Source organism: Aplidium turbinatum, chromosome 2, assembly GCF_918807975.1.
Source record: "Aplidium turbinatum chromosome 2, kaAplTurb1.1, whole genome shotgun sequence".
Taxonomy (NCBI): domain Eukaryota; kingdom Metazoa; phylum Chordata; class Ascidiacea; order Aplousobranchia; family Polyclinidae; genus Aplidium; species Aplidium turbinatum.
Genome location: NC_137473.1, coordinates 36,474,515 through 36,538,699, shown reverse-complemented (window position 1 = coordinate 36,538,699; position 64,185 = coordinate 36,474,515). Strand labels below are relative to the sequence as shown.

The 64,185-nt window shown below is 37.1% G+C and overlaps 3 protein-coding genes across 3 annotated transcripts; 2 read left to right on the top strand and 1 right to left on the bottom strand.

Annotated features, from left to right (window-relative positions):
• The first annotated feature begins 4,647 nt into the window (after positions 1-4,647).
• On the top strand, positions 4,648-20,563 carry LOC145765583 (sodium- and chloride-dependent neutral and basic amino acid transporter B(0+)-like). The gene is made up of 13 exons (XM_082577420.1): positions 4,648-4,752; positions 5,593-5,722; positions 6,301-6,432; positions 6,803-6,967; positions 8,054-8,176; positions 8,822-8,942; positions 9,218-9,356; positions 10,720-10,860; positions 11,316-11,544; positions 12,850-13,094; positions 15,794-16,003; positions 16,773-16,940; positions 17,641-20,563. The coding sequence occupies exons 1-13, from the start codon at positions 4,741-4,743 to the stop codon at positions 17,827-17,829; spliced, it is 2,004 nt and encodes a 667-aa protein (XP_082433546.1). The 5' UTR covers positions 4,648-4,740; the 3' UTR covers positions 17,830-20,563.
• Positions 20,564-27,066: 6,503 nt separating this feature from the next.
• On the top strand, positions 27,067-33,835 carry LOC145765317 (claudin-1-like). Its single transcript, XM_082577120.1, has 4 exons — positions 27,067-27,390; positions 29,155-29,319; positions 30,598-30,852; positions 31,152-33,835. The coding sequence occupies exons 1-4, from the start codon at positions 27,162-27,164 to the stop codon at positions 31,394-31,396; spliced, it is 894 nt and encodes a 297-aa protein (XP_082433246.1). The 5' UTR covers positions 27,067-27,161; the 3' UTR covers positions 31,397-33,835.
• Positions 33,836-37,877: 4,042 nt separating this feature from the next.
• On the bottom strand, positions 37,878-62,730 carry LOC145764525 (uncharacterized). The gene is made up of 13 exons (XM_082576142.1): positions 62,534-62,730; positions 53,226-53,357; positions 47,089-47,208; positions 46,792-46,854; positions 46,000-46,081; positions 43,548-43,728; positions 42,996-43,058; positions 42,151-42,485; positions 41,585-41,672; positions 41,058-41,215; positions 40,629-40,721; positions 40,142-40,206; positions 37,878-38,290 (listed from the first exon to the last, which is right to left on the bottom strand). The coding sequence occupies exons 1-13, from the start codon at positions 62,612-62,614 to the stop codon at positions 38,243-38,245; spliced, it is 1,509 nt and encodes a 502-aa protein (XP_082432268.1). The 5' UTR covers positions 62,615-62,730; the 3' UTR covers positions 37,878-38,242.
• Positions 62,731-64,185: the final 1,455 nt, after the last annotated feature.

The window sequence follows — 64,185 nt, the reverse complement described above, 5'->3', positions numbered from 1 at the left end:
CATTTTAGCCGTGCAACCTGGTAACTTGTTATATAGCTCGAAGCAATGTTGTACAGAGAAGGCCTTTCGCGTGTAATCCGCCATTCACTGTTATAAAGTCAAAGGTTTTTCACCAAGTGGTTGATGAAAGTGGTGGTTTTTGTCAAGGTTTAGCACTTTAAAATATATTAGTGGCAGTCTGGACGGAAAAAAAGCTATGAATTTTTCTTGAAAGAACTTTTCAGTCATAAGTTACCTTTGTTTTACCGGACTGAGCTACGTCAGCACTTTTGAATTGTGGTTCGTGTTTCTCATTGGGCAGTGAATAAAATTGGTTTGTTGAAAGGGGTTTCGCGCTTCCGAGGGCTGGTAAATGTTCTTTTGGATTTAAAATAAGCGTATAGCCGCAGGAGAATAAAACTTGTGAACTATATTTTCTCATTTTTTAAAAATATGTTTTAAAAAAAGCAACGATTGACAATTTGCCAGAATAACTGGACATTTTTGCAGTATCAACAACAACCTTAAATTCTTTTTTAAATGCTGCATTGCTAGATCTACAGTACATTTGATTGATTGATTGAATCTTTATCCTCGGACTGGGAAAGCTTCTTGCAGAGCTTAATCCTGGCAGTTTCGCATAGCCTACTTGTAGAGGCTTTGAATCACTGACGCAGGCCCGGTCACCAAGATTGACAGAGTGAAGTTTCCGATTGTTGAAGTCTTGTTGCCGGGGAATTGTTCCATCCATTAGACGCCGCTGAATGGAGAGCAGTCCTTAACGTACGTTGCTCAAGCGCACACCCCGAGAGTCGAACCAGCGCCGCTTGATCTTGAAGCTTCTTCGTTCCAGAAGTCACGCGCTAACCAACTGAGCTATCGGGGTGGACATCAAGAAACAAAATGGTTGTTCAACATGAGCGAATGGAACAAACAAAACTCAAAATGCAAATTTTTTCATTCAGTTTCTGCATTTTGAGCTTCATTGGTTTTGTTTTTTCCTGTTTGCCACAATTTGGAACGAAAAATGCACGTTGGCTAGTCGATTTTGTTGTTTTTTGCGCAACGAGACATTACGCTTGTGCAAAAACTTCGCAACCAGTTTTTAACGCTTCATCGATTCTCACTGGAGTGGGAGAAGAAACTATTAAATGATTTCTAGAGACTTTGTAAGCTCAGCTGAAATTTGAAAATACTATGACTCGTAAGTATTTCTTGAGGTTTAAAGTTGTTTTTGATCACAAGTGTTTGCTTGAAAGCTACTTCAGGTTTTCGACAGATAAATGAAAAGTTATGTAACCTTTGGTAAGGTTAACGTCTGATGAATACAGATGAAAAAAAAGAAACTTAAACAAGCACCAAGCTACTATGTCAATGAAAAAGCTGTTGAACAGCATTTTATTGGCTTTTGTTTACAGAAAACTATGAAAAAATGACTACAAATATGAAAAACTCATCATCATCATTAAGTTCCTTCCTGCTGCCGAGGGTTGGAGGCAATGAGGCGCCAAGTTTCTGAAATTTTTCTTCTGCAGTTTTGTAATTAAGTCCTGACCAGTCAATCGTTTTCAATCATTCAATCATTTTATTTTTCATCACTGTCGCGTTCGGGACGAAAAAGATACAAAAGTCAATATAGACCTACCAGCACGTTAACGAACAGAAAGGTGGCAAAACCTTAAAAGGTTTAAAACTAGTCCAAATTCTTGGTGGTCTGCCCCTATTTCGTGTACCGTTCATTTTTCCTTCTAGTAGTTGTCTTTGAATAGAATTATGGAGAATCATGTGGCCAAAATATTTCCATGTTCTGGATTTAATTATTTGTAGAAATTTTAATTGTTTAAGCATTTGTGATGATTATGTCCATGTTTCTGCATTGTAAAGTAACGTAGTCCATATATAGCATTTCATAATTTGTTTTCGAGTGTTGATGTTAATTTTGCGTGTTGATAATGTCTTTTTCATTTCTACGAAGTTGTTTCTTGCTATTTCTATTTGTCTCAATATTTCCGTCTCGCAACTGCCATTTTCGGTTATTGTGTGTCCCAGATAGGTAAAGCTTTTGACTTGCTCGACCAGTATTCCGTCAACAGTAATATTTAAACTTGGTACATTTTCGTTTCTTGTATAATCATGAAAAACTATCACACTCTTATGTTGCTTTGCATTTGAGTCATAGCATAAAAAGGAAAACTAAAAATAATATGGAAACATTATTATTTTCAATAATGTGGAAACCGTTTACTTCCAATACTAGAGATTATCTAGTGAAGATTATGCTGAAGTCTTGAATGTAAAAAGTGCATATTTAATTAAGAAATAAACAAATTTCACATTTTTTAAATCGTGTTCGTCTTGTAAACAACTGATAGCTAAGCAGTGCTGCCGAGTTCTAATCTAATTTAACTTGTGCTTTCGAAGTTGTGTGAACAGCGGCTAACAATGGCGTACTTATACTTTTGGTTAGCAGAACCCTGGGCTGGTAACTAAACAGAAGTTCACAAAGTATTTGCATGTCGGAGTTCAAGTTTCAATGTTTCGTTTGCATTTTTTGCACGTTTGAGTTTCAACGTTTTCCTCCAGTTTTATCAATGGCAGAAAGTGAAATGTTCTGCCTAATTTGCTTGTTTGTGGCATTTGCTAATAAGGAAGTTTAAAGGCATTTCTTTTGTTAAATTTTGTGATCGAATATAAATTCCTGATATCATCAACAAGTCTGAACTAATGGAAAGCTTCACAACAACTGAGGTACTTAATCCAGGTCGAGCCTAATCCAAAATATTGTCTACAGAAAAACTGCTTGAAATTTTCTCCCTACGGTGGTAAAATGAAACATTACGTTAAATCACAACTTCAACTGAAAGTCTATTTCTGGCCAAACATGATTAAAATTCTGTTTCTGTGAACGGTTGAGAAATTCTTGTCATAAAAAAAACACACTGGATTTGAAGCATGGCGATTGACGATGTCTTTGTTGATGAGAAACGAGCTTCTCTCATTGGACAAAATCAAAATGATGAAATTTTACTTTGTTAAAGTTATTGGTTAGCTCGGTTTTTCTAGCCTTTTTTCTGCCACAGACAAAAAATTCCAAACTTTGAAAAGAGTTGTAGTGTAGACAGAGGCTACACCTGTATGGTTAGCGAAACACACTCCTCGCAGAAGCTGTTCTACAGTGAGTATAGTCAGGTTACTCAGGTGGTGTTGACGCCAGAAAGATCGCTTCTTCTCAACAAACTCGATCACAGTTGATTGATTTTTAGCTTTTTGTTGTTGGTTGGTGAGTGTTTGGTCTATTTATCAGTGACTGTTAGAAAAATACTATTATTTATTTTATACCACGCTTGCATAAACTTACTTGATAATAATAAAAGGATAGACCCTCCAGCTCTAACAAAAACGATAATTAAGTAACAGAGCCTGAAAGCGAAGTGAAAAGATATTGCACGTGACGGTAAAGATTTTTGCGCAACACTTAAGAATCTTTTACGAAAGATTAGTTGAAAATCACTGGTTAATTGTAAAATGAAGTTTTTTTTGCTGAGAGAGATAGTTGGCTTGACGACAACATAACAAACGTCAGAAATATTTGTATTTCTGAACAAGAAAAACTGCAGCTTTGCAGTGTTCATGAACCTGCACCATGGACTTCATCCTACTATTAAGAAGTCCATGCCTGTACGCTACCTTCACAATTTTTCTGCATGATTGACGCCTGATTTGTGCAAAAACAAGGCGTTGCTTTTTAATATACATCCCTCGGAGTCAAAACATTAGACAAGGCAGAGATGAGCAACAGACTACCTTGTATTACTCTGAAGGTATGTCAACGTCTGTAGGGTTTGACGTTGATTTTCATGAACCACACGACACGAGTAGCAGTGAACATATTCTTGTGATTGTTGTGCTTGCCTGCTTAGTCAAGTAGCAGCATTGTATTTGTAACTCATTTGTAACAGGATTTTGCCAGTTGAGTAGAAACTACAATAGACTATGATGTTCTGATGGACCGAACATAGCTTACACAGAATAAAAGTTGTTTTTTTTACATTGTTTGACATGTGCAACTCAAGTAACTTAAAATTACAAAGACCTTTCAATTTTAAGTATTCAAGACCTTAGCCAGATCCAAAAGTTTGAGGCATTTCTAGCTCTAGTCAGAATTCATATATTGAATTGGAGAGAAATCGTGCAAAGTTGTATTTCTAAAGAGAAGTTAAATTACATTTTTTGCGTGATAATGAAGGCACCTCCCACACAAATAATTAAATAAAAACCTGCTTTAATTATATCGGAACCGATAAATTTCAATAATATCAAAAAGAATAGGATTCAAAACGTTACAAGCAGGCCACGGTTGAGACTATAGTTATTGAACTGTCATACAACGCAAAGTAACCTTGCGTTGACTTCAGGTTAAGTATTGCCTTCAGCCATTCAGTGTGGTAATTAGACGCTTGTGCCAAGAAGAAAACATGACTAAAATGGCGCGTTGGGGCACAAGGCCAACTAGTGAGCATTGAAATATAAATGTCAAAGTTTTGACAATTCAGTTAGTTTATCAAGGGAGTGCTCTATCCCTTGAAACTTTTTGACTGTGTACTGGTCAGTAATCTTTGCTGTATCAAATGATCAACTTAGTAAATGTAAAGCATTTTTATTTTCGCTTTGTTTTCAAAAATTTTCAAGTCTTTTAGGTTAATTTGAACAATTGAATTAACAAACTTGAAAGCTCTTTGTGTAATGCTCTAAAAGAACACGATGGCGCAAGGGGTAAGCTATATCAACAAACCAAATATTTAACCCAGTTAGCCGAATGAAACTTCTTCATATAATCTGCATGCTTAATGATGAGTAAACTTATAGTTATTATATTCGGCTAAGTTCTATTGCTGTTATCAACCAAAAAGCTTGTTTTGTAACATCAATTTTCGCATGATCAGACTAAAAACCTAAACCAGTAACCCAGTTAGCAAAATTGGTCTTTTTTACGTTGATTAAACGTCAGGAAACGTATAGCCAATCATAGGCAGCTTGACGTTATGGTTTGTATTGCAAGTGCTGTTGTGGGCTCTATTTATTTATCCATTCCAAGTGAAGTGTATTCACGAAAACTCGTCAAGTGTCTTGGTGAAGATTGCAGTTGATATGAGATTCAAACCCTCATCTCAAATCTATTTTATTGACAACTGAAAACTAAAACGTTATTGCCTTTAGAAAGATATAATGAAAACTTTTGCTTTTTTTGTAAATGATGACAAAAGCAATAATGTCACAAAATAGATTCAATATTTACTGTAGCATCTTCTTCATGCATATTTTAAATTGTTATGTCCAATTAGCATATGTTGCATGTTTTCAAATCTGATTTGTTCTCTAAGGAAATACTATAGGACTCACAACCACAATTATTCTGTATCGCTTAAATGTTACCTTGAAACTCATGAAACTAATTTGGTTAAAAGTTCTGTCTTTCATACGTTGATTCAACATCAGATTCAACATTAATCTGGTCTAAACAGGACGGGTTGCCAACTGGAAAAAGGCAATATAATCTTACAAAAAAAAATACCGATCAGATTTTTTAATTTTGCTCCTCGTGCTTACTTGTAGAACAAAGATGAGAACCAGGACCGGGGAAACTGGGATAACAAAGCAGATTATCTTCTTTCTTGCATCGGCTACGCTGTTGGACTTGGAAATGTTTGGAGGTTTCCTTACTTGGCTTTTAGAAATGGTGGAGGTAAGTTTGAACATTGAGTAAGTGAGTAAAAGTTAGAATATTCCATACAAATCCTAATTTGATATAACTTACGCGAGACTTAGCGATGCTTTATAGAACTTTCAATTTCAAAGGATGAAACTGTGTTTGTGAATGATGATCTTAAATTTTTATAAGCTTAACCAACCCGTTAAGCAATATAGCCTAGCTATAGGCTGTATGAATGGTAGCCACATATTGTAAACGGCTGGTAATAAATTTTCCTCAATATGATTCGCATGTCTTCGTCAATCTGAATACTAACAGCAAAGTCTGATTCGAAGAAATTAAACTCAGAGTTTTGCACAAATTTTGAAAAACTAAACTAGGTTTAGGTTGAACGTTAAAATACTGTTGCAGAAAACTTTTTTGGTATTTTGTTTTTTAAAGACTGTACAGTAGTCTTTTAAAATTTGCTTGTACGAGAATGTTTTGCAATTTTCTTTTAGCACTGAATGTGAATTTGGCTTAGTTTTGAAACGTTTGCACAAATGAAAACGCCACAAGTTTGATTATTTTATAATCCATGCTTCACCATCTCCTTGTTGCTAAACCATCAGGAGCCTTTCTGATTCCGTACGTCATCATGTTGATTTTTGCCGGCTTACCGATTTTCTTCATGGAGGTTGCTTTGGGACAGTTTTCTAGTCTAGGACCAACAGCAATATGGAAATTCAATCCTTTCTTCAAAGGTATTTTATGAACTGCTTAGTTTTCCGCTCGTATACTTTTATGTCGTTTTGAATGGCAAAAACTGGATGGATGGAAAAATTAATTTTGCTCTTGTTTATTTTGTAAACAAGGTGCGGTCTTCAATTTACAACTCAATTTTTTTACGTCATCGGCTGAAGCATTTTCGTCTGGTATCGAAATTACTACTTTCCAATGCTTTTTTTATATTTTTAATCGAATGGTTCATCTAAAAGACTTCTAACCAACAACTACAGCAGTTGAATAAATTCTAACTAAAGATGAAAATTGTAAACCTGCGAAAAAGAATCTCTTTTACACAGTTTTGCCTCGTTGTAGATTGTCAGGTACAGAACATATAGTTGTTTTTAGGAGTTGGAATATGCATGGTAATTCTAAGCACTATGGTTGGTATATACTACAACGTCATCATTGCATATACCGTGTTCTACTTCTTCTCGTCACTCACTTCATACTTACCGTGGGAAACGTGTGACAACTATTGGAACAACCAAACCTCTTGCAGCACCGAGTTTTGTAAGTTTGATAGAAGGCTTTATGTTTGAACTTCATATGTTCGTTGATGAGCTGATACTCAGGTTTAAAACGCAACGTTTTTTTTAGCCTCAAATGGACTGGTTTTTATGTTGGAGTGGTTTATGGTGCCATTTGGTCATATTGAAAATTTTCTCATCTGTAATATGAAAATAATATAAGTTTTAATGCTTGCTGAAACTACATTGCAAAACTCTAGTTCTGATTATTTGGACATACAAGCAGTTTTACTATAACTTGTTGAACAATATGAACAATATCATTATGAAAACAAAATATTCTTGTTGTAAAATTTAAAATTCAAAAACCTGACAGAGAAAATGATGTTGGTTTAGAAAGGTTGTTTTGTTAATGTTCACAGCATTTGCGCAAAGCTTTAATTTAAATGTTGCATCCAGCGTGAAAAGACGTTGCAGAGACGTAAAAATAACAAATTGTTAGCTGGGTTTGCTCAGTGGAATACCGATGGAGTAACATAAGCATTTTGAATGCCGCAGGGTCAAAAAACCTAATGTAGCCTACTTGCTTGATTTACAAACAGTAGGTATATCTTAACACGTGTATCATCTCCAATTGAATGTCATCAATTAGCAGTTTTTCTAATTAATTTTGAACAGCATATTTAACTGGCAATATGCCCTCCTTTCTTTCACAAAAGCCTCGCTGTACTTTGCGTCGTCGTATGTATCATTTCCGACATAGGCCTATATAATTTTGGGATAAGAAAGTATTAACCGAACCATAAAACATAAGGCCTAAACGTTTAGCAACAAAAAACTAATTCACATTAACTTTAATTGCATAGTGAGGTAATGCGTAGGATTTTAGCTGAGAACATGTATTTGGTGTCGAACCATGATGGAAATTGATTGAGTTAAAGTGACTGAAATTAAGTTGATTGAAATAGTTAAAGTGACGATTTACGCTACCAATTGATCTTGTCACTAAAAAAAGCAAGCTGAGGCACACCGTGATGCCACTTCAGCATAGTGTTAGTGCATTGCAGGTGGCTGTACTTCATACTGTACATACAAAATGGGTTAACTGTATTTTTACCTACTTTTTTAGTGCAAATCTGTCCAAGCCTTAATCTAACAGGAGAACGGTTTTCAAATGAGATTGAACAATACTTGGCTTCTACAAACAACTCATTTATTACTCAAGGCAGTGTCTACGCTGTTTATAAAGACGGTAAGCAGTTATCTTATAGAAGTGGTATAATAAATGATCTCTATTAAAATTTGACTCTTTGACTTTGATTATAAAGAGCAAAGTCAAAAACGTTAAAATTAAACTCATTGCTCTGTAGATAACATCGGCTCCTGGAGATGGTGATTAGGAAATTTGAGAACTTCATACTCATCGCTTTTACCACAATTTGAATTCGAACGAGATGTAGCCTAACTGCAAAGATATTGCACTTCATAACACCTATCTTAACAAGATAAATCTATTTCTGATCTGCACAGATAATGCTGTTTCCGAAATCGGATCACAGCAAGAAAAATCGTTATAAACTAGCACAGAGAAATATATCTCAAGGTATCCGAAAGACAAGTAACAGTTTGAACTACCTTGATCAAGATAGTTCAAACTGCCCTTCACAGGCTCCCTGGGCTCTCGACCTAATCCCCCACAGAACGTGATATTGCCGCTTATCATTATCATCGTTATGACACAGTCAACAGTCCCCAAAGCGGCAGGTGGAGCTTAACCCATGTTTGCATCTTGAGTCAACTTGAAAGGCTGCTCAAGTCAAAACATTCTTGGTATAAGTTGTATTACCATCTGCACTTAACCTGCAGTGGCTTTTTACCCATTTAATTGAAAACGCAGTGTCCAAAGACGATGCGATGCACCTACTTCAACGATTAAATGCAAACGAAGACTATTTGATAGAACGAGGCTGTGAGTTTAAGGGAATCCGTGGCACAAGTCCAACAGAAGAATATTGGCAGTAAGAATGATTTACATCTCTGATATGCATAGAATTCCCCAATTGGACTGTTCAATAAAACTGATACTATTTCTGCATTTAGACTTCAATTTTACAAATGAGCAATATTTGCTATAAAACACACCACAACTAGTCAGTGCTCTGTAGTCTGCCTTTCTGGTTGGCCTGATTGTGTTATCTTGGTGGCCTTGGCTTTAAGTTTAATTGTGTGTTGTATTGTGTTGTATTCAATTCGTATTGGAATAAATTTGATGGAGGATGGATGATTTTTTTAGGAAATACGCTCTTCATCTCGCTCCTCGAATTGATCCAGAGTACACAGGACTTCCCAATGTGCATCTTGTTTTATCTTTAATCCTTGCCTGGATAGTTGTATTCTACAGTTTAATTCGCGGAATAAAGTCTTCCGGAAAGGTGAGACCAAACAAGTACCATAAACAATATATTTTAAACAAACATTCCAATATTTAAAATTTTTGGTTTCAGAAGTTGTCTGAAATTGCGCCTGTGGCAAACAATGAACAACATATGTCCTTGTAAAAGGTTTATGAATAGCATTCTTCCCGTTCTGTTTATCATAGGGATCAACGGAAAACGTTTTTTTCCCGTTACGACGTTCAATGGAAACGTAACAAGCTTCAATAGGTGCATTATAAACAGGGCCGCTGAGAGGATAATTTGGGCCCTGTACCAATCAGTGGTGGTTTCTTCAAAATCCTGGTCCCCTTGGTAAGGTTACAGACCTTTCAAATCATTGCGGGCCCTGGTTCAAAAGTACCCTTGGACCTTCTTGTCAACGCTACTGACTATGAACATGAAAAATCCAGCAAATTACCAGAATAGTTAAATATTTAGTCAAACACAACAAACCAAATCAAAAAATCGAACACGTTTAGTGTCTATGGAGTAGGCTACTATAGTCTGGAATATATTAAAATCACCAATGGAGTTCAAAATCGGTTTTGTTTAGTCCAAATGAAACGAAAGAAAAGTCAATTTAATCAAGAGCGGTTGGAAACGAGATGAAAGTTTTCAAAAGAAAATGAATTCGGAGCAAAGCAAAATCAAGAAAACCAATCAGAAAACTGCTTTGAAGTTTGTTTTGGACAATCCCACAGTATTACTGCTACAATAAAAGTTCTATTCAGAGAGTATTACTATAACTTCAAAATAAATTTTAAACAAATATTTTGAATAAGATTATAACACCCAAATTTACACATCAAAGTTTTCACATATCACAAGTCAATTCATTTTTCGACGAAATAGTCCATGAACTGTGAAAAATGAGATAACCGCCGAAGCAGAACTGAAAATCAATAATCACATATCGAGAGGAACCGAAAGCAATGGTAGAATTGCCTTTTCAGTGAAGGAATTATCATGCCAAATTTCTACAAAATTTTGCTTTGAATAAAATAACAATGCAATAGATACTTGAGGATTGAAATTGTTGATCTTCTTCTTTTAACAACTTTTAAAATCAAAAGTTACCTCTTTAAATGAGTAGGCCCTACAGTACACAACATGTTGTAGCCATAAGCGGTTTTAGCTGTTGGTTTACGTTTAAAAATACTTTCTAACAAGTAACAACCAACGTCTAACCAAGAAACATTTTGATTAGAAAGCTGTAAAGTTCGTTAATAATTCTTGCCTACTGTATATGTTTGCTCATTATGTATTTGACTGTTAATATTGAAAGGCAAACAATCTCTTATTACAGTTCACACTTCACAGGTCGAGTGAGTAGATTAAACTTGTGCGTTTTTTTCTTCAGGTTGTTTACTTTACCGCTTTGTTTCCATACGTCGTTCTTCTTATATTGCTCATTCGTGGAGCTACTTTGGATGGAGCATGGGACGGTGTGCAATATTATATCGGAAGTGAATCGGCTTTTGAAAAGCTAAAAGATGCAAACGTAAAAATTTTGTCGTTGCTAAAATTAAACTTGCCATTTTAGTTAAACGTGATCAATTTCACACTTTTTGTAATTTCGCAAAGTTGTATTCATTGATTTCTGAAACCCTGGCAGTGTTCTTAATTGAAGAGACCAAGAACACCACTGACACAGACTTGTTAGCTTTGGTTGGGTTTTAAATTAGCAAACCTTTTAGCCTAACCTATAAGCTTTCTGGATGAATATATTGCAGTTAATTTTGTTGACTTTCTAAGGTTCTGTTTGTTTAGTTTCGCCTCAGTAACCACAAAAACTGCTTTTAAAACCGTTTCACAGAAACCTACTTTAAATATCTCCATTATTCATTAAGCAACAATTCTGCATTTCCACTAAAAACCAGCTTGGATTTCTGCAAAATGAGATGACTTTCAAGACACTGCCATAGAATTAATACGCTACTTTTGTTTGCTATGCAGGTCTGGAAAGATGCGGCAACCCAGATTTTTTTCTCTCTCAGCGCTGCTTGGGGAGGTCTCATCGCTCTTTCCTCCTACAACAAATTCAATAACAATTGCTTTTATGACGCTCTGATAGTTTGTAGTGTCAACTGTGCAACTTCTCTCTTCGCTGGATTTGCCATCTTTACAGTCTTAGGACACATGGCATTAAAGCTCGGGAAAACAGTGGATGAAGTTGTCCAATCAAGTAAGAAGTCTAGGCGTGGCGAAAAGTAAATTAAATGCTGGTGTTAGACGGAAATAGCAATACAGGAGACAGCGATTTTCAAACTGCTTTTAGGGTGTCTAGCTTTGTAAACCTACAGTAAAGTGTTTTAGTAATGTCGTGTACAAGTTCACTCGTTCACATGACGCAAACTGCACATACAGTGCATTGTTATGTTAACGCGACATTTGGCCACAAGAGTGAGAGAGCATTTAGATTTAACTGACTCTCAACAGAAAAAAGTGCCATTAAAAAAGATCATATACTCGATTGTCAAACCTGTTCAAACACTAAACCATGCCCGGAGTCTTTTAGAATCGTGCGTAAAGGCTTCACCGAATTTGATCCTAAATTGTTCATGAAGTCTTGCAATCCTCGCCTCAATAAGCAGTTGTTTGCCGCAGGCGCCTCCTATCTGTTAAATGTCTTCACGTAATTTTGCGTCATTGATTTTGTGTTTTTTTTCTTAAGGCAATTAAGCGTCATGTGATTTTGTCTCTCCTCTGCCTTGCCGTTTCATACCTATGCGTTTTTTGTTTTTTTTCGATTTTTGTGTATGTAGACCAGTTTTGTAATTTTAATTTATGAAGAACATCAGTCAGTTAGTTACTTGAAAAGGGCTAACATGAGTACGGCCGAAAACGTTTGTAATTTTTAGTTTACTTTCATGTTATTATATTATGTCAAATGCCGTCTGGTTGTTAGGTTTTATTTGTCTATGGTTCAAAAAAATCACCACTTTCCCAAAATTTCATTAAAACTTTGTGAACAACCGTTTGTGGAAAATAAGATAAGAATTGAATAAAGAGTTTATAATGCAGCTAACACAACTAGAACTGTGGTTTGTTATGGGCTGCAATCACTGCATTTCTTGTAATTTGTTTCATCGCAAGGTGATAGAGAAGAAAGCGGTTGACTTACGTTTCCATTGCCTTTCTACAGTAAAATATGATGTCATAGAAGCATTAGCTTTTTAATGAAAACTATTCACTTTTTTTTCAGCTATTGTGTTTCTTTCTCAGCATGAGTAACCCTAATGTAGCGATTATCTGACTATGACTTTACTAAAACGCTAAACAGAGCGTTTGAATTGTTGGTGCAGTTTCACAACGGTCCAACATGACGTGTACTGCAAACTTTTAGCAAAAGGCTTAAGTTGCTTAGTAAGATTCCCGGTTTGAACTTGTGTTTATCACAAACATTGCTACTTTAAGTCAGATGAACAGCGCTGTGCGGTTTTTGTTTCATTTTTTGTTGTTGATCACTTTTCAAAATCTCCTTTGACAGGTTTCGGTTTGGCCTTCATTGTGTATCCAGAAGCCATCGCCCAACTACCAATTTCTCCGATATGGGCTATTTTGTTCTTTCTCATGTTGTTTACACTTGGCTTGGACAGCCAGTTTACAATTCTGGAAACCATCAGCACGGCGATTATCGATAGCTTTCCCCGCCAATTGCGGCATAGAAGGTGGCAGCTGATGCTGTTTTTGTCGGTTGTCCTTTTCCTCCTTGGACTTTCCTGTGTCACTGATGTAAGTTTGAAACATGGTTTAGTTAAAAAATGATTATATCAGGGGTGGCCAACCAGTCAGAGGCCAAGAGCTTCATTTTCTACTTGTAGACTGTAAAGAGCCACACTGGCATCATACACATGAACACACAGTAATACCATCCTGTCTCTTCCTTACATATACCTTTGCTTTGCTGAATTTATGGTAAATGATACACACAAACATGAAAATACCAGATTTATACAAGCCATGTATTGCTATACATGTTACAATACTTACGGTAGTGGGACTTTTAGTCGATTTAGGAGAGTTGTAGTCTATTGTGCGGAAGAGCCGCATGGAATCAGAAAAGAGCCACATGCGGTTCGCCAGCCGCTAGTTGGCTAGGCCTGGATTATAAAGTTGTCTACACAAATTGCTTTTTCATTTTGCTGTAGTTCTGCGTTTCGTCTCAAAGTTTTATAAAAACGCAAAGTTGTAAACAAGTTGGAATATTTCTTGAAGTTTTGCCCATTTATCAAACCCCCTTTTTTGCTGCATTTCATTATCTAAGAATTTTTAAACACTCCTTATTGTGGCACTTGTATTGTGACATGTAGTAAGTTATTCTAAACAATCTAAACAATACCATTCATCTGGTGCTTAATTTCTAAATCTATATTTTCCTATTTCCGCTAGTCGTTTGCCGATCTGGCGAGTTTTGATTAAATTTTGTTGAGTTTACATTATAACCGACTCAGTCAGCAAATCAATCACGTTTTATATTGATTCAACGTCTGCAGACATTGAATCAATCTAAAGAGTGATTGAGTTGCCTGCAAGATATTGTCAAGTCAAAATAATAATAATCAACCGCTATTGCTTTAAACTTTGCTTAGCAATTGCAACACTTGTACAGTAATATATTCGGAGTAAAATAAATACAAGTAAATAAAAAAATAAGAGCAAGCTCTCAAATAGGCAACATGGCTTTTGACTCTTGTTTTTGTTTCTTTAAAGATAATGCTTAAAAAAAAACATTGTTAAAAGTTAGCCACGGACAGTGGCCAGTTGTTTGATCCTCCGCGGCGTAGTAAAATGAAAGTAGAGAGTTGTATTTAAGTTTTGCAATGATAGTTTCCAAAGGTGATTTTTATAAGCCAATGAGAATTGATTTAACTTGTAATTCAGACTTCATCGAAACGTAATTTTGCCATCAATTAAAAAAGCGTAATGATTTTGAGAAAAGTTGTGCTACGAAATGATTTGAATTTGTAAAAAATAAAAACTTGAGAAAAAGATGGAAGTTTATTACTAACCTAAGACATAACAATCAATAAGAAATTGAATACTAGCGGTGCAAATAAGTGTTAAAATTCAAAGAAAATGAAGGGATGTGCCAGCAAACGTCTAAACTAAAAAAATCACACTTTTTAAGCACTTTGCATCGTCTTTTGCGCTTACATCGTGACGTACCATCGGCTTTTTTTGAAAGATTTTTGCTGGCTTTTTGGCCTTGCTATAGGCTTCTAAACTCATGAGAAACTACTTATTGCAGGTCTTGTACTTCAAGCAGTAAATCAGCCTCTTATACATAGATTCAACATATTCAGGCCTTCAATCAATGTAAAACAATTTTTATAAAACTAGTTGTAAACAAACAAATTTTTGCCCGCTTTTTAGACTCTTGTCTGGGTTCAAACTTGGTTCAAAGCATGTGAACTGATGTGAAACGAAGTAAGCTCGGCAATTCAACGGCCATCGAGTAATCAGCTTCTTTTACATGGATTTAATGTGTCCAGGCCGTGAATCAATGTAAAAAGACTCGTTAAATAACCAGTTTGACTAGACTTTTCTCAAAACTGCTTGTAAACAGACCTACTTTTCCCTGAGAAAGCAGCACCATAACGTTGATTTATTGAAGGCAAACTGTTTGTGATAGATAACAGAAGCTTTGAGGAAATCAACCAAGCAATACAAGCTTTATGCGACCATAAACGCTGTTCCGACGTTAATCAACAAAAAGTTGCGTCTATTCACGCTTGCCGGCATTGTGGCACGCAAACACACAGCGTCCATCAACGCTTGCCCGTGCAAAGTGGTTAATTGACAGTAAAATTACGTTTCGCTGAAGTCCGAATTAAAAAGTAACTCAAAACTTCAATACAACTCTCTACTTTCATTTTAGTATGCTGAAGGGATCGGAAGATCGAAATATTGGCCAGCTGTCTGTCAACTTTTAGCACTGTCTTTTTAGACATTATCTTTACAGAGTCAAAAGTCATGTAATTTTCACTTTGTGTAGACCTACATGTACTTGAGCAGTTACTATTATTTTTTTATCCACTGGTTGATTTATGCTTATCAGTTTTTGTATCCTCCGTGGATCCTCCTCTTGTATCATTGGCCAATCCTATAGATGTTTACCGGTAGACTCCTTCATTTTCTTTAAATTAAACTAAATATCTTTTGGAATTCAAGTATGAAATTCAAGTTAAACAGCCAGAAGTTGTCTAGTGAGCTCCGCTTTGCTTTCGTTGACATTTAAAGCCCACATATAATTATTCAATAAGTTGTCATGATGGAAAATGAAAGTAAACAATGATTCAAACTTCAATTTTGTATTTATCATACTTTATTTTTCTTCGATTTGGTTCAAGGATGGAGAGATAAATGAGGCTGAAAACTTGTGTTGTATTTTAGTTTTTGAAAATTTAGTTATAATCATGTTGTTTTTTCAGACTGGGAACTACTGGGTAGATTTAATTGATCATTATGCTGCTGGATGGGGGCTTCTGTTTGTAGCGGTGATGGAGCTCTTTGGAGTTTGCTACATTTATGGAGGGAATCGATTCATTCAAGACATTGAAATGATGATCGGGAAGAAACATTGGGCATTCTGGTTATTTTGGAGAGCGTGTTGGTTTTTCATCTCTCCTCTTCTTCTCATGGTATTTGCCAACAATATTGGGATATTCTAACAACCTTACTTTCGTACCAATACAGTTAATAGCTTACAGCAAATAAAGCCCAAAAGCCTTCTTTTATTGTAAGCGCACCTTGTGCTTTTGACAACTTTATATAGAAACGGTCAAAAATAGGCCAAAAACCTCTTACGAATGTTGACAGTCAACAAAAGCGTGGGCAGAAGAAACAGACATAGTGTTCGTATATAGCCTGGAGCCATTAATATTGTTTGTAACGGCCTTTTATTTAAAAAAACCTTTCAGTGGTTTGTCTAGAGTGGCCTACTTCGTAGTTCTTGAGGAATCATGATCACATGACATCATTATCAGCGCACAGCTTTGGGCTAAACTTTTGTCCAGTGACTTATTTCTGTTCCGTATTCGAAAGAGAACATGTTTAAATTCTTCTATGAACAAAAATACATAAAATTACGTTTTTTCTTGGCGCTATGTTTTGCTTTTTAAGTGGTTTACTTGCTGCAAGTAGACTAACAATGCAATTAAGAATATTTGATGCTTATTGTTTCATTAGAGATACAGCACTGGAAAACAAACTCACCTTATATTATGTTTATAAAAGTACCAATTTTGCTTTAAGGCTGATCATTCTGATACAATGTTGTGACACAATATGACACGAGAATGTTCGCGCGACATAGTTGTCATAGCAATTTTGCTATTCCACGTCACCACAGTAGCCTGGAGTCAGTTCTGATTTGCCTTTGAGTTCGAAAAACTTGCTTTATGATTGCAGGCTATTTTGATTTGGTCACTGTTAACCTTCGACGGCAAGACATACTCGGACGGTACAACTTATCCTGTTTTTGCCAATGTATTGGGATGGCTTATCATTGCGTTTGCTATTGTGTTCATTCCAATTTTCGCGATTGTAGCTGTCATACAGAAAGGAGGTTTATTCCCGGTAAGCTGAAATGTACTAGCAAAACTTTTATAACATAAAACTTGCAGACAAAGTCTTATAAATCTTTAGCAATGGTTTATAAGACACATTTTATGACACACTATATTAATAAAAGCGGAACAAGTCTTGATAATTTTTTTTGGCATTAGCGCACCAGCTAGTGGCACATTTAAAAAAAATGAACAGGCTTAGCATGCGATGTGCTTTCAGTTTCTCCCATATAAGCCATAATATATCATAGGAAAGTAGATAAAAATGTTCACTATAGTTTGTATGAAACTAACGCAATAAAGTTGCCCGTATTGTTTTTCGCCTTCTAAGTAAATAGGGTGCATGAGTTTGTCACAACATTTTGAAAGGTGCAACATAACAAAAAAGTTGGAAGAGCACTGGACTAGTCTACCAGCCTGGAGTCTATACTACATCCTTCAATTTAGAAGGCACCTAGTAGATACAATATTTCACAGGCAACATTTCAACAACAAGCAGAAATTTTTCTCTATCAAACCAACGCCACTTAGAGGAATACGTGGAGTTGATTAAACTCGGTGACCAGGCCTGTGTCAGTAGTTCACAGCCTCTACAAGTGTGTAAAACTGTCAAGATTAAACATCAATAGGTTTTATAATTCCGAGGATAAAGACTCTCACAATCAACCAATAGTAATTGTTTTAATTAATTTGTTTTTTTGTTTAAATAGGCATTGTATCCCGATTCCGACTGGGGTCCTTACCTTAAGCAACATCGTGGAGAAAGATATGCTAGCATGGACGAGCCAAGAGAAGCTCTGGAGATTGCTAAAGGGGAGGAAGACAAAAATGGAGCCTCAGGCGCTGCAAATCTAGGCTATGATGCCGATCCTGACAATATGGAACAAACTAAATTTTAAAAGCGTTGTTAAAACGACTACTGGAAGCCTAATAATAACAACACGTTTTTCACAGTCCTATCGTAGTTGAAATGTCTAATAAAACCTCTCAGTTATTGAAAACCTGACTGTCTGTCAAATCACTTTTTCTGTGCTAGAAAAAAATGAAGTTTTTGATCAATGTTGTTGCATAAAAACAAACTTTAGCCTACTACAATAAAAGCAACTTATTGGTTGGTATTGCAAACTGTTGCTTTTAACTACTAGAGCGCTGGCTTAAGAATTGTAATAAGTTACGGTACTTACTGTTGCTATTGGACTACATCTATCAATCGTTGTCGTAGTTTCGCAACTTCACACCCAAGGCCAAGGGTAATTACATTATTGAAGAAGTCATAAAATTTGCCAACAGTTTTATGCTTTTTGTTTGAAAAAATTATCTTTGAACTGCATTATTTTTACTCAAGTTTGGTTTGGTTCATAAGGGAAACTTTCATTCGTGTTAAGTAGTTTCAACTTTCACTAGATTATACCAATGTTTATTGCACTATTTGCCCATCTGGCAACCTTGATACTGTTGTCTACTATCAAAAAAGTTTAAAGGTCTGCAGTCAAGTAAACCGCTCCAAACAAGAATAAAAAAACTATACAAAACAGAGGCAGCATATGTTTTTCATCTAATATGTTTGTTAATACTCAGACCCTAAGAATTCTTGGTCTGGTTGTTTTTCTGCAATAAACTACTTTACATAACTCAGATCGTTGAAACATCTCATATTAGGTCAAAAATGCAAACAGTTTTTTAAATGTGAAGAAAGGCGTTCTTCCCGGCTATCAGCACAAGGCTGATTACTCACTAGCACAGCGAGCAGCAGTAACGCTTCGCTAACCAGAACGGTGTAGCTTCCACGCTAGCCATAAAGACCTCCAATTAAACGTTTAAGTTATTTTGGCAGCCGATTGTAGCATCGAATAGACAGCGATAGACACGTGTTTCGCCCATGTGTTTCGCCCAATAAGAGTTAAACTGACTGGTAAAGCGGCGGTCGATTACTCAAGTGGCAAGAATACGGTGCGATACTGATGAGCCCAGCCTCATGGGCGAAACACGTGTCTATCGCTGTCTATTCGATGCTACAATCGGCTGCCAAAATAACTTAAAAGTTTTTTAAATTTTACAAAACAGAATTGTGAACAAAGTTTAATCATTTTTCATCATCCGTCAACATTAACTTCTTTATCATGATCAATACGGAAAAATTCTTCAATTTTGAAATAGCAACACTGACCAAATTAGATTGAAACTTCATATCGACTTTTCTTGGACACATATCAGAGTAACAGTAGCTTAATATTAGTAGTTGCCACCAGGGCTGTAGTAGGATGGATTTTGGCGTGTTCGGAGTCGGAGTGGTTAAAAACACCGATTCCGATTCGATACAAAACAATGAACAATAAAATTTTTGTTTGTAATAGCCTACATTTTTTATAAATATTGTTTATTGTTCTTTGTCGCCGTTTCAATTTGTTTACAACTGAAGTGAAATACATTTAAATAGGGACAGTAGAATATCGGGATGCCCAACTACATCCGCTTTTGGCTTATCCGCAACACTAGAAGGGTTACGATTTTTTCTGATTTACAAAATAATGTACATTTTATAGGTTATATAAGAACAATGAAGTTGGTTTTAAAGTAATTTAAGGTTTTTAGTTGAAAACAAGCGAGCAACAAAGCGTGAAAAAAATGTCGAATTGGCAATTGACCCTTCTAATGTTGGCGGAACAACGGAGTTGCGCGTCCCGTAATCTACCGTCCCTACATTTAAACAAAAATGAGAAAAATTTTCCTCAAAATTCTCAAAAATCTGGCAACACTAAAACCGAAGTCGGCCAGTTTAAACCGAGGAGTCGGAGTCGTAAGCCCCAGTTGCCACTAATTGATATTTGTACAGTACGAGTTAAAAAAATCTATCTAGTAAGTAAACTTGAATTTGAAAGTGATCTTGATCTTATCTCAGACAGCCACATTATCTGGCCCAGATCTGGTCAGATCCGTACCCGATCGTGTAAATATCTGGACCAGATAAAGTGGCTGTCTGGGATTGTTATTCAAGATCACACGAAAAGCGATCTGAGATCAAGATCACCAAAATAAAAGTGGTCTTGAAGATCAAGGTCACGCCCATCTCTGCCTGTAAGCATGCTTTGTCACTCAACAACGGTTTGCCAGCTTTTTTTTAATAATGAAGATGGTAAACTGTTGTCAAAGCATGCTTACAGTAGTTGCAACGTGGCCAGCTTTGGAAATAAAATATAAGAGGAAGTTAATGTATCTAACATTTGGTTGTTGAGTTCATGCCTAAAAAAACGGTTAATGTTTGATTTGAAGCAAAATCTGTTCTTTTGCATATTATTTCACTGTACAGCCCAGGCGCCCATGTAGTGCACTAACAAACAAACGCAAACTTTCTCGTATAAAAATGCACATAAGATACTCTTTGCATGGATTTCAAGTCAACATTTAGTGCCACTTTAACTTAACCAATGGGGCCTACTAAGTTTGTAAAACTCGTTTTGAAGCACAACCACCCAGACAACAAACTTCGTCATTTTTAGATTGATTCAAAGTCTGCAGACGTTGAATCGATATAAAACTGACGGGTTTTGCTGTTTGGGATAAGTACCGTACTGATATGAGTTGTTTGTATTGTAAAGTGAATTGTTTATGCGATTAAAATAACCAAAACTGACACAGCAAAAAGATTGAATTTTAAACAACCAAGCATCAGGCAACTGAAAAAATTGTAACTTTAATCAAGACTAATCTTGCATTTTTGAAAAGCTGTAGCTGCAAATGTTATTTGATTGATTAATTGTGGCAATCTTAGCACACGCACTGAAAAATTCTTTTTGAAAGTGTGTCTTGGTAGCCGCATACTTGTAGAGGCTTTAAACCACTGATGCATCCCCGGTTACAAAGATTGACAGAGTGAAGCTTTCCGCTGGTAAAGTGTTGTTGTCTGTAAGCTATTTCTTACACTAGGTGCCGCTGGATGCATTTCTGTCCGTGAAGTGCGTTGCTCAAATGCACACCTCGAGAATAGAACCACCGTTTTTAATCTTGCTGTTACGGTACTTATCTCACATAAATTCAGGTACTTAAATTGCTGTGCGTTAGGGGGGTGGCGCGCTGTCTTTACAGCTGTCTTTTTTTTTTCAGAAGCTTTCAGATGGAATAAAAAAAGATCACTTGTGAGATATTGGCGCATCAATAAGTAGGCAAAGATAAAAAGTTTAGACATTTTTTTGGGTAAAAGTAATGCAACCTAGATGATGTTTGTGGCTAGCATGCACAAAAAAACAATATTTTATCTTGATTGTAGCCTACGCATGGTTTTTGTGTTCAACAAATCAGGTAAACTGCAGTGCTTGATTTTCCATAAATTTATGCTGCTATAGGGGACAAGAGTGAAAGCTATTGCGCTGTTTGTATTAAGATATATTGTCAATGCAAATATATACTTCTACGCTGAGAGAGCTCAACATGAGCTGTTGCTAAGCTAAATGAAGCTCTTCTAAAATCAATCATTACCAAACAAAAGTTGTAAAACCTTTCTCTATAGACAACAGTGCATTTGTCTCTATAACCAAACGGTTACTGTGTTCTTGTACAATGCGAGGATGGCACGTTTTGGATGGGGTATCCGACTGAGGTATCTGTATGGAGCAGTGGGTCTTGCATCGACGCTCGGAATATGTTTCTGCTTTGCTACTCCGTGGTGGAGGAACACAACTGCACAAGATTCTTCTCAAGTTTACGCTGACTTGTACGCGTTCGAAGGATTATGGATGTCTTGTCTGTTCAAAGCTAGAAACATCCAATGCATGGAGATAGGATTCGGATATATGGGATACAACACAGTTGATGACCTCTATGGTAAGATTTGAATAATGATTAGGATATATCATTAGCCTAATCTATTCAACAAAATTTTCACATTTTGTCAGTATGACAGGCATTTTCAAGTGAAATGAGCTGAAGAGATTGACAAGATGTAAGCTATTGTTTTTTTTGTTTAATCGTTTTGGTTATCATTATCATTTATTTGTCATCATTCTGGACAAAAATAAAGTAGTTTATTACAATAGTTATAGCCTAACATGCCGTACCAGACTAGGAACTAGGTCATACCAACAAGTCAACTAATGGAAATTAGAGATCTGACAAATTCTTACCATCTTGACGAACAAAAGAAACAAAATAGCAATACCCTAAATAAAACATGACGTTTATGAGTATAGGCTATTCACAAATTCGTTGCTGATATGCAGTCAGTCCAATAGCCTACCAATAAGTCCAAAATGACAATGCCAATTCACCTGAGGGCAATAGGCTACATCAAAAAATTACTGTAACAGTAAATTGCAAATACTATAAAATAAAATAAACTTTGGAAGCTTGTTTTGATGCTATCAAATAGGCCTACTGGTGAGAAACAACGAAAGTAGGCTATATATGTTTTAAAAAAAAACTATCTTCAAATAGTTGCATAACCACTGTCATCGCAAATAAGATGTAAGCCTATTTGAAAACAAAAAACCTCTAAAATAAATTTGAAAAATTTTATTTATTGTAATGATTAGTTACAGTTTTAAAAATGTAGTTACATCACATCAACGTGGCTAATTTGCTGCTCTATTCCGTAATTATCATAAAAAAATCTTGAAGTTTATTTTCGTAGGGCTGAAACCTGCCTAAAGAGCAGTTTAGACTTAGAGAGTAAAATCTAGTAAATTTTAAGAGTATCTTCGCGCCAGCAATAGAAAATAAAATTTAATTACAGAAGGATAATATTTAAGCGAATAAAATTTAAGCTGCAGAAGGATAATTGAATTGAATAATTCTGACTTAGACTGCTACACAGTACATATGCTGTGCGAAAAAATGTTCAACAATTTACTCTAAACCAGTGGTTCTTAACCAGGGTTCGATCGAACCCCTGGGGTTCGACGAAGCTATTTCAGGGGCTCGACGCGAACGTCCTCTGAAACATTAACACACGTCCTTGGTAGGCTATATCAGCGAATATTTTTGGAAAATATTGTCCAGCCAAAACTTAATTGCGGCTTACGTGATGGTTAATAAACATTTGTGTGTTTGACGCGTGATGTAATGGTGCCATCTGCATGTAACACAGAATGCAAATATTATTACGTAACATTGTAAAAACGCTCCGTAAGAAAAACTTGATTTTCTCAAAACATGGATTTCCTCACGTTTGCTTTTTGCACGTTAGTTCTATTTTCAATTTTTAAGGAAAATCTTTTTTGTAAGGAAATCGAAGAACATTTTTTAGCCTACGCTTACTTTACTGTATTAGTACTTTTGTGTAGGCAGGTTTGCTTAAGGCTTTTTATTGACTGGTGGTAGTGTTCAGTAGTCAGCCATCAGTCAATATCGGACCGGTAGGCCTACATTTTTTTCTTCACTGTACAGACACAGATATTTATGAGAGAAACAAGAAAGGCTCATGATTGCCACACCTTTTTAAATGTTACCTTTTTCAATGTAACATGTTTAATAACAAAGAATGATAAAAGTAAGCACGAAGACAGCACACTTCTAACAGTATTCATTTCATGCGCCAGGCATAATATGTTGTTTATTATGTTCATTCGTATTGTGTTCATTCGTTTATTATGTTGTTTTTTATGTTCATCGTCAACCATTTGCTTATTGTACTGCAACTACAGATATAGGCTAAACAGTCCATACTTGGTTGACATTATCGAGCTTCAAGAAAGTGAGGTGCAAAAAAGAAACTTCAATACAACAAATCTTCAAACGTTTTGAAGCCAACAAATTGAAAGTTATCCTCTTATTACAAAAGTTGCCCTTGAAGTTCTCAAGCCATTCGTAACAATTTATTTATGCGAGCTTGCGTTTTCTGTTCTTGTGAATGTTAAAACAGAAAAACGAAACCGGCTTGCATACGAAAGTGACATGAGAATTGCTGTTCCCGAGAAAAAGCCTCGAATCTCACTATGGGTCTCAGGAAAACAACAACAGAAGTCTTATTGCTAAATGTGGTAGATTCTTGTTTTTGTGATTCGGCGAAAACTTGGGGTTCAACGAAACCTTGCAGATTAGAGTAAGGGTTCGGCAGGTTAGTAAAAGTTAAGAACCACTGCTCTAAACAGTATTACAAGAACATTGTGAAATACTGTACTGTGACAATGTGATCAGCTTTAGTAACTGGGCAACGAAAAAAATGCTGTTGTTACAATGAGCCACGCGCTCAGCAATCAACATTGTAGTGCGACCACTGGCCATCCGTTGGAAGTTGTATTTGAAATAAGTTTATTCAGGCTTGCAAATTGAGTATTACGCCTGGACGAAGATCAAAACAATGTCAGCTGGAAGCTTGCACACATGCTTGAAGGTGGACAAACGAAGTAGCTTTCTTGCATTTATGCAAGCTTAATTTAAGTTTTAAATCACCTGGCAGAAGCTAAAACACGTCCAAAAATGTAGGCTATAACCTACCTGTATAGCTTAAAGCCCTGCCTTAAGAATAAGAGGTTTGGTTGGAGTAAAACAAAAAATACTTCTAAAAAATAATTAAAATCGATCCAAGCGAAAGTTATTGCATTTTATACAAACAGTTATTAGAAGGATTTGGTGCCAACCACGCAGTGATCATATGTCCACTGTGATCATTTAGCAATGGGTTGTTGAAGAATAATTTTAAGTCATTAAATTGAATGCTTTTCAATCTATAAATCTAAAATTTTCAAGACAAATAAAAGTGTTTGATATTTCTGTCACCATGCTCAGGTTATTGTACCACATAAGTAGGCTACTGTATGATAAAACATCATGCCACCAGATATATGTTTGACATTAATAACATCCGCAAGAGTGCACCAGTGGTGCCTGTTGCAAAATTATTCTTTCAATATGTAATCACATTTGGACAGTCAAAAAATATGAAATTGTGTTAAACCTGAATATGTTTTTCGCCAAATTTCCCAAATAATCATGGTACGGTTGCTTCAAAATCAATAAAATCAATCCTGGTAAAAAATCATCACTTCTTAGGCTATTTTATTGACCATTATCTAACTATCCCCAATGATTCGGTATTCACGTACCTGTTTGTGGTAAAGTATCTATGGTGAAGGCCCCTGCTTTAATCATTGAAAAATTGGAAATAGATGCAACATTGGTAAATATATTGTGGTCATTGGTAGTTTCAGTGTACTTTTTAATAGGAAAAAGTGTCATGAGGTTGTATGTTTGAGATACACGCATTTCTCACAAAGAAGTAGACCAACATCATCATCATCATCGTCATTGGCCCTGCCTAGATATGAGCCGCCTACCATGGTTCTCCACACACACTCGATCGTTTACTGTTCTCACTGAATTTACAGGCCTTTTTAGGCGCTGTTTCTTTTTTTAATTTTCAAACCTATACGCTTGAAAATTTGGTGGCTTTGCTTGGAAACCTGGTGGCTTTGACGAGAAAGTCGTTCCATCATTATTAACTTTTCAATTCCTACTTTGCGGTAGGCAGGCCCAAAAAGAATGTTATTTAACTTTACTTAATAGTGCTTATCAGGAGGCCAGGTTTATACCAGGATGGTCTCCATATGTTGTCGCTACTAATTTTAGCAGCCCAGTTGATAGCCTATTCCATCATTCTCTGTCTAAACCAAATTTAAGTATACTGTCAATCCTCTTTTTCATCAGCGATCACATAGTCCAGGGTTCGCATCCATACAGCAACATTGACTTAACGTACGTTCAAAACTTAGACTTAGTGATTCTTGATGTGACATCACACCAGCATCAGTCATTCGAATTAACAATGAAACCTTATGGAGATAGTTGAAATTACTGACCTGAGTGGCTTCTGCATTTTATGTTTTGATTTTGCATTCAGGAGTTATATCTTTTGTCGAAATAGTCATGCAAAAGGTTTTCTTTGCGTTTAAATTTAAATTTCTTTGCGTTTAAATTTCTTCGTTGCGTTTAAATTAACTCCAAGATTCTCACGTTGCTGAATAGCTGTGTCGATATTTTTCATATGACAAAACTATAATAAACTTGATTTTGTTTCCAATCAATCTATTGGAACTTGAGCCAGTGTTGCTCAGGATCTCAAAAGTTGCAACTTCGCTTGTAAGCTGCATGTATAAAAGATAGCGACTAACGTATGACCTTGTCATCTGGACGGTTGGTTATGTTTCGTGTGTACTTTTTGTGATGTTGCAAAACAACTTAGTCGTTAAATATGTGCTATCCTGTCTACAGTCTACATTTTAAAGCTAACAGCGAGTTTTATTAGATAAGCAGTGAAAAAGGAATCCCGTTTGCAGTTAACTATTGACTTTCCATCCAAAGAAGATAATAAATGACTTCGTTGTTACTCTTATATTTATTGGATAAACCAGTATTTAACATTGACCAAATAGGCAGGAGGATGGAAGGATCTGTTTGTACAGAGTTAGTGCTGGGTAGGCTGATCGGTGTTCGGCAGAGTGTTGCTATGCCCTAAGAATGTTTTAAAATTCAGAAAAGGTTTTCAATCAAAAATAAAGTGCACTTGCAAAGGGTATAACTTTAACTGTGCAGGAAGACACAGTTAAGAGGAGCAACTTATGATTATAAAGTAGCTGATTAAATATTCTTTCTTTCAGAATGTCGGCCAGAAATTAACCAAAGCAACAACGTTCAAAATCCCTTGTTTCATGAAAAATGTTACAAACCAAAGTTGCTTATCTTCCATCATCGCCAGCTATAAGCAATGCCAATAACAGCTAAAAGCAGCTCTCTCTAACCAGACACTAAACACTGCTAAATTAGTTTTGGAAAGGACACATGATGATGAAATGTTGCATTCCTCCAAGTAAAGTTGATATATAGTCAGGGAATGATGTTTTTTACTCCCGAAAGAGTTGAGTTTTTAAATGATTAGCTCAGATGGCGTGGTGGTTAGCCTCTGAACTGTTAGGCATAGGTTCGATGCCTTGTCGAGTCATACCAAAAACTTTTTAAATGTGTAGCCTACTGAATCTTGTTTCTGCTTGACATTTAGCAAACATGAATAAGTTTCAAAACTGGTAAAGCATAAGTGACACGGTGAAGTCGTTGGAAATTATGAATGTTGTACTAATAAGTTGGGACTAAAATCAAGTTAGCAACTAAATCTTTGTGTTACTATTGCTTTTAGATATAATTTCTGTGAACGTTTAACGCAATTGAACATTTTGAAGCTACTTCAAGTAACGCATCGCAACCACGCAAAGTTCTTGTTCAGTTAAAGTTGCATGATAAAAACAAGATGGCAAACGGAGCTTTTGTAACCTTGTCCCTGGCTCTTGGATTTTTAAACCTCATTGGGCTGATGATCGTAGTCATCCTCCCACAATGGAGAGTAAACTCAGTGGTGGATTCCTCCCCAAGCACAGCGCTGATACGATATAGAGATGGCTTGTGGCTAAGATGCACATCTTATCAAGAAGCCGTATTTAATTGTGACAATTATGACACATCACTTATTGGCCTAGATGGTATGTAATTACAAGTGTTAAATTTTTATCTTAAAATGCGATGTATTTCTTATTTATTTTAGAAAGCCAAGTTGACTATATGGTTATGGTTAGCAGCCTAGTAGCTACTACTTAGATTAAAGAATTATCTCTTAGTAACTTGTGTTTCAACGATGAGGATTAGAACCCCAGTAGCTTAAAAATTTAATTTAATTCTTGCTAAAAAGTATTTTTAGCTTATAAAAAAATGAGTTTACGACATTCCAGTAGTAATAGCGTAGGATCAACATATTATCGAGTAGCTCTAGTCGTGTTGAGTCATCGATACCACCCAAGTCAATACATGTTCTCCTCGTAAAATTCACTGCTCTACTCACTAATGAATGTAGACTGACCTCATTTATACTTCATTGATAGCTTACTTGATTTATTTGATGACGAATCAAGCGATTCTATTCTTGGAATAATCACTTTATTGTCAGCTTTTGTAGTATGTGTTGGGAGAGAGTGCTTGATCAGTTGATCACATTTAATGATAGTTGTATTTTTGGTCAAACTTAGGCATATCATATTTTTGTCATTGAAAACCGGGACGCTTTAAAACGACAAGCCTCAACATGGTCTTTAAACAGAGATTTTCACCTTACCATGACGCAAGTCTTGTTGCACGTTCCCGTTGTCTAGTATCCCCAGTAAAACTGTTATATATTTTTTTAAATTATTTTTGTTACCACCAAAAACAATCATAATAATTTTGCACTGAGTAGGCCAATCCAAAATAATAAAAACGTCATATGGGTTGTCATGAAATTTTATGCCACATGACTTTTGCACTCAAACTGATGCAGCCTAATGGTTTCAAAGAACTCAAAGTTTTTGGACTTATTTGTGATAAACCGCGTTTTACGTACGCTGCATCACGTGCGTACTTGCTCTGAAAACAAACCCCATAAACAAAATTTACGACTATTTGTTGAACGGATCGACCAAAGAAAAGTTTACTCAATTTCGACTAATCCAAAAACAAACATGATCGTTTGCCTATAATTCTGTCGTAAAATTTGATATTTGTTACGTATAGTTTATCGTGATAATTCCAGAATTTCCGTCGTGATATTGTAAATATGATACAGACCTGCGAATAACCGTAGAAGAGACCGGTGCAAGGGGGGGGGCGGTCGCTCCTCTGTTACAAAAAAATTACCGCAAATTTGGGCAAAAATGTCCAGATATTTGGGTAAATTGTAAAAAAATTGTATTACCAGGCAGTGGTTAACAGACTGGTGCTGCACCATGTAGCGACAGTTCGATAGAAGGCTAAAGTTTTTTTTGTGCAAAGCTGATACTCTTGCTACTAAGAAAAAGAACCGTGTGTGAAGTTTTACAAAGAATTTACCCTATTGGCTATTAGACATTTGTGATGAAATATTTCTAAAATAAATACTAACTTAAAACAAACGCCATAGATTTTAAAAATTACTGGAACAATTTCCTACTTGTGACAAGTTGAAAAACTCATTCAAAAAGCAAGATCTCATCTAGGCTACTAAGTTTCGTTGTATTGCCGTTCACCAAAAGCACATTTTATCGCTTTTAACACTGAAAAAAATCAGGCCCAGATATTTTCATTACATTTTTAACGTTAAATAATATTTTCGAACTCTTTATAAGGTTTATTCGACGGAAACAATACCGACCCACAAGGTTTGAATTAAACTCCAAAAGGCTATAATTGCAAATTACGATCTAATTACACAAATAACTATTTTTACTTATATTTTGCAGGTTATCTCAACGCTTTCCGTGCGTTGATGATCATTGCTCTTTTGTGTTCTGTGGTTGGAGTTGTTTGCTCCGCTCTTGGAATGAGATGTGCATCTATGATGGAAGAGGATAGCAAACAGAAACGATGGACTATCATCGTTGGAGGAATTTTACATATCGCGGCAGGTAAAGTTATATCCACATTTGTGAAGTAAACGACGATCATGCTTCTAAAAGCGAAACTTAATCTATTGCAAAGATGTTTTCCTTATTCAAGTGGCAAGAGAAGACATTATTTGTCATGTTGTGGGTAACTTGGTGTAAAATGTGCATTCATTTGCTGTGGGGATTGTGATGTTTGATCGGATTGATGCGACCGAAAACATCGCCTGTCCAGCAATGCTAATTGAATGATAACTTGCGTAAAAACGCGAGAAAATTTTGCTGAATACTTTGCTTTGTGATCTATCTCGATAAACTACAAAATGAAATTTGCTTTTGTTTTATTGTTTTCTATATTTATTTTCTATGTATACTACCCATGAGGACAAGTAAAGATTCGCAATAACCAAAATTGCGTTACCGATGTTTGTCTTCTTGAAATTAAAACTAACATGAGAAAGGCTAACATAAGTATTGCCAAAAAGTTTTTAATTTTTAGTTTATTTTCATGTTATTATGTTAAACGCCGTCTGGTTGTTAGGTTTTATTTGTCTATGGTTAAAATTAAAACTGTTCTTGAAACTTTCAAACTATGCAGGGGAAAAGTAATGGTGTTTCACTTTTTCAGACCCAACTATTAATCGAACTGCATTTCATCAAACTAAGGTTTATCCAACGACAGCTTGTTCAAAAATAGCTTCAATGTGCCGAAGAAAGTTGTTTTTTCAATACAACTTTAATAGAAAAACAAAAGTAGTTTTACTGTAGCCTAGTTAGTTTTCTTTGTAGAAATTGCACAACATTCCATTTCGATCAAAGTTTTTGTTTTTCAATTTTTCAACAAGCTGTCGTAGGTAGCGCCACCACATCCACTGAAAAATAAATTAAATAGTGCTTTACCTGTGCATTGTGCATTGGAACGTTGCATGTGATTGTCGTACAAATTAATATTCACCAAGAAAAACAAGTAAATTTTCAAATCATAAGGCTGTTTTTTTGGGTAGATTTGTTTTGACTACACGATTACCCTTTGCACGTATGGTATATCCGGCACCTGATTAAAAGTACGAGAAATCTTGCTTGTAACAGCCAAATTAGCTTTGCCAATGACATAGTTTGGTAGGGTGGCGGATTCTATCTACATCGCTTTCATTTGTTTAAGTGCCAACACAAGTAGACTACTGGACAGAGTAGCGGCTGATTGACGAGACGAAACCGAGTCTTCAACATGACATACGGGTGTGGGCTACTAGGCTATATTCACATAACACCTAACTAAACTGAAAACATTTTCTTTTTTAGGCGTTCTTACTGGCATTTGTGTGTCTTGGTATGCTGCAGAAGTGGTGCGGCAATATTACTACCAACCTCCATCAGTGACGGTGGTCGTCAGATATACTCTTGGTCCTTGCTTGTACGTGGGTTGGGTTTGCATGATTATTTCCCTCGTGTGCGGTGGACTGATGGCCTGTTGCACATGCTTTACCAAGTCTGTGACCGATCATCAAGCATATACCTACAAGACAACAACAACAAACGAAAAATACAGTCTGCCAGGTATGTACTGTAACACTGCTTAAATCTTTGTGGAGAGCTTACAAGATTAAACGACTAAAGTGCGCCAAACACAGAACACAAATTTAAACTATTCATATAGACCTAATCAATTTACCATACACTGTAAATAAAAGTACAATTTTTATGTTAATTTAACATTTAAAATAACGTTACTTCAATACAACAACGATAAAATGATTCCACAGGTTGTTTAACATTTGTTGTTGGACGCTGGTGTACGTTGGCACAACCATACCAACATTAATTTTCCACTTCAAGAAATGTTATTTTTGTTTCAGCTGCCACCACAACACCAGCCTATAAACCAGTAGTGACCAGTTATGACCAGCAGCCAGACTACCGTCGCTCGTATCATCACCGTTCTAGCAGCAAACGCGACCACTACAGCCACCATCACAGTCATCATGGAAGTCAACATGAAAGTCAACGATCTGTTTCATCTCACAGCAGCCACCAACACCGCGATAGCCCAAAATCGAGCCGCCATGAAGGTGATATCACAAGAGCAAGTGGATTTGTTTGAACAGATTCTAAGAAGACTTGAGTGGAAGCTGAAAGCATGCCATTGCACGTTGATACAAGACTTTGATAGCAACTTTGAATCTGCTGAACACATCAACATTTATCAATGAACCCATACAACATAACTTGTGAGTTTACATCAGCGCGTTTTCTATAAGTCTGTTTTCTTATTTTTTGTTGTTTATGTGTTGGTTGTGCATATTTAATCGTCAAATTAATGCAGAATCTGGAACCACATGAGATGGAATAAAAACATTTTTCATTTTTCCAACTCCGCATTTTCTTTTATTCGATTTGAAAAATTTTCTTTTCCACCTTGTGTTCTGTACCAAAAGTTTCTTCAGCATCGTTTAGGTCTTTATTCGACACATTTGTGAGTTTTATTGGTTTTCGAACTGTATCTGCGAGATATTCCTCTTGTTGTACGCACCTAATCCTGTAAGAACAATGCAGAAGTGTATTTGAATGACTGAGCTGCAGTAAAATTGCTTTAGGCGAAATTACCAAGGTAAAAAAGTGAATCTTACTGACTTTTCAATTTTACAAAAGCTCGAGGAACCGCCGCATTGCTTCAAAATCAATTGGAAATCGTAACTTATTGTTTACTTCAAAAAGCGCTTTGCGTGTGCTATGATAAAGCGTTAGAAAGTTTATGATGTAAGATTTAGCAACAACGACGTAGGACTGCCATTTCTCCTATCATCCAAATCTTCTACATCTTATCTTTCTTGGAGTTTACAATTTTTCGTCTCAAAGTATGTTACTATTCTAATCAATTTTTCATTCCATCCCATGCCTTGCCTGATGCATTAATTTTTTTTAGCTTATGTGATTTGCTCTTCACAAAACTTGTATCGAGGAAATTATGAATATAGATGCAAGAAAATGCCAGGTTGCAAGCAAAATGTAACCTGCACTATGAGACATTTCTTAGTCATAAATTGCTGTTAGGAGAAGTTGTTCAACAGTTTGTGTTGTTCTGGTTTGATTTTTATTGTATAAATTTGTATTAGTAATCTAAGTATTCTTAAAATAAATATAATAAAGGTTGATCTATTGTGAAATATTCCAGCTAGTATCCTATATCACTTTTTAATGTAACCATAACTTAACAATTTGTTAAAGCTGGTACCGCAAGCATAAACCAACAAGCCGGTAACCTAAATATGTTCATTGAAAACTTTTTATATAAAAAAGTGTCGGCAATATGTTACAAGCGTCAATCAATAAGCCGGTGAGGTCATCACAGGTCGTATAGTCCACAACTATTCAATCGAATTCAGATTTTATGAATTTGCAACTTGTGGTTGTTGTTGAAGTTAAGAAAATACCGCTGTTGTATATTTTTAAAACGGAATTCTCCACGGACCAAGTAAATACATTTCAGTGACCCCATCTTCACGTGATTTTCTAATATATTAACCCCCATAAAGATTTATGGCATATTGACATGAGTGATTATTCTCACAAACAAGCTTACAAGTAAATCAACCTAAAGCAGCATTCATTGGAGAAAATATTGTGTTATTGTTTCACAAGACATAAAAGTCGACTTGCCAACGCAGCACAAACTGATGACGTTATTTTATTGTTGTGTTGTGACGCATTATTCGAAAATCTGATTGTTTATTTGTTGAATGTCGTGACTAAAGTTTTTTCAGAAAGCCGTAACCCCTTTCTTAAAAAAATAGATTGCACTTTTTACAAAAGCTTTACGGAGTCGCCAAAATAAATTAATAAAAAAGTCTGAAACATGATAAGTTTCATATGTCTCGTTATTTTGAAACACCTAACAAACATTGTTGTAGAAGAAATAAGTCATGTTCTGTTTTGGTGATGTGAAAACACCTATTTCTGCAACCCCTGTAGCAGAAATTTACGTTAGAAGCAGCCGCTTGCCAGCAACCATTTTATTGATTACATAGATAATATGATCACCAGACGGGAGGTGGATGTGACTCGACCTATTGTAGGTTAAAGAGCTCTCGGGTTGTTCTGACAAGCTACATGAGGGTGTAATCAACCAGAAGAAAATAGAGCTGCCTTATTCTTATAACGTAAAGATAAAGCTCTTGATGTTTTATTTACATTTGTTTCTTAAACCCGGCTTTTGAGCCAGAAATTCGATCAGCTGGCCCAATTTAGTTACGTTTTTTTCCTGAAATAACCCTTCAGCTGTCTCAGGCTTGTGGTGGAAAGATCATGTAATATTTTTCATAATAAGACCTGTATTGGTGGTGGTGAGGGTGGAAGATGTTGAAGGAACGTAATCATAATTTGTTAATTATTTGGTGAATGGTTTTGTTTAGATTTGAAATTTAAGTTTTGCTATAGCAATGATGAATTTTTACAATGGGAAATGCAAGCACGCTACTGTAACTTAGTTCACGTAATATTTCGTTTGAACAGATGAATTTGTAATAAAATGTTTTCTACTCGATGTGAAATGTAGTATTACATATTTTCGATAACTAGACTGGTTTTGGATTTGGTCGTTCGGGATTCAAACCTCCATTTAGCCACTTAGACAAAGAGTTGCTTCCATCCGCTAAACCAGGAAGAAGAGGTTTTAAGTCTATATAACTTACCTAGTTCGGGAAGAACCTCATTGCAAAAAAAATTGTTGAAAGTGCAAAAATACATTTCTTTTTTTATTTCAGTAGCATAGGCTACTTAGCCTTTGAAATAATATCATTTATTTGCTAATTTCAAGCAAAAACAATAACTTACGTTGTATCAACGGTCAGGTGCATCATTTTAATGAAAATTTTCCAATCTAACGGAACAATTTAATGCTAATATTTGTTGATACCAGATGATGTGCTCAATTCTTACCTACTGCCTTTTATGTGATGGAGTATTGTAAATAGTAATAAATTTCTAAGTTAAAAATTAACATGAAACTACTGAGGCTACTTGGAACGAGGCAAATGACTTGTTCCAAATGCTGTGCATGAAACAGGACAAAATTTGACAAGACAAAAAAATTAACAATATTCATTCAGCACTCTTGGCGCAAACGGCACAAGTTAATAATGACTTTTTTCAGACAAGTTGCTCGTACGAGAGCTGTTCTTTAGCCTATGAGACGACGCCTACGTCTATTAAATCGAAGAAACAATAAGTGCGTTTTGACACTCGTTGGACAAAAGCAACGTTTGGAATAAGATTACCATGACATTGTGAAAACTTATAGGGGAAGTGTGGGACCCATGAAACGGATTTTGTTAATAGGCCACCATGGCTACAAATTAAATTAAAATTTTCTAATTTTTCTTTCTACATTATTGTAGGACTAACCTACCTATGACTAATTAATTTTCAATTTTTATTTTATTTTAATAGTCTATGACAAGATACTTATGAAAAGTTGTCAATTGTTCCAAAGGTGTCATCCATGTGTCGCCAATGAAACACTTATTGAGACTTTTGGAACAGTATTTAAGCACTCCTGTAAATAAGCAATCTGGAAAGTTTAAAGTTTTGCATCATTTGAAACCATGTTTAACAAACAAAACAGGAGAACCATATACCAAGTCTTATTTTTTAATATTTAAAAAAAATACAAAATAAAAAAAGAAACAAACGGACAATGCAGACTTAGGCTCATTGTATTTAAAAAGCATAGCATCAGTTACGGTTTTCTGCAGTTATTATTCAGAAAATAGACTTTTTTGATTTATTTGGCTTTTAAAGTAGGCAAAACGTAAAAGACAAGGGTCCGATAAAACGCTTTGAAATCAGTGGCGTAGCCAAGGGGGGGGGTTTTGGGGGTTACAACCCCCCCTTTGGCACGCGTGTGACGTCACGATATTGAGAATGATCCTTTCAGTCTCTATGATTCTAAAACAAAGTTTGCCTAATTTTAAACGAAACTGCATTAAAGTACGAGTTTTGCGAATACCAAACATTCAAATATCTCAGCCAGGAGTTAGCAACAAGAAAACGTAGAGACTTAGCTTTATTACCGAAAAATGCCCAAGAAAACATGATCTTATTCTTTTGCTATTTCATCAGACAGCACCATTTTACAGGAATATTTATACCCACATTTTTGTTGAAAATGCTCTCAGAATGCACCAAATTCAAAGTAATTTTTCAAAATTTTCTGGGGGAGGCCCCCCAGACCCCCCGCCGCTGGGTGTCGCCTTTGGCGAAAACGGCGTCGGGCTTCGCCCGCCGGCCGCCCCCTTTCTAAATTCCTGGCTACGCTACTGTTTGGAATAGTCTGTTCCATTGATCTCACATAGTCAAAACTAACCAAGCTGATCTTACATAAGAAAAAAATGTAAAAACGACATTTTAACTTGTGTAAGATCAGCTTGGTTAGGCTAAACCTATATTCACCTTTAAGCTAAATACTTTTACTTGTCAATGCGCCACAATTTATGGGTGTACACTGTACAGTATGTTTACTCGGAGTAAAGAAAACTCCTTACATACAGAGAGCAAAGAAGCTTGGGTTCACCTATGAAATCACTCAAATGCTATTCACAGTCAAAAAAGAAAGAAATATCACTATTCTGGTTTTGATTTAAGATAGTTATAGATTTTGGTGTTTCCCAATCGAAAAAAAAATCTATTCATTTTACAGGGGAGAAAATAATCTGATGTTCCATTGGTCCCACATCTCTCCTACAAACAATAGGCCGTAGCAGCGGTGGACAAACTGTTTCAGTTGACCTTACGGTGATTTTATGTAGCCTACCAGTACATTGCCAGCGTCACTGCAAAGAAATCTCTTGTGTTTCTGGTACACACTACACACGTTGAAATTAATTGCATTCGTATTTTCTCGTTGCAATCAATCAGCGTTCTGTACCTAGTTCCTTATTTACATTTTTTGCGTTTCTTTGTATGTAGGCTACAGGCTCAGAAGCGTTGGAAGGGGGTTCAATAGATACTTTCAGATTTGGACATGGGATGATTTTAGGGGTTCATAATCTTCCTAAGGGGTCAGAGAACTAAAAAAAAGCACCGCGTATTATTTGGATGAAGTAGAGTTTTTATAGAAGAGTCTTGATTTGAAGCCCAAGGATTTCATTGGCATCACCCACATCATTGACAGATCAATTTTTCACAATCGTAGTTTTCATTTAAAAGCTGAAAGTTTGTCATGGAGTTGCAGCATTTCAGTATTATTTCTGTGGAGTGAGATGTTTAACTGATTTACTTCTTCAAAAATATCATAGAGAGATACCAACTCAGTCAGGAAAACTACTTCTTCAAAAATATAGGAACAAGTGCAGGATTTTTTCCTTCCAAAAATATGGTAATTTATTTTTTCAATTTGTAAACTATACACGAAAAAACCTTTGCTTGTACAAAGCTTGACTTATAGTATAAAAAGAAATCAGTATAACAAGAAAAAGAGGACAACTCTGTCCTTTGTGAGACGCTATTTGCTTCATGAACGCATCTGCGGTAAATATAGCATTAAATAAAACACTCATTTTATTGGCTCGTACTTTTTTGTTGCTAAGCCGTTATGGAAAACAAGTCTAAAATGTGAAATTTTAAAAAGCTATGGTAGAAAGGTCAACAGGGTAGTTGAGGCCATCTTACACATTACTTGTCAAATTCCTAAATTCATAGCCTACATAGACAACATCATAAACGAACTAGTGGTAGGAGGTAGCCTACGTCATCGTGTTTTTCTGGATGTAATCTTGCTTACATGGTTTTCAATTTTAAGACATCCACTTGTTAATATTTAACGAAAAGCTCTGGGAGTTTTGTTTTGGGTAAAATCCAATTGTAGGCGCAATCAGAGTTTCAATATTGACCAACAATGCAAAAGTTTTCAAGAGAAAAGGATTGCTTGCTAAAGCATAAACGTAAACAAAGTAAAAGTTTAAGTGGAAAATTTAAGAACAATGTAATTCAAATGTTGATGATGTAATCCACCCAACTCCGTCACACTATTCATTGTGGTATTTCAATTTTAAACTTGTTGGAAAGAATTTAACTTTCTTAGACTGATGCCATCCCCCGTCGTCAACTCTGTTAGGGGAGAACCCAGCTTATGAATAACAAACCTTTACCACAAAACAGCCCTTAGATCAGTAGGTTACTTTTTAGGTGCTGGACTGCCCCAAGCAGGCTATTCCATGTAAGTTAGGATTCGGCACAGTCTCCACCATCCACAAACCAATAGATTGGCCTCTGTTGTGCCTTCCTAGCAATGAGGTAAAGGTCAGATGAAGCTCTGAACATTTACAACTGCGGTACTTTTTCTTCAATGACCAACTAAAGACAATATCAGTCGTTTTTGTACAATTTGGATAAGGATTGATTCGCTGGCTGGCTAGGCTACTTTACGTCAAGTGTCGAAGTGAAGAAAATAACGAATGGCAACGATTATAAGATACATAAGTTAAGCTTTTAATCGACAGCCGATGCAAGAGAGTTTGCTTTCAACGCCTCAAGCCGGTAATTTGTAGCAGTGAAAAGCTAACTTCATAAAATTGCAACAATGCAGATGCGTTTTTGCTCAATCAGATTTATTTTCACGATAAAATTGTGGCAGTCAAGATCACAATTTTGCGCTGAATACAACTCGGTATGATCAGAGAACTTCTGGATTGCTTGGTAAGCCAAATGTAACCATACCGAAATAGGCCTTATTAAAAAATTACAAATGCTTAACAAATTGATCATCTTCACTACTTCCAATGTGAAAACGATGAACCACGAGGCGCCGGGGATTCATTCAAAGTTATTTACAATCGTCAGAGTTGTTGAAAACGTCTTTGTCATCAAGTTTGCCAACCGGCGCTTGTTGTAGGCAAGTGATGTTGCTACAAAGACTGTCTAAATCCCAAATGGAATCCGTCGTCTCCCATCATCAGTAGTCTTCCGAGGGCATGGACGATGATTGATATTCATCGTAATTCTGCGTGATTTCAACAATCGTGTTAGAAACGAACAGAATAACAAAATCACAGACACAGCGCAAAGGAATACAGCGTTCAAGTGACATCTTTTGATGGATGAATTTCAGCAATAAAAATCTTCAAATAACTCGAATCTGGCATGTCGCTCGACTGCAGTGAATTATCAAAAATGCATATAAAACCCATTTAACTTTGGTGTTACTAAGGCAGTATGTCCAATGTACATTAGAGGTAAATTTTAGTTTCGAAATGGTAGTATCAGGTAAGGGTAGACGTGATTAGTGAAGCTGCCAAGGTGCACTGTATTAATACGTTGAAACAATGTTGAAAACAGCAATTATGGCCGTCTGAATAAAGTGTCGCTTACGTCAATTCTACGATTTTCAAGTAAAGCGATGCCACATTTGAAAGCGACAACATTAAAAATTACATGGTGGTGAGCCAGATTGTTATGCCATCGAGTAAACACAAGTTTGAGTGCAAATGACATCGCGATTAGTGCGGGGATAAACAAAATGTGGGAAAATCGCTGTTTATTGTCTGAACCAAAAATAGCTACTGAAAGTCAAAATTTTTCTACGAAAGTCAGCTGGTAATTAACAAGCTAAGAAATAACGAATGGTTAAAGGTTGGAAAACGTACCGAGTGAAGTTAGTTAAGATGCATATAATAACCAAATTATTAGCACACTCTTGGTGGTGTGAAGCTGATGAACAAAAGCAATACCAAAAAACGTATACACTTGCTTGGGTTGAATGAGAATGTTGGCGAAGGCCAATGAAATGATGCATGAGCAATTGAGCATGTTTTGAGAACAGCGCTGGAGTTGCGAGTGGATGGTCATAGGACACAAGGAAGACCCAAGAAAACGTGGAAAAGGCAAGTTGAGGAGGAAAGCAGCAAGGTGGGCTTGATAAGAGGGGATACTACCAGGGGTTTGCAACCTGGGGGTTGCCAGCCGTTGTTCGGTGGGGTGCGAGACGCTTGAAAATTCAATGTATCGTTTTCAATTCTTTTTTACCAGTAAAGATTAAAACTGTTTTTTTTCGCAACCGATCATTCCTCGACCTGAGGTTATTCTATTGTTTAAGCTTTTAGACGTTGCAAAGGCTTTAATAATAGAAATTAATTCGATGTTTTTCATCTAGTTCTTATACGTTGCTTAGCGCAAACTAAAGTTAACCAGTGACAACTCTATGGAAAAAAAGCAAGGTTACCCTTTTTGGAATCCTTGTCAAACATGGATTTGTTAGTATCGTTTCCAGTGGTATTGAAATAACTCAGTGTGTAGGCTATTCTGTTTAAAAGTTCTTTCAGCAACAGTTCCACTCATTGCCAAGGTTGTTAAAAAAACTGAAGCACAACCATCTTACTGAAGCTAATTTCAATAAACCATAAAAGACTGCAACAAACGAAACCGCTAAAAATGTAGCTTATTCTCATTATTTTTTCTCCTGTAGTCTAACCTTGATAGGTAATGGAAATAATAATTGGAGGAAATGCAAAAAAAACCGTAATAACATCATGAAAAGACGTTTTTAATTTCAGAAGTTTGCATTAGAACAGCGATACGAAACAAAACTGGATGTCGTCGTGAATCAAATGTACTTAAATTTTGCATTAAATGTGTTTTTGTTCAACACGTTTATGGAGGGTGGCGAAACTACGTTGATTGATCTGAGCGGGTCGCGGAGCAAGAAAGGTTCAAAACCCCTGTTTTAGACAGATCAATATGAAGGCAGGGTGCGAAGGCGACTGCGGCACGTGTAGGTGGATCCGGTCACCCTCGGCTATGGGGAAACCACCGGATTAAAAATGGACTACTACTACTATTCCACTACTGCTCTTACTGTGGACTTTCCGTAACTTGGTTTGGTGTCATTTTGCTGGTAATCCATGCCTTCTTGCGGGTAACCTGTGCAAATATGAGTCTTAGTTTTCCTACTAGAAGCGACAAACTTCACTTTAAAAGTTTGCTTTAGAATACCGCATCAACTACAATGTAGTCAATTTCAGCGCTATTGACAATAATATCGCCAATGTTAAGTGCAAACCAGAAATGTTTAAATGTTTGTATAAATAAAATGGATAAATAAAAACGCTTACGGTACTTACTACTTACTACGTACTTACTTCTTATTGTGTCAAGAGTGCAACGCTCATCTGCTAGAAATGGTAATTATACTGATGGATACCCAAAATTTCAGTATTCGTGTTTATCAAGAGTAGTTAACAGAGTTTACCAATTTTAGTGGCAGCGCATCACGGTCATCAAGTTGGTTAAACAACAGCAGCGGATGATCTTAAACAAATTTAGAAGATCTCATGCGGTCCTACCATTGTCTTCATAACCTTTCTGGTATCCATTGTTGTCTGATTCGACCTTCATTCCTTCCCCATAGCTGGCGTTGCTGCTGCCATAATACCCGCCTGTATGGAATGGCATGTTCGTTACAAATAACCGCAGTTACCTTCAGAAATATCTTAACATCTATAAATTTTATACTCAATGTTGTAAAAAGCGAAATTAAACTTTACGTTGGTAGCAAAATCATAAAAAAACACAAAACTGTATTAAAAGCTACGCAATAATTACAATAACTAATTCCTAGACACTACATCCGACATTTTTACATTGAATCAACGTCTGCAGACATTGAATCAATGTAAACATGACGGATTTGGCTATCTGGGTTTATGAGTCCCGTTGACGACAGAACCGATGCAGAAAGTGCAACACTTTATCGACCAATTTCCTTGAACTACCTGAGGCATCTTCTTGCTTCATGTCATAAGCATTTTCTTTCGTTGCCGAAGCTTCTTCAGCTTTCACATCAACGCTCGGCTTTGAATCGTGTTTGGACTCGCGGTCTCGGCCGCTTCTGTCGCGATCTTTGTCGTCACGATCACGCCGACGTTCGCGTCTGCGTTGATAAACAGAGTCAAAACCAGAAGCCGATGAATGGTACCAACATACGCTACTTTGTAAGATCACGTTCTGCGATAGTTTTCGTTGAAAGACACATCGCGTTTCTTCGCTGGTCCTATTTGCAATTCAAAGCTTGGTTTTACGGTTTATCTCATGCGGAACGCCGTCAAGTCGCGCAAAAACTGACGACGGTTTTTGGTTATACAATTGCAGACTCACCGGTTGCAGAACTAATTTAAAATTACCATGAATTCAAATTCCATTAACGATCAGATCAATATCGTGTGCTAATGTTCTATGATCGTTTTAAGATGTTCTAAGATCGTCTATTTCAAAATTAGATCAATTCAAACAAAGCACACACCTATCTTTGTCCTTCTCTCGAGACCTATCCCTGTGTCTGTGACGTGACTCGCGATCCTTGTCTCGGCTTCTCTCTTCCTTTTTAACGTCTACAGAATAAAAACATTAGTTAAAAGATGGTCGTGGAATACCTTGGATGGAATTTCTTTTTTCACAACGTCTTACTTGCATTCAAAACTGTGCCAGATCGAATAAACGTAGATTTACAACAGCGTTCAAAAACTTTGTATAAACGATGGTTGACGAAAGCATTTGTAGCATGAAAAATACAACATCATACGACATCTTGCCGTTCTATGGAAAGCCACAATAATCTTCTTTAGCGAACACTCGCACGTGTTTTGACTATCTCTTGCTGATTAAGATTGGCAAGCTAATTGTCACATGATTGCAGGTCCTAAGCCAAAGCGTATGTGACACTGCGCTTGACCAAGCCAAAGAGAATTTAGCCATCTTGAAGGCAGCATACAGAAATACAGATTCGCTTACTAAACAACTCGTTGTGAAGGTGCACAGAATAAAAAAAAAATATCATATTCAAATGCAAGTTTATATAAAAAAGCGTACCTCCAGCGTCATCGTCACGATTTCGTGACGATTTGTGATCGTCCCGTTTCCTGTCACGATCCCGATCACGCCTGTCACTACCGCGATCCTTTTCGCGGTCGTCTCGTTTCCTCTTTTCACGGTCTTTGCCACTACGGTCTCTGTCGCCGCGGTCTCTATCACCACGGTCTTTATCGCCACGGTCTCTATCGCCACGGTCTCTATCGCCGCGATCTCTGTCGCCACGATCTCTGTCGCCACGATCTCTGTCGCCACGGTCTCTATCGCCACGGTCTCTATCGCCACGGTCTCTATCACCGCGATCTCTATCGGTGCGACGAATGTCTCGTTTTTCTCTGAAACAATTCACAAAAACAGTAATGAGGATCCGTTTCTGTTTTGGTGGAAACTCCAAAAACACTAGCATAAATGAAAAAACGGACTTAGAAGTCCCAGACTGGAACTAGAAGTAACATTTGTAGTGAAAAAGCGCTTCGAAAGCAACTGGCATGCCAACAAAAGGTTCGATATCCAAGCAAAGCTTAAGTTTTAGCTGATGCTTTACCCCTTTTCATTGAAATTCGAAGCTTAGAACAATAAGGCTATTCAAGTAAAGTTATTAAACATTTTCACGTTGAGTCAAAGTCTGTAGATATATATAAAATCAATGTAAAAACGACTGATTTGTTGGCTGGAAAGGCAACTGCAAGGGGACATTTTGTAATACAAGCTCATTGCACGACGTAAAGAGTTATCAAGTCCTTCTTTACCTCTGATGCATCACTGAGAGTTGCGATTACGTAGTTCAAAGCTAAAACTTGAATATAAAAAAGAGAGAAATGCAACCACACAATCCTCCTACATACCGTGTGTCGCGTGCGCTTCTGTCAGATACACGGGATCTTTCTTCCCTTTCTCGATCATAATCTCTGGAATGATTTCCACAAGACACGTCAAATACGAAGAAAATGAAAATGCAAAATATCAAACGAAGGCATTTAAAGTTTGTTTTTCAACCTCTATGTTTGAATCACATCTGTTACCATTTCATTCTATCCCCAAAACTTACGGGCCAGGATAAAGCAACGTTTTAGTTTATCAAAAGAAAATAAGGGTTTTCTGCACAGCAAGGCACAACGGAGCACTAAAACGCTCACTCTTGGTGATATCGCCAAAGCAAAAAATGCACTTTACAAGAACAACAAAAACAACAACTGCTTTCCGGGTCGTGGGATATTACTGCGGATGGTAAGAATATAAAAGCGATAAAATACACGGAATCTTAGTATGACCTTTAACCAGGTTAAAAAGCATCTTGCTAAAACACAGTGAAGCATTCTCACCAAACGTCAAGTCAGCGATTACCAGTCAGATATATAATCTGACGCACATAGCCACGGTGCTGTTCTGATTCTAACCTTGATTGGTCTCTTTCCATGGGATTATCAGCATTTCCTCCTTCTTCCACATGAACTCTTGTGGAGCCAAGGCCTCCTCCTAAACGACGGGGTCTCCATCCTTTTACCGTGCGTCCTCTTTCAACATCCACGAGCACACGGCGACCATCGATCTTTTTCCCGTCTCCGCTCTTGTAAGCAGCTGCAAGAAGAGGACCAATGAGATGACAAGAAGTTTCTCATCAATAGCGGTAGGTGAGTGATCAAAACGTTTGGTGTAGTTCAAGTGTATTTGCTAGAACGTGGTTTTCTGTGATCGTGTAAAAGTGTGTCTGACAAATGGCACCTACCTTTCTTCCTTACATTTCAACGCAAATTACAACAAACTTTACTTACTAAAATAAGCAATACTACTACACAGCACTAGCCTGAAGTTTTCTTGCTTTCTCCATGTATCAGTGCTTTAGCAGCGAGGCGATGAAGCGAGTTGAGGAGTTAGCAGTGCAAAGGCTCTTACCAAGCCATTTCATCATTTTGATTTTAAGTCAATTAAACTACTACACTTGCCATTTTTTTACACTTACACAACAACGCCTCCACATATGAAACCGAATAGTAATATTCATCTGCAGAATGCCCACTGAGAATTTGAACGTCACTCATCATAATTTATTAGTTTTTTTTTTATCTATACTTGCCATTTTGATACTTACACTACATCTACAACGCCTCCAAGAATGAAGTGCTCAGTAATGTTTATGCACAGAACACTTGCTGAGCATTTTAACGTCACTGGATTACCCAGTTTTTATACTTGCCGTTTTTATACTTACTCTACAACGCCTCCATGCATAGAGAATAGAGATGTTCAGTAATATCAATGCATATAATACCGACTGAAGATTTTTACGTCACAATATTTGTATAGTCAATTTTTTATACTTGCCATTTTTATACTTACATTACAATGCCTCCAAGTACGACATGGACAGCACTACTTACGTATAGAATGTCCACAACAACATTCAATAGTTGGGGAAGTTGGAAATTGATCGTGGTACACACGCAACAATAATAGTAAATTCTACACGCATTTTAACTTTTTTATGAACATAGTTTAATGGCGACAGCCTACACACGATTTTGAAAAGTGGCTGCCTTGAAAAAGAAAACCGCAACAAATGATGAAATGTCAACAATTTGGGGCACACTTTTCAAAACCTCGTGACAGCCAAGCTGGAATAAACGCGACTAAAAACCGCACAATATGTTGATTTACATGAACACCGGGGCTGCGATTGGTTATCAAACTAACTGCCACAAACCAGAAAAAAAGTTCAACTCAAGATTCAAAAGTTTTTTACTTTTACTAACAAAGAATGCGAACACTGATCCAATTGAGTGGTTGTCAAAGAGTTTTTTTTTTACCTTACACTTATCTTAGCTACGGTTAAGATATGGTCAGGCAATTGCCGTTTGGTAAATAGTACTGAAACGTTTGTTGTTAAATTTCAAAAAGTAACGGTAACTGGCCCACCTATCAACTATTACAGTCTACAGAATGAGAATTTATTCATACAAAACTTTACTTTGTTTCTCAAAGACAAACACATGAAAGTTGTTTAGGAAAATACTTACGTTGCATAAGCTTTGATATTGAAAAACTATATTTTACCAACACTTTTACAGTACCATTTTAACTTTGAAAGTTTTTATTTTTTATCTGGCTGCCAGTAAGGCAATAGGTAATGCAGAGGCTATACAAACCCGCTTACCAATCCCAAACATGATTTTTCCAATACAAACCTATATTTAACGGCGGGAATTTGAAATTTCTACAAGATCGCACACTGACGAAATATTTCTGCATTCTTAGCGTTCAGTTATCAAGCTGTACAAAACAGCAATAACAAAAGTGAGATGTTTGTGTTTTATTCAAACTGACTAACCTACTTATAATAATAACCAATCGTTAAATATTACAAATGATACAGTACAACTATAAATTGAATAAGTAGTGTACGATAACTGTATTGAATTGCCTTTGGTGTAAAGGTTATTTTCATTTGGAAATGAATTTATTAGTTTCTAAGGCAATCAGAGATACTTACCATGGAATTGAAAAAATTTACTTGCTACATTACGAAACTACCAATGCAAAAGTGGGTGCAGGAACATTTAAACCCTTGACCTTTCTACCAGCCAGGCAATCCTTTTTTCTAACAGCATGTGCTCTCAACAAAGTATACGATAAGTTTGGCAAAGGTCATCGTGTCAACCAAAGGAAATCACCACCCTGACATGACCAATCACAAACCTGGACTTAAGGATAGCGGATAGGGAACCACACGAGCTAACCAAACGACACGGCAAACAATATCGGGTATTTATTCGGCAGTCATCATTATTCTTTTCAGGGGTCATCTATTCTAAGCTCATTACATTATCTACTTTCGTTGAGTAACAAACGTACCATGCATGTCTCGCTCTTTGTCATACTCAATGAACGCATAGCCACGTGATCTGCCGGTGGCGCGATTCTTGACCATGTGTATCTGCAAACATACACATTCACAATATATATGTCAACGAGAAGATCATGCGAGCATGTAAACTTTAGATCATCCAATTGTTTGAGAGTCGATTCACCACACTCTTTGTGACGTATATAAACACTCTCATTTGGGTAAAACTAAGAAAAACTAAGAAACTAGACATCTCAACTATAATTAAGGTATTAAGCCAACGCAAGCTAAAAGTTATTTTGGAATGAGATCGAGTAGTTTTTATGAAAAGAGATAGTGTGCCGAAAGATATTTCCTTCTTCCGTGCAATATTAATACACTCCACGCCCACATGTCGGGGTTGGCTACCTCAGCGGTAGCGGTAATGAGGCACAGATTGCTGATTCCGTCATGACATCACACTCGAGTCTCCGTGTTGTATGAGGCATCAACAAAATGCAGTCGATGTTAATGGTGCAAGAAAAAGCTACTCTCTGACTTGAAGTATGAATAAAGTTCTTAATTCTTATACGAAAGAACAGGTAACATTTGCATTAAACATGTTTGCAGAGTGTACAATATCCCTTATGTTCAGTTCCAGCGTTCTTTAGTGGTAAAAAATGTAAAGGCACACAGTGCACTGAATGTACGGGATCTGACTAGAAAAGAGCTGCTTGCAAATTTCACTTTGTAAAGTTTGGTAGGGATACAAAAGCATCACAAACTTGTTAACAAGTCCTACTTTAAATTGATCATTTTACCTTTTTGATTTTTCCATAGGTTTCAAACTCTCTCCTCAACTTTGATTCAGATGTGTCATAATTCTACAGAGAAAGTTTCGTTAGGGTTTCACATCTTGACTGTTTAAAGTTTCAAAATTAGATGGCTGCTAAGAGCAAGTAATCAACATTTACCATTACAACAAAAAAATATACTGTAGTTAGATGTAAGTTAATGGTGCATCGAAATATATAATTGGAAAGCAACATCAAAAGTCATGGTCTACAAATTATTGGATGTGAAATATGATTAATAAATTATTTAACAAAATTACTTACAATGCGAGAAACAAATAATGTTTTAAAAGCGTCACTGTTGGCATTTGGGTCACTGTGAGGATCCCATGCAGATACTTCATCTTCAATTTCCACTGCACGTTTTTCACCTTTCTCTCTTATCTAGAACAAATCATGTGAAATCATGCACCAAATCAAGCAGACACACATAGCCATAAAACAACTTTACATGTTTTGGAGTCCCTAGTCTCTAATATTAGATACGGCGTTGAAGTGAAATGTCTTGCTAAACATAAGATGTGCAGTATTCTACACCAGGGGTGTGCAATTGTGCATGTCATGGCCCGTGGAAAGGTCCGGGTTTCAAACAGAGTGTGGGCAAATAAACGTTTTTGTTACAATTTTTTTTTCTGAAGTTGATTAGTGATTACGCCTAGTGATTGTGAGCATTCTTTTGGGGCATTCCACTTATAATCATCAAAATTTTCCAAATTTTGTAACCACTAGTCAGTATTTCCTTGTCAGTATTGTATTTTGTCAGTATTTCCTTGTCAGTATTGTATTGTATTTTCCTAGTCAGTATTGTCACAGATTTTGGTTATTTTGAGTTTGGCATATTTTTCACATACTAAAAAATTATAAAAATAGCAAAAAAAATTGAAATATCTTTATTGGGGGCCGAGATAGAGCACTTTGAATTTTTGGCCACTAGTAGGATTTTGGGAGCTGGGCACAGCCATTTTTTCATTTTGCGCCTTCATTTTTTGGCAATAACTCTTTACCCTGAACGATTTTCACAATGAAAACATGCATTTTACCAATTTAAGACCCAAGGAATTCATTTTTGCAATTAAAATTATGCCAAGATGAACACTTCAAATGGTAATTTAGGTTTAAAGTTTTTCTTAATTTATTTTTCATATGCTAACTTTGTGAATATTTTGGAGTGTTGAGAAAAAGATCCCCAAAATTTTTTTATTTTTCAAACAAGCGATTGAAGTATAATATTTTCACCAAATTTGGTTGATGTAAGTTTTGCAAAAACCAAAATATTCAACATAGAAAACACCAGTAATATAACTAAAATTGATATGAAAAAATAACTATAAAGTTAAACATAGGATTTAGAGCACATCAAATGCTCTTTGAACATCTGTTGCATGTGTAATGTGTATTTGAGGAAAGTATATCCCAATTATCTTTGTTTTGCTCTATTTTATTTATTTGTCTTAATCTAGAACAAACAGCTGTACAACAACTGTACTAACTAGAACAACAACTGTAATTAACAAATGGTAGACAACTTTTGAGTAATAAACAATAAACATATCATATAATATTATTGTCAGATAAATAAACATTTAGCGAAAACAAGGTTTACTCAATGTGTCTGCCATTTGTGTCGATAACAAGTTGGAGACGCTTCAAAAAGGACCTGCAAGAGTCACGAATAACTCTTTGAGGTTATTTAGGTCCATTTTTTTTCAGATTAGCTTTCAGCGCTTCCAAACTTTGGTGGTGTTTTGTTGAAACCTTGTTCTCCAGGTAAGACCAGATGCCAAAGTCGGGTCCACGTCTTTTAGGCGCAGACAGTTAGGCGCCCGTCAAATAGGCGCGCACAATGTGGCGTCTGGATATTTAGGTGCAGAGCACTGTGGCGCCCGTTCATTTAGGCGGAATGGCCCGTTTCGGTGAGTCCGATCCCTTAACGGGGGATTTTTTAATTTTTTTTTTTAAATTATCGGGTACCGTAGCCTAATTATCATTGCCGCTTTAGGGTTAGGGGTTAAGGTTAGGGTTTAGAAGTTAGGAACTCACCGAATCAGGCTCACCGAATCGGACTCACCGAATAGTAGCAGACCCCATTTAGGTGCCATTCCTAGTAAAGTCTGCAGATTGTATCAGCTAGGCAGGTAGGGCAATGCTTTTCACACTAAATGTTATATTGAACAGAAAAATACGCGGTTTTGTTAATGCGCGTGTGGAGATGTGCGAGACAACGCTCTACTCCTCTTGATATTAGCACATCTCCACAGGACATTTGCTATGCATCCAGGACACAGGTTGTAGCCAGATAGAACTTTACTTAATCTGTTATCTTTCGCAATTACTTTTACTCGGGATGGATTGATCGTGTGGCGAGTACGTATGAGACAACACTCTACTGCATGAATACATTTCTACAGGGCATATGAACTCTGGCAACAAGTTGCAAGCATAATGGTGCGACTTTGCTCGTTATTAAACCTAGTCGAGGTTTTGACGGAAAACTAAGTTACTCTTCACTCAAGCCAATCACCCACTTGAATATAGGCTATGGTATATTTTTTACTGATGTTTAGTGTAGTTATTATTTGACTCAATAAAAGTGAACTCAGTCATGTTTGGAAACTTGAATAATTTATTGATAAAGCTTTCGCCGACGCAAACCTGGACTAACAACAAATAAATGCCACACACACGCATTAAGATACAATATATTTTTCTGTTCAATACAACATTTTGTGTGAAAAGCATTGCCGGTTTAAGCAGCTTCACTCACGGAAGCCATGACACATTTTTCTGTTCAATACAACATTTTGTGTGAAAAGCATTGCCCTACCTGTGAAGCTGATACAATCTGCAGACTTTAGTCACAGGCGCCACAGTGCTTCGCACCTAAATGTCTAGACGCCACGGTGTGCGCGTCTATTTGACCGGCGCCTAACTGTCTGGGCCTAAAAGACTTGCACCCCCAAAGTCTACTCTAGGGGGTTCAGGTTTGGGGATGAAGGAGGCCATTCTTTCTTGGAAATGAATAACGGCACATTGGCTGAAAGCCAGTTTTGAGGCATTCCATTATAATTCAACAAATTTTAGAAAGAAATGTAACCACTAGGTTTCAGAAAATGTTGGTTATGATATATTTTGTTGTTTTAAAAATTTGAACTTGGGCAAAAAATTTTTTTTGAAAATCAGACAAACGGTTTTTGAGATATCGCGTTTTGAAATTTTGTTGTTGTCACTAGGTGGCGCTGTTGATGTACCCAGTGTTTTTTGATTTTAGGGCTATATTTAGGGTAGAAAGTTGGTTGAAGTGTTTATTCCACCATTTTTCATGATGCAGATTTCAAAAATGGTCTCCATTTTAGTCTAAAAGCATTAGCTAAGGAGTTATGGGGCATTTTAAAAAATTTGGGGGACCAAATGCCAACCCTCAAATTGTCATGTGGGCAACGAGATATCCCAAAAAAAATTTCTGTTCTTCAAAGTTTCTTGCATATACTTCATGATAGTATAATACTTTTTTATGAGACTTTTGTCCTTTTTGCACAATGCAACCTTATATCAAAGATCTATTAATGCAATATTTGAATTGACCCAGTTTTGCCAGGGTGCCGCAAACTATTTATTTCTTTGATAGGGTGCCGCAAGGTCAAAAAGGTTGGGAACCACTGCTCTAACCCTAACCCTCGCTGACCGCAGTTTCCGCAAACATTTTTCCGCAGTTTCCGCTAACCTTTACCCTAACTCTAACCATAGAGTAATCTACGCTCTAACCCTCGCTGATCGCAGTTTCCGCAAACATTTTTCTGCAGTTTCGCAGTGTCTGTTAACCGCAGTTTCCGCTTACCCTAACTCGGCCCTAACTCTAACAATCGAGTAATCTATGCTCTCTAACCCTAACCATCGCTGATCGCGGTTTCCGCTAACCTTTACCCTAACCATAGAGTAATCTATGTTCTAACCCTAACCCTCGCTGATCGCAGTTTCCGCAAATATTTTTCTGCAGTTTCATTTTTTTCGCAGTTTCCGCTAACTCTAACCCTCGAGTTTGTTTGCGGAAACTCCGATTTTACAAATTACAGATTTTCCCAAAAAAACTTTTTTTCATTGTGAAAATTGCCCGGGAAAACAAAATTTGACTGCAATTTTGAAACAAGGGCTGGTTTTCCCGGGCAATTTTCACAACGAAAAAAGTTTTTTGGGGAAATCTGTAATTTGTTATTGTGACATCATAAGCACGCATCATTCAAATATTGCATTAATAGATCATATAACTTCTCATGCAAGTCTTTGATAAAAGGTTGCATTGTGAAAAAAGAACAAAAGTCTCATAAATAAACAGTATAATATATTATCATGAAGTATACGCAAGAAACTTTAAATAACAAAACATTTTTTTAGGATATCTCGTTGCCCACATGGCAATTTGGGGGTTGGCATTTGGTCCCCCAATTTTTTTTAAATGCCACACAACTCCTTAGCTAATTCTTGTAGACTAAAATTGACATCATTTTTGCATTCTGCATCATGAAAAATGGTGGAATAGACACTTCAACCGACTATCTAGTACCTCAAATATAACCTTAAAATCAAAAAACATTGGGCACATCTACAGCGCCACCTGGTGACAACCACGAAATTTCAGAACGCGATATCTCGAAAACCGCTTGTCCAATTTTTAAAATTTTTTTTTGCCGAGATGCATTTTTCACGTACTATAACATATGCTTTAGTCATCAAAATTGAAGACTTAGTGGTTATTTGGATTTGTTGAATTATAATGGAATGCCTCTTATTGCGTTCTCTTAGCTCCATGTGAAGGGGCAGAATCTTGTTGGAATGACCATTTACGTTTTTTGAAGTGTTTCTTTGCTTAAGGCAACAATGAACCCTCAAGAATATCATTTCAGTAGTTTTCTTATTTCAATTTTACTCCTTGGTCCACAAAAATCAATGGACTCCTTCCTGATTCGTTGACTGCGGCCCACTCCATCACTGATGTTGCCCTTGTCTCCGAGTCACTGCCCGGGATTTCACGTCACCATCTCTTGACCAAACACGATCATTCTGACTGTTAAAATGATGCTGGACATCACATTTCTTCTCATCGCTGAACACATGGTTTGGCAGCGTGACTCCTCCTTCCATATGCATAAGAGTAGAATTTTGGCATATTTTTACTTCGGCAAAAACGTAAAGGTGAAATTGCCTCGGCAATTGCTGTGAACGTTTATTGCGAAAAAAATTGTACCTAAACATGTAAAACGAAAAGAGAAAAAATATACTAGAGTAGTCTATCACGACCGCACTGTTTGATTTGTTGTGATGTAATAATACCAAAAGTAGTGATAAGCGAGCAACGCGATACGCATGCTGTTACGGTAATTCACATTAAATAACTCACGAGGAAAAAGTTAATTTTGGGTTGATTCAACGTTCGAGTCAGTACAAATCAATTTAATTTTCCTGACGGGTTATATTGCGTAACAACAATGCCCAATAAGAAATTTACGTTTGTTTTACATTAATTCGACATCTAGCGACGTTGAATCATTATAAAGTAACGTTAATTGCCCAACCAGGTACCAGTAACAAATTAATAGCTCCCTGAGAGAAGATTGCCTCGATTTATATTATACACTAACATAATTTCGGCACAACTGGGATACTGCGAGCAACACAAAGTGTCAGAATCATCAGATGCTGTATCGGAGGATGAGGTTGTCGCGTCATCACTGGAATCAGACACATCAAGAGGCTCACCGCTTGGCTATAAATCTACACTGTCTTCGCCGTTTGCAATGAAGCGTCTACGTTTTGCGGCTTTTGTGCTTTGATACCCATCCACATGCCTCTTTCTCAGAGCTCCATCAGGGTGTTGACTAAGGAACAAATCTATGGCTGTGGCATAACGATTGGGAGGAATGTCAGTCTAACCCTAACCTTACAAGCGCTCGTGTGCCTCAGCATTTTTAACTGCCGACACTAATGCGCCATTTATGCATCTGCGTTGACAATCACCTCGGCAATTGCCGATTGCCGAGGCTAATTTCGAAGACTGGTTACATAGGCCACATTCGCCTCTTTTGCTAGTTTTTGAATTGGATCTCTTGTAACATTAATTATTGATGACCCTGTACAAACTGTACCTGTAGTGTACCGGTATACCAATAAATCTAATAAACATGATCATTTTTAACAGTGAATAAGTCAAGATTTAAGTCAAAATTGACTACCTACCTATATATACTAGCCTACTAATTTGATTGGCAATTTTTTCTTCAATTAATAACAGCCAGTGGTCATAATGGCCAATTAATAATATTCCAGTATTACCATACCAAACCTGGACAATGGATAATTGGACAATGGACATACACTAAATTTAAACATAAGAAAGTAAAACAATTTACCCTGCGTCTCTTCTTCTCTATTTTCAGTTCTCCTCTGGTAGGCGGGGGTGTGTCTTTGGGATTTTCGAATAAATGCACATATTGAGCAATGCCAAGATAGGGAGATTTAGTTCGATCTTTTTCCCAAGTAAGCTAGAAAAATGATTCCAAAATCAAAGCAACAACTTAAGTACGTACAAAGATAATGTCAATTGCAACAATTATACTATGCAAACATTACAATGGTGAATTATAATACAAACTGGCCATTGCATGTTTTTTAGTAACAATTTGGTTTTTAATGTTGAAATAATCAGGCATAAAAAGTAATGTGATTCACACTTAATGGGTGCAACCTAGTTCGTACCCTGAACAGTTCGTGCCCTGAAAAGATCGAGGGAAAAAATTAAAAAAAGCCGAAGTCGCTGATCGCAGCTTAATAGCACAAACCTGAACTCGCTGATCGGAGTTTCCGCAAACAAACTCGAGGGTTAGGGTTAGCGGAAACTGCAAAAAAAATGAAACTGCGGAAAAATATTTGCGGAAACTGCGATCAGCGAGGGTTAGAACATAGATCACTCTATGGTTAGGGTAAAGGTTAGCAGAAAATGTTTGCAGAAACCGCGATCAGCGATGGTTAGGGTTAGAGAGCATAGATTACTCGATTGTTAGAGTTAGGGCCGAGTTAGGGTAAGCGGAAACTGCGGTTAACAGACACTGCGAAACTGCAGAAAAATGTTTGCGGAAACTGCGATCAGCGAGGGTTAGGGTTAGAGCATAGATTACTCTATGGTTAGAGTTAGGGTAAAGGTTAGCGGAAACTGCGGAAAAATGTTTGCGGAAACTGCGATCCGCGAAGGTTAGGGTTAAAGCATAGATTAGTCTATGGTTAGCGGAAACTACGGAAAATGTTTGCGAAAACTGCGATGAGCGAGGGTTAGCGGAAACTGCGATCTTCGGCTTTGTGCTAACTTTCTTTCGGTCTTTTCAGGGGAAGAATTTTAAAATGTTTGCGGAAACTGCGATCAGCAACTTCCGCTTTATTTAATTTTTTTTCTCGATCTTTTCAGGGTACGAACTGAGGGTACAAACTGTTCAGGGTACGAACTAGGTTGCATCCACACTTAATCAGTTCTTTTAGTATGGGGCCACTGGGCCATAGATTACATATTTTCTGTGCAGAACAACCATTTTTGCTGAAATTTGTAGCTGTTTGCACACAACGAAATATAAATTTGGAGACTTACGGTACAGCGAGGCGGGTGCAACCTAGTTCGTACCCTGAAAAGATTGAGAGAAAAAATAAAAAAAGCTGAAGTCGCTGATCGCAGTTTAATAGCACAAAGCCGAAGATCAGAGTTTCTGCAAACAAACTCAAGGGTTAGGGTTAGCGGAAACTGCAAAACTGCGGAAAAATATTTGGGAAAACTGCGATCAGCGTGGGTTAGAGAGCATAAATTACTTGATGGTTAGAGTTAGGGTAAGCGGAAACTGCGTAAAAATGTTTGCGGAAACTGCGATCAACGAGGGTTAGAGCATAGATTACTCTAGGGCATAAAGGGGTAATTCCGGACAGAATTTCCGTTTTCGGATTACCATTGCTCACGTGTTGCTTTTAAATCGACCCCAATGCAAATTTAAGACATTCACGCATATGTTAATAGTATGCTACAGCAATTTTCTAAAATTATTTTAAGATGGCCACAAGATGAGGCCTACATTTCCAGTGCCTAACTGTCCGGAATTACCCCGTCTGTGGGGTAATTCCGAACATGCACACTGTTAATGCAAAACGGAATTTCTCCGTAGCCTTACGTTACAGGTAATTCCGGACAGCACAGAAACTTTATATTTTCAGTATTTCACCACATTTGGCGCTCGAAAGCTAAATTATATGTATATACATATAAAAAAGGAACATTTTGCTTACTCTGAAAAAGATTGTGTTTGAATGTTTTTTTTATCCTCGGACTGGGGAAGTCACTTTATGAACGCATTAATGTATTTTATTTGCGTTGTGTTGTTTACTTACTTTGTTATTTTGTATTTACGTGTGCATTTATTCTTTGTACTTCTGTTTTGAAATAAAATAAACTGATAATACGATTAGAACACATGATATTACTGACTCTTGATCAGGGTTTATTATAAAATCGAAATAAAACAAGTAACAAACATAAGTAGAGTAGACAAACGGAAACAGACATTGCCGTCGGCTGCAGCGTGGGTCAGGTGTAGGCTACACTGATGCATAGCGCTCAAGTCCGCTTTCCGCAATGCAGGATAAACATATGAAAACAAAAACAACAAAACTGTCTCAAACGTGTTAATGGTAGCAGTGATTGCATGGCTTTGAGGTGCCGGCCACGCAAATGGAGTGGTACCACCTGTCACATTTGTCACATCCAACCCACTCAATTTCTTCTTCATCGTCGGAAGACTCTTCTTGAGTTGGCGGTTCTTTTTGCAAACAAAAGTGACAGATGGTCTGATCTATCAGGCCTAGCTTTCGGCAAACCTTCTTGACTTTTTCTCTCTTCTTTGCAGCCCTCTTCTCCTCCTCTTCTTTCAAGCGTTGCAGTGAAGTGTCCAATGTCATCACTTCACCATATCTTTTCTGAACGCGTGTTCGTTTGCGATTGGCATTTAACAATGCTTCCTTCGTACTCTCTGACATAGGGGGACAAACCGCATTGACAATGGCATTTCTCATGGCCTTATGAGGAGATAAGCTGATTGCCATTGGCTGCTGAGGAGATGGTTGACTGGTTGGCGGAGGCCTAATGACCGTGGTAGAAGGCAAAATTTTACCCTCGGGTATGGCTGACTTATTTACAGGATATAATCCAGCCTTTCGAAATCCACTGATGATATTCTCTGGCTTGGCTACAAACGCCTTTTCGTACAAAACCCTTAAAAGTCGAGGGAAAGCCGGCTTTGTCACGGTTTTATGTTTGGCTTCGCTATAAAAGGTATTTAAAATCTTGTACCACTCCCTTTTTGCAGGCCCATAGCATGATACATCCAATGGTTGCAAAGCACTGGAAGTGTGTGGAGGCAAGCACACAATGTACACTCCCTCTTTACTAGCCTTTGAGGCAGTTTGATACGTCATATGGGACCCATGCCCGTTAGGGTGCATCGTCTCCCCCTTTTTTTTTAAACTGGTTTCGTAACATTGAGAAGTGTGTTCCACTTCAGAAAAAATTCAGCCAAAAAAATTTTTTTTCGCTCAGGGACTCCCCCTTCCACTAGCGCCTGACCCCCCCAAATTGCGGACAGAAAAATCGCCATAACTCCAAAACTAAAATACTTAGACATAAAGTGTTTGGTATTAAATTCATTGCAACTATATGATTTGATCCAAATTTGGTGAATAAAACATATTTTATAAAGAAACAATTTTTTTGCTATTCAGTAGACAATGTTCACTCGAATACATCTAAAAAAATAGCTATGAAATGATAATGCACTGTTCGTTTTATGCATGTTCCCTCGCAAATATTATAATAATATCAATGAATGAACTTAAAATATCAATAAGCCTAAAGTGAATTCTGTTTCATTACAAATAATTATAATAATATTCAATAAAACTTTAAAAAAAGGCAGACTTTGTCTCATAGAATAGCCTTAAAAACGGCTTTAAAAAGGGGGGTCCAATGAACGTTTTCGTCTAGCTCCCTTCGGGAGTAGTCGCTAGAATAGATTCTTCAGGCAAACGGGGTAGTATTTGTAGTAAAGCTGTTTTAAATAATTACATTTCATGGGTATTTGAAAATTATGTGGCGATATACCGTAGTTACGCACAGAACTCAGATTTTGTCCCATAATCAAAGGCCACTTTTGAAAGTGGAGTTGCAAGCTTGTTAGATGGATGTAATGCAACAGTCTATGGTTTTTGTCGCAAGTTTGGTCTCTTAGATTTGCTTTGTTGAACCACCTGAAGAATGCTTTCAAAGTTTTGAATATTTTGAGCTGATGATCGAAAATCTGTGGCCAGCTTGACATTACGCTCGGAGCAGCCATTTATAACCGTTAACATTTCTGCTTTTGTGAAGAGAGGGGCGTTCTTCCCGGCTATCAGCACAAGGCTGAGCACTCGCTAGTACAGCGAGCAGCTGCGATTCGCTAACCATAACGATGTAGCTTCCACGCAAGCCATTCAGACTTTCCAATCAACGATATGTTTCTCGGCAGCCGATTTGGTTAGCGAATCGCAACTGCTCGCTGTACTAGCGAGTGCTCAGCCTTGTGCTGATAGCCGGGAAGAACGCCCCTCTCTTCACATGTCCTCTGCCCTGGCGCCTGCTGGTTTTGTTGGCTCTTTCTTTGTTTCCACAAAGATAAGAGTTAAACTGACCGGTAAAGCGGTGGTCGAATATCATTGTGGCAGGAATTAGTGGTGCGATACTGACGAGCCCAGCCTCATGGGCGAAACACGGTGTCTATCGCTGTCAATTCTTGCTACAAATCGGCTGCCGAGAAACATATCGTTGATTGGAAAGTCTGAATGGCTTGCGTGGAAGCTACACCGTTATGGTTAGCGAATCGCAGCTGCTCGCTGTACTAGCGAGTGCTCAGCCTTGTGCTGATAGCCGGGAAGAACGCCCCTCTCTTCACATGTCCTCTGCCCTGGCGCCTGCTGGTTTTGTTGGCTCTTTCTTTGTTTCCACAAAGATAAGAGTTAAACTGACCGGTAAAGCGGTGGTCGAATATCATTGTGGCAGGAATTAGTGGTGCGATACTGACGAGCCCAGCCTCGTGGGCGAAACACGGTGTCTATCGCTGTCAATTCTTGCTACAAATCGGCTGCCGAGAAACATTCTGCTTTTGATTTGGCCAGTTTATACTGACCATCTTGTTCCCACTCTAACGTTTTTTTCAAAAAACATTGGGCGTACTTTTAACAGCTTAAAGAGATACCAGGAATCTTTACCAATCAAATCAATCAGTGAAGTGTTGGCATCAATTGTGCCTGGAAAGCTTTCCTTTACCTTTTCTTTTCAGAGGTTCCTGAATTGAACCATCAACTGCTAGCATTTTTAACAAAGCAGTAACAATTCCTCTTTTTGTTTCCTCTGGAACACAGTAATCAAACAGAGAAAGAGGAATCATTTCCTCAGTTAAGTACCAGAGGTGGAGATTCAGCTTCTTCAAAGCACTAGAAGCTACAATGGGATCAATCTTCTCAAACAAATGTAAAGTTTTCATTAACTTCAGGTCTGCCCATGGTGCAGAAACTCCTGAACTGCAACGAAACCACCATGACACATACACATATAGGAGGAACGTTGCAAACATTTTCAACTTATTAGTTTCCTTTGGCTGCGCAATCAAGTGTTCTTGGGATTAGCAGCATCCATTACTTCTTCACTTCAGCCCTTCCAGACAATAGTGACAACTTTATGACATAAATAACTTTAGCCAACTTCTGAGCTTTGTGAATAGCTCCTGGCTGTTTAAATTTAAATGGCTTCTTGCATGGCAATGGATAGTTGAAATTAAATAGACACAGCTCCAATAGTTCTCTGTAGTCTTCTTGAGGAAAATATCTTTCATCATTTTTTGTAAGCAACTGGGTTGCAAGAGCTACAGATTCACTGATTGACAAGCACTTGTAGCTTATGTAGGCTATCTAAATAAGGTGGGAAAGAGATGAGGTCTTGAGAAATAATGTTGAAGTAAGTACGAAAGTGAACAAACATAGTTATTTCAGGCAATCGAGATGTTTCAATACTCAGTGCTTCAAACGCATTACCTACGATTAGTTCTCCAACATGTTTTCTGCATGCACATTGCACACCATAGCAATGACTTCTTCAATTTCTGTTGCAATTCAGCACAACCTCCAGACCAAAGGCCAGTGTTTGTTGATGTAGTGTCAATACCATGCTGATAGCACCATCAACAGAACAGTTCCATGCATCCAATAATTCAGTAGTGAAATCAGCTATGATGCTCCCAATTGATTGCTCTATTTTAGGATTGAAAGGCACACCAAGCAGTTTGGTTTAATTTCGAGGACTGAATAGTTGATTGATGGTACAAAACTTGATTAAATCTTTAAAAAGAGACGGATCCATAACTCTTTATCTCATAGAGTAGCCTTGAATAAGGCTTTAAAAGGGGAGTCCAACTTGAACGTTTTCAACAAAATTTTTGTTTTTTTGTAAAATATGTTTTATTCACCAAATTTGGATCAAATCATATAGTTACAATGAATTTAATACCAAACACTTTGTGTTTAAATATTTTCGTTTTAGAGTTAAATGGCGATTTTTCTATCCGCAACTTGGGGGGGCCAGGCGCTAGTGGAAGGGGGAGTCCCTGAGCGAAAAAAAAATTTTTGGCTGAATTTTTCCTGAAGTGGAACACACTTCTCAATGTTACGAAACCAGTTTCAAAAAAAAGGGGGAGACGATGTACCCTAATGCCCGTCAAAAAAAACAATAATGGGCTTGGCTTTCTTGCTCAGAAATTTCAATAATACATTTTCGAACCACGCCTCGAATACAAAGTCCTCCATCCAGCCAGACTTAGTTACATTATATGCTGTGCCTTCTGGTCCCCCTACCATCCATGAATCCATGATATGGTGTCCCATACCTTTATAAACGACGTATGGAGGCAAATATTCTCCAGAAGCGTTCCCACAAAATAGAACAGTGAACATTGTCTTGCCTTCGGAAGGCACAAGATATTGGGCTGTTTTCGTCCCACGGTGGAAAAAACATTTCCTAGCTTTGGGGTCAAGCGCGAGTCCAGTCTCATCCAAGTTAAAAAAACGATTGGGCATATCTTTTATTCCCAGACTGTCTACAAGACAATCTAAAGTTTCAAAAAATCCGTCAAGGACCTCTTGACTGAGGCCCTTTGCACGGGCGACTGTTACATATTCTGGCCTTCTGGCACTTAAACGATGTTTCCATCGTTGGCGAAAACCAGTAAGCCAGTCCACCCCAGGCGTATTGTTTGGAAATCGGTTTGGTTGTCCTGACTCATCAAGGTACGTCTTCACCACCGAGCACACCTGGTTTGGTTGGTGCACGGTCGTTTGGTCGACAGACATTTGGTCGACAGGACGTTTGGTCGACAGGACGTTAGGTCGACAGAACGATTCATTTTTGGGTTAGGGTTAGAGTCAGGGTTGGATTAGGGTTATGGTTAGTTAACTAACCCTAACCCTAAAATAAATCGTTCTGTCGACCTAACGTCCTGTCGACCAAACGTCCTGTCGACCAAATGTCTGTCGACCAAATGTCTGTCGACCAAACGTCCTGTCGACCAAATGACCGGGTACCGGTTTGGTTCTAGTGGCCAACCTAAAAAAATAAAAAATTACTTAATAGCCTATAGAACAGTGTGCTATAGGCCTAGTGATGGCAATCGGACCCAGCATTCGTTCAAAGCATCTCAAGTAGCCGATGTGGATTGCTCAGTTTGACAATACATTTTGAACAGTCAATCAATATTTGCACCGGTATATTTTACCAATAGCAATCTTTATTACAGTACAACTAACTCATATAATCTGCTATAAGGATTTTTTCCAAAAATTACGTTTACCTGTATCTCCAAGATATTCCAGTGCGGATACCAGGTACTCTTCTATCTCAACGCTGAGCTCTGTTGGGCGCCCTGGGCCAAAGTGGTCACTCCGTGGCGATTAGCGGTCCCTTGCCATTTATCGTTTTTCCAATCAAATAGTGTACTTTTTGGTATCCCGGTATCAAGGGAAAGAGCCCGAATAGATAAACTGCCATTACTATTTTTGTAACGTTCAATGGCACATTGAATTTCCTCCTTTGAGTATGAACAAACAGGTTTCTTTTTTATATATTTACGTGGCATTTCACCGATTTACAACTTTCAAGATCACGTAGATTGCAAAAATTTAGAATCACACAGTATAGCCTAGCCTATTAACATGAATTCAAGGCTATTTATAACCGAAAGCAATAAACCTGAAATAGGCTAGGCTACAACATAAATGTTAATTATATGCTAGCCCTTACGTTTCACTTACATACCAGTACACTGTAGCCTGCAGCAGCCTCATCTAACATTTCTTGTACCAGTTTGCCCCTTTATTTTTTTTAATTGTACTAGTCTACAATCAGTCGTTGCACTGATCATACTGGAATTGTTGTGCAAACATATTCTGGTTATCAACTTAAAACTTATATACTGTGAGTACCAAGGTTGGCATATTTTATGCCAAAGTCCGCAAATTTGGCCTTATTTAAAGTAGTTTGGCATCGAAAAATGCTGTTTGGCATATACGTCATAGTTTAGCATTTTTTTCCATAAGTGGACCTGGCAACCCTGGTGAGTATCCGTGTCTAAAATTTTTGATAGTCTATGTTGAAGGGCGCTTATCTAGGTCATCTTCTTCTGCGATCGGTACCTGTCCGGAATTACCCCATGTCCGGAATTACCCCATTATACCCTATGGTTAGAGTTAGAGTAAAGGTTAGCGGAAACTGCGGCAAAATGTTTGCAGAAACTGCGATCAGCAAAGGTTAGGGTTAGAGCATACGTAGATTACTCTATGGTTAGGGTAAGAGTTAGCAGAAACTGCGGTTAGCGGGAACTATGAACAAATGTTTGCGGAAACTGCGATGAGCGAGGGTTAGCGTTAGAGTAAAGGTTAGCGGAAACTGCGATCAGCAACTTCGGCTTTGTGCTATCTTTATCTCGATCTTTTTAGGGAGAAAATTTTAAAATGTTTGTGGAAACTGCGATCAGCGACTTCCGCTTTTTTTAATTTTTTCTCTCGATCTTTTCAGGGTACGTACGAACTGAGGGTACGGACTGTTCAGAGTACGAACTAGGTTGTATCCCAGCGAGGTTAAGTTTGAAAACATTTTAAAACACCTAAAAAAGCTGCAACAAGCACTGAAAATTCAAAACAACTAGAGTAATCGGAGCTGGTATACAAGTCCCCCCCCACCACCCTTGACAACTCATGACAAAGAGGAATTGACCAAAACATGTGAATTGAAGTGTGTGAACAGTAAAGCAAAGGTAAAGTAGTTTCACCCTATATATTTGGTTGAGTCCTGTCTTTGTCATGAGTTGAATCATTATTTCATCAGCTAAACAGCTAATCATCGGCTTTGTTCTATTTTTTTACATCTTTTTAGAGAACGAAATAGGGGGACGAAGTGTTTAGGGGACAAAATAGGTTGCACCCGCTATGCTTGCACATGCATAAAGCTTAAAAATCTAGTTTTCAATCTTATAGTAATACAGTAGGTACAGCACCATACCATCACCATGATTGTTTTAAAATAAAAACTGTATATACCGGTACCACTACTTACTTGTCCCAATGGTGATTTGTATGGAATCGCATCTCGGGGTGCAAATAATGCAAGCAAATTTGGAGGTAAGAACTGTGTCATATTCTTTTCAAATCAAGCACAGTTCCAAATATCCGATTGTACAATTCCTGATTCGTTAACAAATTATAATACCTTACAAAACAGCACACTTTCTTTTTCCACCTTGCTTAAATTTCCAATCCTTATTGAAATTATTAGTGTTGCCTTTTGCAAGTCTCATAATTTGAAAAGAATAACTGAAAGGGTCCAACTCTGAGAAAATATGAAAGTTTGATAAATAAAAGAGAAAGACAGAACATTTTTTTATAAAAAGTTTAACATTTATTTTAAAACTAAAAATACATATTTTGTAATAATGTAAGAAATATTGAATATCTTCTTAAATTATTGCAAAATTATTAAGAAATATCAAACGATGTTACCTCTGTTGGTAAAGAATTTTATATGAAAATTAACGCTAAAAAGACCAAATCATCAAATCAATCACCACACACTCCAGTGCTGGTACTCCAAATTATGATTGACATTAAAAATATACAATAAGGGAAATATTATTTTTATCTTAAACATTTAATAACTAAAGATGTGAGATGTGATCATGAAATTCTAAGGCGCATAGAAATTGCAAGAACTACATTTGAAAAAATGAAAAATCTATTAATAAATCACAGTTTAAATTTAACAATTCGTCAAAGAATATGAAAATGCAATGTTACTGCCAAATTTCTTATTTAAGCCCTCTGCATTCATTTGTGACTTGTTTGTTAATATTTGGCTTTATCGTTTTTGCAAGTCTACTGTACTAAAAAAGCCACCTGTTTTTGTTTCTCTTTTATAATGTTTGGCCTCTGTCGCATCTGCGTTTTGCACCTGTGGTTTGTTTTCGTAACTGATTAGTCAACGATATAACGTCAGTTTTTCATTGAACTATACAACCATTATGACCTATTCGTTTTTCAATAATTGCCAATCCTTGAGAAAGGGCATTCGTAAATCGTACTGTAAATCGTTTTTGTTTCATTCTACAAAATTGCTTTTCTCTAGACGGTCGCAAATTGAAGAAATCTCAAAGTTACCTGTGTTGAAAAGATTGTCTAAAAACGCACATTAAAAGAACACGTGAAAACCAATTCAAATTCATGTGTCGTGTTGTTGGAAGCAATCTAGACAGAAGAATCTAACCAGGCAGTTCAATAGAGCAAAGGTCAACGACAAACAAAATACGTCACTGTAACGTAGCAATCAAATAGACAAAGCGGACGTTACATTCAGTTTTTAGACATTTCAATCAAGAAAGTCGTCGTTGTTGACAGTGAGCGAAGTTGAATGTCAAGAAAATGGCAACAAATTCTGTAAAGGAGACAGACGTGGCAGATAAATCAAATGCCGAAGAATCAACAAATCCAGAACCCCAAACATCAAAGGTGACAACAAGATCACAATCAAAAATGCTCTACCAAGCAGAAAATGGCAGTCTGCACCCAAGCGACAGCACCAGCAAAGTTTCCAGCAAAAGCCGCTCCTCTACAATGAGCGCTAAAATTAAGAAGGCGGTAATATTAGCTCGATTGGAATCACAAAAAAGGATCTGCGAGTTGGAACAAGAGCAAGCGAAAGCAAGGGCAGAATTT

Coding starts and splice junctions, on each gene's coding strand:
- LOC145765583 (XM_082577420.1), top strand. Junction 5,723..6,300: donor GGCTTTTAGAAATGGTGGAG/GTAAGTTTGAAC, acceptor CTAAACCATCAG/GAGCCTTTCTGATTCCGTAC. Junction 9,357..10,719: donor GAATAAAGTCTTCCGGAAAG/GTGAGACCAAAC, acceptor TTTTTTCTTCAG/GTTGTTTACTTTACCGCTTT.
- LOC145765317 (XM_082577120.1), top strand. CDS start 27,162: ATGGCAAACGGAGCTTTTGTAACCTTGTCCCTGGCTCTTGGATTTTTA. Junction 27,391..29,154: donor ATCACTTATTGGCCTAGATG/GTATGTAATTAC, acceptor TATATTTTGCAG/GTTATCTCAACGCTTTCCGT. Junction 29,320..30,597: donor AATTTTACATATCGCGGCAG/GTAAAGTTATAT, acceptor TTTCTTTTTTAG/GCGTTCTTACTGGCATTTGT.
- LOC145764525 (XM_082576142.1), bottom strand. CDS start 62,614: ATGACACAGTTCTTACCTCCAAATTTGCTTGCATTATTTGCACCCCGA. Junction 46,082..46,791: donor CCTATGGAAAAATCAAAAAG/GTAAAATGATCA, acceptor GTATGTTTGCAG/ATACACATGGTCAAGAATCG. Junction 43,059..43,547: donor ATGGAAAGAGACCAATCAAG/GTTAGAATCAGA, acceptor AAATCATTCCAG/AGATTATGATCGAGAAAGGG.